The 63,088-nt window shown below is 51.7% G+C and overlaps 4 protein-coding genes across 23 annotated transcripts in view; 3 read left to right on the top strand and 1 right to left on the bottom strand.

The window, feature by feature from the left end:
* RFLNB (refilin B) overlaps positions 1–1,372 on the top strand; it is a 3,540-nt gene extending 2,168 nt beyond the window's left edge. The window contains exon 4 of one of the 2 annotated variants that reach the window (XM_042830087.1): positions 6–1,372. The gene's annotated coding sequence lies outside the window, so the exon portion shown is untranslated. The other variant, XM_042830086.1, reaches the window with a different exon arrangement.
* A 1,914-nt stretch (positions 1,373–3,286) lies between these two features.
* On the top strand, positions 3,287–29,927 carry RPH3AL (rabphilin 3A like (without C2 domains)). 5 transcript variants are annotated; one of them, XM_042830038.1, is made up of 9 exons: positions 3,287–3,320; positions 7,237–7,320; positions 8,116–8,259; positions 9,183–9,312; positions 12,293–12,379; positions 18,355–18,529; positions 23,049–23,156; positions 23,320–23,451; positions 28,398–29,927. In XM_042830038.1, exons 2-9 carry the CDS (start codon positions 7,244–7,246, stop codon positions 28,430–28,432), a joined length of 888 nt encoding a protein of 295 aa, XP_042685972.1. In that variant the 5' UTR covers positions 3,287–3,320; positions 7,237–7,243; the 3' UTR covers positions 28,433–29,927. The 5 variants fall into 5 exon arrangements, with proteins under 5 accessions (XP_042685972.1, XP_042685973.1, XP_042685975.1 ...); XM_042830039.1 differs by lacking the exon at positions 3,287–3,320 and adding an exon at positions 3,361–3,410; XM_042830041.1 differs by lacking the exon at positions 3,287–3,320 and adding an exon at positions 3,506–3,542.
* A 9,039-nt stretch (positions 29,928–38,966) lies between these two features.
* DOC2B (double C2 domain beta) lies at positions 38,967–54,949 on the top strand. Of its 2 annotated transcripts, XM_042830036.1 has the most exons (10): positions 38,967–39,171; positions 39,253–39,297; positions 45,133–45,212; positions 47,658–47,732; positions 48,739–48,848; positions 52,647–52,839; positions 52,919–53,076; positions 53,639–53,720; positions 53,875–53,971; positions 54,759–54,949. In XM_042830036.1, the coding sequence occupies exons 1-10, from the start codon at positions 38,967–38,969 to the stop codon at positions 54,893–54,895; spliced, it is 1,182 nt and encodes a 393-aa protein (XP_042685970.1). In that variant the 3' UTR covers positions 54,896–54,949. The 2 variants fall into 2 exon arrangements, with proteins under 2 accessions (XP_042685970.1, XP_042685969.1); XM_042830035.1 differs by having other exon boundaries at positions 38,967–39,297; positions 52,647–52,773.
* Positions 54,950–59,583: 4,634 nt separating this feature from the next.
* The window catches only part of TEX14 (testis expressed 14, intercellular bridge forming factor), a 24,676-nt gene continuing 21,171 nt past the window's right edge, over positions 59,584–63,088 (bottom strand). For 5 of the 14 annotated variants that reach the window (XM_042830231.1, XM_042830222.1, XM_042830223.1 and 2 more), the window contains 5 exons: positions 62,987–63,088; positions 62,677–62,787; positions 61,611–61,720; positions 60,787–60,850; positions 59,584–60,587 (listed from right to left, as the gene is read on the bottom strand). The exon at positions 62,987–63,088 is cut by the window's right edge and continues 16 nt beyond it. In XM_042830231.1, coding sequence (XP_042686165.1) covers positions 60,551–60,587; positions 60,787–60,850; positions 61,611–61,720; positions 62,677–62,787; positions 62,987–63,088 — 424 coding nt within the window. In that variant the 3' untranslated portion in view covers positions 59,584–60,550. Of the gene's footprint in view, positions 60,588–60,786; positions 60,851–61,584; positions 61,721–62,676; positions 62,788–62,986 lie in introns of those variants that run through there. The other 9 variants (XM_042830225.1, XM_042830227.1, XM_042830220.1 and 6 more) reach the window with 8 other exon arrangements.

Below are 63,088 nucleotides of genomic sequence, written 5' to 3'. Positions count from 1 at the left end.
ATCCATCCCCGGTGCTCCGATCCATCCCCGGTGCTCCGATCCATCCCCGGTGCTCCGATCCATTCCTGGTGCTCCGATCCATCCCCGATGCTCTGATCCATCCCGCTCCCATCTCACCACACTATCACTCTCTGTTTGCTGCGCTGGGTGCAGAGCCCACCTTTGCAGTCCCCACCTCTTGCTCAGCTCCTATTCCTGCTTTAAGCGTCAGGTGGTTTTCGGTGGGGGTGTGACTCAGTGAGGGATTTCTTTGCTGTTAAAGGGTTCCCTCCCCTACCCCGCAGTGCAGATGGAAAGAAGGGGAAGCGTTTTCCCGGAGAAAACAATAATAGAATGTGGGATAGCGTTGGGCTGGAGGAAGTGTATTGGGGGGATGTGCAAAGATAAGGGCTGTTCAGTCTTGCGGACAAACCACCAGGTCTCTGGGTTACGTACAGCCAGAGCTGTCATTCATTTTGGTTTGGATTATGGGACTCTCATCTGGAAGTTGGCCTCCTGGAATCTGCTGGAAAGAGCTAACAGAAAGTCTGGGGTGCCGTGCTTAACAGATCTGAAATGTTATCCAATGGCATTCGTGTCTGCTCTGAAGGTATGATTTGGAAAGAAGTGTAGAGCAGGAGAGAAACTGCTTTTGCAGCTCCAGGCAGCAGAGAAGGGATGAGGATGGGGTAACAGCTTGGGCTGCAGGAAACTGCTGCCATGTGCAGCAGGAGAGTTGTGGGGCCAAAGGGAACAACTTGAGGTTGCAATGGCAGCTCTCAACCTGCATCTAATGAGGATTTAGTGAGTTAGAGACCCGGGAGCCTGTCCTGGAGCTGTGCTTAGGGTGTGTATGTGCACGTGGGGTGAGTGGTGTGGAAATGTACTTCAGCATGAACTGATCTGGGAGACTGCAACAGGGAAGCAGGCGTGAGTTGGTGCGGTTTGTTTTGTTGTCCTTTTGGTTTTGTACTTATTTATTAGCTCAGAACGGAACGTCCTTCATCTTTGCTTCAGGTAACCAAATCCCAAAACAGTTCCAGGGTGGCAAAGGTTCAGGTGGGCTCTGCTCCAGGATGAAGAGCAGCACGGTGTTGTCGTTAAACACATCAGCTTCAGACAGCGGAATTTAGGGGGTGCATCTCAAATCCACACCAAGATGGTCCCTTAAACACAACCCCAAGGTGGCACAACCTGGTTTTTATGAAGCAAGCCGATGCCTTTTAATGTATTTTAATTAGTAGAGATACTTTTTACTTTTTATTTATGCTCCAACATCTGCAAAGCTCTGGTCAGCTCTGTGCAAACGCTCTGATGGCTGTGGAGTTTGTCCCCCCCTCTCATTTTCAGTTGTCTTTTACTTTACTGATAATAAACCATCTGAAAAGCGTAATGCAGGGAGGCCTCGTTGTCTTTCATTCCTTTTTCACTCAAAGCTTTTCCGTGGTTCTTATGGTGTTTGCATAGAAATAAATGCATCATTTACCCGCCCCCTGCAAATATCCCATTCTTTGTGCAGTTACAAACCGGGGAGCAATGAGCTGCAAAGCTCACTGAGAGCTTTCTGCTGACAGCTCAGGCTGCAGCTCGGAGGGCTCGCTCAGTATTCAGGAGCTGTTTGCTGCCCTGGAAAAGAACTGCAGCACTGCTCAGTGTGATGGGTGATGCCCTGCATTGGGGCGGTGTTGCTGCAGGTACAGCTCGTACCGCTTCCTTCTGTTCAGCCTGTAGGTTTGCAGCCTCTCCTCCTCCGCTGCGGGGTCCTCCAGGATCCCATCCCACCGAAGGCTTTCCTTAAACTGAGCAGAAAGGCTGAGATCTGTTCGGCTGGAGTCTGAAACGGTGGAAGCTGATGGTGAAACAGTGCTGACCTCCGTGCCCACCTGTGCCCCTTTGGCTTTACTTTGGGCTGAGTCAGAGTTCTTCCCACGGCCGAAGTCCTCGCGGTGTGCAGCAGGGCGAGCCTTCAGCTTTCTGGGTTTGCGGTGGTGTTTTCCTGCTGGTGAGATATCAGCCCCATTAGCTAAAACTCAGCCCTGAGGCTTTTCCGCTCTTTCTTTGTAATAAAGATGATGAAATAATCCTATATTTGCTATGCCATGCACGTGTCCATTAAAAAGGAATCACAAATGCTACCAACATTTGGGAAGCACAGGTTTGTCTGCTAGGTTAACCTAACAACTCCCACACCAGCACCATGCACTTGCATACCCATATGGCCACAGATGGAGCGCTCGGTGGGAGCTGTGTAGGTTCACATCTGGCCTCGAGTTGTGGCTGTGTGATCTCTCTCCAGCCCATCTCACCTCCCCAGCCCATCTCACCTCCTTGCATGGCAGCAGTGCTCTGCTCTGCTGGCTTCTCCAGGCCCTGTGTGCAGCCCTTGGTCCCCTGATGCCTACCTGCCACTGTGGCAGCTCCCGAGCCTGGGAAGGGAAGGAGGGGTTCAGTGGTGAGATGTTCGTTGCCCCACATCCCCATCCGCCTGCCCTCAGCACATCACCTCCTCTTCCCCAGCCCCTCCATCTCAACCCATCCCCTTCTTTCCCATCCATCTCTCTGCTCACCTCCCTGTTTTGTTCCTGTCCTCAGCGTTCTCCCCTCCATCTCCCCGCGTCCTCCTGCTGCTTGGTGATGTCTCCAGGACAGCCATGGAGCCAGGGCTGGCCTGGGCTTGTCCTCTTGGCTGGGACCCAGCATTGCTCTGAGCATGGCAGTGACACACAGCGCTGCAGAGGGACCGCAGCTCAGCCATGGTGCACCATGGGGCTGCCATTCCCTCATCCCCTTGGTGATGGAGGGCTGCAATGGCAGCTGGGGGACCGCTGGGGGACTGGTAGAAAAGCATGCCCAGGTGACATTTTACTGAAGCAGTGCACCTCCTGCCACCAGGTACGGCATAAAATTCCTTTCACTGTGACAAAATCCGATTTTCTGAGCCAGAAATCCGAGCCCAGAGCTCTGCACAGAGCCCCATCCGTGCCACTTCCCAGTCGTGCACACAGCCAGCACGCTCCGCCCTTCGGAGCTTGGTAGGGTTGGTTTGCTTCCTTCTTTTTGTTTATTTTGGTTCTCTTGGTTTATTTTGGTTCTGTTTGTTTACTATTTGGCTTCACTTCGTTTACTTCGGCTCTTTTTCCTTTTACCTCGCTTTCTTTCCCTTCGCCTTCACTTCCCTTCCTGCCCTCCCCCTTTCCCTACAGGTGCCTTTCATCCCCCGCCCGGCTCCGACGCCGCACCCCGCAGCCCCGCCCCCTCCGCTCCGGGGCGGTGCAGCGGCGAGGTGCCGCCAGGGGGCGCTCTGCCCACGGGGGCGCGCGGAGCGGAGTGGTGCGGTGCAGGTGCGTTGTGTTTGTGCCGCTGCCCCGCGGGGACGGACAGACAGACGGAAAGACGGACGGAGGCTCCAGGAGGGGACGGAGCCGCGCGTGGTGGGGCTGAGCCCTGCGCTGGGAGCGGGACTTCGGGCGGAGCCTCGCGGGGAATGGGCGGGGTGCCGGAGCCCGTGCTACTGCTGGGAGGAGGCTCCGAGGGCGGGAGGGTGTCCCGTAAACCGCTGCCAAGTGCGCCTGCAACGCGGCCGGGTGACGTTCACGGGGCTGAGAGGGAGCGGCGGAGGGCTGGGGAACGGGCGAGAGGTGCGGGGCCGAAGGCAGCGCTCCCCGTGAGGCTGATGGGCTTCGGGGGTGGCCGCGTGCGGGCCCCGTCCCGCTGCTGCTCCTTTGCGTGCCGCGCTGTGCCCGTCCCGGGGCGTTGGGTCTGCGCACATCCCCAGCTCTGGGTCAAAGTCCGCGGTTCCCTCTCGTTCGGAAGGGAGTCGCGTTCAGCGGGGCGGTGCGACCTCGGTGATGCTCAGGCGGCATTTCACCAGCGGCAGAGCCCGTGGCCGCCTCAGCCAGCGGCTGGCAGGGCAGTTCCTGGTTCTTGCAAGATCACCGCGGGGGTTGGCACACGGTTCCTTGGCTCTGCCTTTCCCGTCTGCGTCCAATTCTTTCTAAGAAACTCGAGGCTGGAGCTGCGGGTTCTGCCCAGGCCTCCTGAGCTGGGTAGTGCATCAGCATAAAGAAATTAGTTTCTCTAATTGGCCGTTTAGATGCTAATTTGCTTCTCGGAGCCCTGTGCCAGTTCAGGCTGCTCCAGAACGTGAGTCAAAGAGCTGAGCAGCATGAATTATGCACCAAGCAAAGCACCTGCAGAGCTCAGGCTGGATGGGTACGGATGGACCCACGTTGCAGACCCACCTGGCTGCCCTCCCCTGCACTGTGGGTTGCAGGGTGAGTGGATCTGCTTGGGCAGAGCCTGCTCCTTTGTGGCTCACCACGTATCAAGCAGCCATGTTAATGGGTGCCTCTCATTAATACAGGCTCGTTGGTGCCGTGTGCCGGTTTTCCTGTACAGCTGATTTTATCTTCCCCCTCCCAGGACTGGCACGGACCTGCAGGGCATTTTGCTTTGTAATGTCTTTAATAAGCGCCGTCTTAATGCAGTTGGGCTTCTGCCATTGCTGCCGTGCCTGGGGAGCAGCTGTGGGGCATGGGAACCTTCTGTTTTATTCCCCACGTGCTCTGTTTGGAGACGTCCCAGGGCCGTGGGGATGTGGCACTGAGGGATGTGATCAGTGGGCACGGTGGGGGTTGGACTCGAGGGTCTCAGGGGTCTTTTCCAGCCTTAATGATTCCACTGTTCTGTGTTGTATGAGCAGCAAAGCCCTGATTGAGGCTGGTGCTTGTTTGGGCACAGTCACACCACTCGTTGCCTTCAAACAGCCTCATGTCCTGCAAAGGAGCCTTCCTGCACCCATGGAGCCCGGTGCCCTTATCTCCCTCATTTCTCCTCTGTCATAGCAACTGGAACGACTGCTTGCTCAGTTGCTAAGGTTATGGGGATAATGGGGTCTGGTGCCGGAGCAGAGAGTAATTACAGCACGTCTTTGTGGCAGTGGCTGGAAGGGATGTGGGGCTGGGATGGCTCTGATGTGTGTGGTGGTCCTGGGGGAAGCCGTGAGCTTGGAGCAGGAGAGGTAATTACAGCAGCTGGGGAGCAGGAGCTCAGCTCTGTGCCACTGCTTCGTTTTTGTTTCATTTTAAAGTATTTAAAAGAAAAAATAATTGCCTAATTAATTTCCTATAAAAACAAATTAAAACAGATTGTGAGCTGCTTAGCTGAAATAACCAGGCCGTGAAAACTAGCTGGGGAGCTCTTGATGGGTCTGTGGAGGGCATTGTGGTGTTTGCAGGGCTGTGAGGAATTCATGCTTTGTGGGCACCCGCAGGCAGCTCAATGTCAGCAAAACCTTTCGGCTTTAGCTGTGATGTAGTCACCATTTGAGGAGGAGGATGTGAACCTGGAGCATCCCTAAGGGCTGCCCAGCAGGAAGGGACTTCCAGTTCCACACTGCAGGGTTGTCACCAGCACAGCCCTGCTTCTGCTTCCCCTCTCCTCCCTGTTGGAGCTGCAGAGTGGTGTGGTTCCACATTCCCCCTCCCCTCATGCTGTTGGCTCACTGCTGAGCACAGCCAGGTGCACACAGCTTTAATGAGGATTTGTTCCGCCTGATTTCTTCCATCATAGGGAAAGGAGCAAACAGGTGGAGGGCTGTTCAGCAGGTCACAGGATGATGGCAAGGAAAGAATGCAAACCGTGGAGACGACTCCTCAGCCTGGTGTGGTTCTGCTATCAGTGTTTCTGATTAGGCTGATTGTGCTGCACTCCATGTCCTGGACAGAGATAAGAGGGAGGATGCTCTGTGCTGTCCCCATTCTGGTGTCAGCAGTCCTGTGGCTGTGTGTGTTCCTTTCTTTCCAACCCTGTTGCTGTTCCTGTTCCCCCCCAGCAGAGCCTGCAGTCCCATAGTGTTCTCATTTCCTCCACTGAGGCACTTGCATCCAACTGGGCATCTCACAGAGGCAAAGTGCAGAGCCAGCAACATTTTGACTTTGCCTTCAGCCCCGTTGGAGCAGGTAAAGCTCTGCAGAACAGGGCAGGATGCATTCGGCTGTTTCTCACCCTGTGTGCACAGCAACGTGCCTGTCCTGGGGTTGACTTCTAGACAGGCACCCCCAGGTGCTGGGCACTGTGGTGCATGGGCTGTGCATTACTCCATGTGTGCCTGAATGGGAGGGCAGGCCGGGCTGGAGCAGCTCCGAGCTCCTGAAGGAGCTGCAGGTGTCCCTGCGCTTCGCAGTTGAACCAGACAGCCTTAAGGGTCCCTTCCTACAGTTCTGTGATCTTGAGCTGACCCTTCAGGATGGGCTGCACCACGTGCTGTGCAGCCCAGGTCAGCGCTCTGTGCTGGGGCTGATTGCAGCACAGGGTTGGATCAATCTGCACGAGCTGCTGCTGCTATAAAAGGGCCAAGGCTGTGTGTGCTGCAGGGCTCTGTGCCTGGCACGGAAGCTCAGTGTCAGCAGCAGGCGTGGGTGCAGGCGCAGAGCCACAGCGCCGGGTGAGTGTGCTGTGAATCGAGGCTGGAACATGTGTTTTCTTGGGAATTACGGCGCGGTTGGCAGGTGGTGGGACTCGCTGCTGTTGGATCTGATGTGTTGTTTGCCAAACAGCATTAAGCGCGTTATCTCTGCTCAGCAGGTATGGTTTCAAAGCTGGCATGTGTCTGTTCTGGGGAAGGTAAGTATTAATACCTGGAAATGTATGCATTAGGGAGCTGATCCAGCGGGAGGAAGGCTCGGTGCATCGCAGTGTGTGCTGAAATCTGCCGGCTGCCCTTCTGGGTGCCGGTGTGAGCACAGGAGGAGCGCTGCTGGGAGAGGTGCTGCCTCCAGCACATGCAAACAAGCTGCTATTGTGGGCTGTTTTATAAATATCTGGCTCTGACAGTGGCAGCTTTAATGAACGGAGCGACTTGCCACTGTTTGTGCTGATCATCGCGTGGGCTTTTGCTTGTTACCCCCATTAAGGGGTGAAAACCCAACAAGCGCCGCGTCCTCCTGTCCTTCAGAGCCACCGCAGTGCTGGGGCTCCGGAGGTGACGGGGCAGAGATCGTAGCAAACAACACTTTTCTCTGGCTTTGAAATGAAAAATGGCAGCGGATCTGACAGCCCGTGGCCTTTTGCAGAGCGCTATAAAATCTCAGCTCCCAGCTTTGTCTGGGTGCAGCGTTAGGAGCTATTTATTGGCGCGTATTTCATGGAGATGATGGCATGCTTTTATTGCTGTCTGCGGGCGTGTGACGCCAGCGGGTCGCCTCCAGGACATCGCTTTGGGACGGCTGTGCCTCACGGTGCTTTGTCTCCTTCCAGGTGTGCCATGGCTGACACGATTTTTGGCAGTGGGACCGGCCCCTGGGTGTGCCCCAATGACCGGCAGCTGGCTCTGCGTGCCAAGTGAGTCCCAGCTGGCTGAAGGGAAGAGCAGCACCTCTGCAGCTGTATACATACACCCTCTGTATAGCTGGTAGCAGCCCCCAGTGCTCCTTTTAGGATCTTGTCACTCGGTCTTATTTTCCCCTGAAGTTAAATGGCTGCGTAACCTAAAGATGAAGGGATGGAGATGAGTCAAGTGCCAGAATTGCATTTCTTACTCAGATGCTTTGCTTCTCTGGCGCTGCTACTGCTCCTGGCTGAGCACTGGGGTCAGCTGCTGGAAAATTATGGGTCATTCCATGGCTGTCTGAGTGCTTCTGCCTCCACCTGAGTGCCTCATTACAACAGCCGGGCCTGATAGTGCCCTGCGTTCTGCCAGCAGCCCTGACTTCAGCCAGTGACCTCTAAACTCCTACTAAACGGTAATTAATTGAGCTGTGAAAGCTCCGAGTGAGCCAAGGAGAAATGTCAGCTTTGTACATAGGCATGGAGGGAAGTTCCTAAAGGCTTCAGGTGCTGGAAGGAAGACAGTGCAGGTAGTCCTTGTGCGCTGCAGTCTGCTGAGGGCTTCTGTGGTGCCTGGCATCAGTGCCCATTGCTGCAAAGACAGGTTGGGTATTAGGAAAATTTTTTGTCTGAAGGAGCAGTGCTGCAGTGGCACAGCTGCCCAGGGAAGGGGGAAGTCACCATCCCGGAGAATGTTCAACAACCATGGAGATGCGGCACTGGGGGATGTGGTTGGTGGGCATGACTTGGTATGGCAGGGCTTGGGTTTTGCTTTCACAGCTCAGTTTCTCTGTCTGTCCCTCCCCACAGGCTCCAGACAGGCTGGTCAGTGCACACGTTCCAGACAGAGAAGCAGAGGAAGATGCAGGCTCTGAGCCCGCAGGAGCTTGAGGTCATTCTGGAAGTCATCCGCAAGGCAGAGAAGCTGGACGTTGTGGAGCAGCAGCGCATTGGGTACTTTTGCTTGTTCCTTCCCTATGGGAACAGTACAGGCAGAGGTGCAGCTCTCCCAGAGTCTGAGCTCAGCCTCCAGCCCTTACAGCATCCCTTCAGCTCATTTTCCCCCTGCCATGTCGCTTGTTTGGAGGCAACAAACGCTGGGAAGGTTGGAAGATGGTTTCTCATGTCTTACTGGAGCTTTGGGGCTTGCTGTGGTTGCAGCCACTGAATGCAGCCTGTGATAAGGCAGCTGCTGAGGCAGTGGCTGTGGAATGGGCTCAGGGAAATGCAGAGCTGTGCAGCTGCATCACTGCTGGTGGACAGCATGGCTCCATCCCTGGCAGCACACTCGGGTTTTCCCTTGCCTTGTGGGATTTTGCCTGGAGCAGTGAATGGGTTTGTGTTCTACTTGGCTGAGTTCTCTGGAAGGGTTTGTTAGCTTGAACTATTTCATTTACTGGCACCTTTTCCCTTTTTGCTGCTGCAGATTTCTATTTGCTCTCAGTCCTGCTGGAGATCTGGCCTCAGCTGGGTCTGCAGTCAGCCCAAAACAGGGAGACTAAAAGCCAGCTCATGGAATCCCAGAATCATTCAGACTGGGAAAGACCAGATGCCCAAATCCAACCCCACCATGCCCCCTGACCACCTCCGTCAGTGCCACATCCCCACGGTTCCTGAACACCTCCAGGGATGGGCTCTCCCCCACCCCCCTGAGCAGCTGTACCACTGCAGCACCACTCTTCCAAAAGCAAAATACTTCCTAATAACAAGCCTGAGGAAATGCTTGAGTACAGAGGCTGAAGCGAAAGCACATTCAGTCCCAGCAAAAGGCCCGAAATCCCACAAGGAGGCTGAGTGGGGCAACACACCCGCAGGTTCTTGGCATGCCTTCTTCCTGTAGATCTGGAATCACCTCTACTTGGCTTTGTTCTCCACAGGCGCCTGGTGGAGCGGCTGGAGAACATGAGGAAGAACGCGATGGGCAACGGCCTGTCGCAGTGCTTGCTGTGCAGTGAGCTGCTGGGGCTGCTGGGGAGCACATCAGTTTTCTGCCAGGATTGCAAAAAGGTGGGTTTGCTCACCAGGGGATCCTGCCTGGAGCCAGCAGGGCTCTGTGAAAGTGGCGAGATGGATCGCTCTGTGGGGTCTTCTTAGTCCTGCATAACTGGGTCGGTGCTGTCAGGCTGTTTTCTCTGCTTACCTCATTGCTCACGATCCTGGAGTGCCTGGCCTGTGAAAGGTGGGGATGTGGCACACAGGGACGTGGTTAGTGGGCATGGTGGGGATCTGAGAAGTCTTTTTCAACCTTCGTGATTCTATGATTGATGTTCTAAACTGGTGTGAAGTTCCTGACCCTGACACACAAATTGCCCTGTGTGTTGGTGGTGGGGTGTGTTGGTGGGAAGGCTGTACAGATGCTGGAGCATCAGCATGCTGTGTTCCCCACACCCTGTGCTGCTGCCTGGGATCCCAGGCAGGCAGGGGTTAAGCCTCACTGCTGTGGAGATGATGATCTCCAAGGCAACCACCTGATCCTCCCTCTGCTGGGAGGCTGCTTCTCCAGCACTTGAAGGCCATCTTTGCCAGGGGAGATGTCTCTGTAAGTGGCTTTGCCTCAGTGTGGTGAGGGTCCCCGTGGGTGGATGGAAGGGTCCCTGGGGAACTGTAGCTAGGGGGACTCTCACTTATGCCACTCACCCCATCACTGAGACGTCCTGTGGATGCTCTGAGTGTATCTTGTTCCTGTGCCATGCACTAGCATGTGCTGGGAGCTCCACGTTGGGCAGCTGTGATGGAGAAGCTCCTGCGAGGTGCCAGCATCACTCCATCCGTGCTGCTGTGAGCACTGCTGCCTTTGCTGGACTGAGTCTGCTGGCTTCTGCTCTCAGAAGTGGCTGAGGCTGAGGTTATGCACAGGGTCACACTTAAGTCAGTGGCAAACGCCCAGTTCTGAACCCCTGGGTCCTCAGCTGGGAGGAAAGCAGATCTTATAGGAAGGGCTGGGAAGGGAAGCAGCAGGAAGGTACAGAGGTGCAAAGGGTCTGGCATAAAGGGGAGCTTCAGGACAGCTCTTGGAGAGGAGCGTGGGCTCTGTGCAGACGTGCCTGGGGAGAATAAAGGGCTGCTGGGCAGACAGGAGGCGGCTGGCTGCTTCCTGCTTTTCAAGCATGCAGAATAACAGGATGTGCCGTATTCCTGCCTCCTTCCCCTGGCTGTTCTGCTCTCACCTGAAGCCAGCTAGGTCATGTTGCTGCAGCACTTGCTAGCCTCTGCCCTGCGAGCCCCATGCACTGATGCATGGAGGCAAAAGCTGCGGGGTGCCCTGGGCTCGTCCCCTTTCTGTTTTGGTGTCAGCCCACAGCAGTCCACCCTTCAGCAGAGCACGCGGAGTGGGCTGGTACTTAAAGCTCATCCCCAGCCCAGCAGTATCCATCACTGATGCAGTTTTAGCATTATAAGCTATGGATTTTATAAGTTGGTATTTTTCTTGCTAGCTTTGCTCTCTTACCATCTCACTGGAAAGTCATTGCAGCCCATTTAGCCCAATGACAGGGACTGCTGTAATGATACATCTGAGATGCAGCAGAGGACTTATCTTCCACGAATCCCTTCTGCTGAATAGGGGCTCTATAGCTCTTGTTGCCTCATGGATTTTCTAAGTGCCACTTCCTGCTTCTGCATTTATAGGTCAAAATGAAGAATGATTTTAATATTGTTTTTTTATTACCTTGGGAATAAATGCATTATGGCAAGAAAAAGATGTCTGCTAACACAGATGTGTTAACATTAGCAGTAGTTAGAGCATAATGTGCAGTTTACCATGCAGAGGGTATCAGGACCACATATAAAAGAAGTAGGAGAAGAAAGTGCTTTATCTTGTGTTTAATTAGGAATAAGGCTGTATTTACTGCCCTTGGTTTTTATGTCTTCTGAGGCTGTGGGTGACACTCAGTTTTCCAGCTAGGCTGCGAGGAAGGGAGGAGGAGAGCCCTCTTTTCGTGCTGGAGGTTTCAATGTTTATGGCTGGGAATAAAAGCACTTGGAAGCTCCCGCTAGAGGGAGCGTTTGAATGTCCTATGCGTGCAGGGATCGGGATCTGTGAGGGTGTATTTATGGCTGAGGTGCTCCCCCAGATTTTGTTTTGAAAAGGGGAGAATTTGGGGTAGTTGTGAAGGTGATCGTTGCAGTACCACTTGCTGCCTGCGCTTGTTGGCTTGGGCAGCACCACGTTGAATATCTATGCACCAAAGCACTTAGGCTGCTCTTTATTCCTCTGCCCTTCCTAAAGCACCGCAGGCATTGACTATCTAAGCCAGGCTTTGCTTTCCAGGCTGTGAGCAGCTTTTGCTCTGCGAGGATCAAAGAATTCATCCCATTTCTCTCCCCAATGCAAGCCAAGCCTGATACACATCCGCTTCATTAGATGATATGAGGTGATTGGGGCTGAAAATGGCTCATAATGCTGGTGGAGATGTGAAAGTTCCCTCGTGCAGCAATAAGCTGCCATGTGCTGCTATCAAGCATTCTGCTCAGGCAACGTGTGTCCGTGCCCGCTGCCTCGGCAGCCACAAATCAATACTGCCAAGCTGCTGAAAGCAAGGGGAAGCCGGGGGGTTTCAGGCTGTGTGTAGGGAAGGGAGGAGAGGATTTATGGTTTTGCACAAACTTGTGCTCGTTTTGTGCTTGGTTGCAGCTGCTTTCCTCACCACGGCGATTGGGTTTTAGGATTTGGAGGAATAAAAAAGAAAAGGCCCTGGGAATGTCTGTAGGTTGTGAGGATTGATTTGTGCTGTCCGACTCTCTTCTCACCCGCAGCCAAAGGCTGTGCTGTAGGTTTGCCTTTGTCAAGGACCCCTATAGATCTGAAGCATCTTTTTGGATGCGTTTATCCAGGATAAATAAGAGAACTGTGCCATTTTATTTACTTTATGGAACGTATTAGAGCAGGTCTGGTGGGGGAGGTGCTTCTCAGCCTTCCTCTGCTGAGGGCTGTATGGATGTGGGATGTTGCTTACACCACCTTTTTTTTTTCCCCTCCTTCTTTCAGAAAGTTTGCACCAAATGTGGCATCGAAACCTTTGGAGCCCAGAAACGTCCCCTTTGGCTGTGCAAGATCTGCAGTGAACAAAGAGAGGTAAAATGCAGCATTGTGCTGAGAGAGCGTGGGCTGCACTGGGATGGAGGCTTGGATGGGGTCTTTGGGCTCAGGCCATGCACAGGGTGGTGACAGTTTCTGATGGGATGTGGGGAATAAATGCACTGTCCCCTGCCCTGTGTGTTGCTTTGTGGTGTTTCCCTACTGTGGTTATAAAGAGGCTGTTGCCTTCTGCTGCCAGGCTGTTTTCCTTCTGGCTCCATGCAAATAAACCTGGCTAACGTTGGTTCTTTAATACATCTGCAATATTTGTCCCTCTAAAAATAACTCAATTGCAGCTTTCAGCTCAGTTTCCCACCCCCCAAACCCGCCTGTAAAATCCTATTGCCACCCTGTGAGATGTCTAATGCAGGTCTCTGCATTTCTGTATCCTTCATCCTTGTCTTTACACAGCCATAAGTAATGGCCTGCTTCATCCTCCTCTGCCAGCCAGCCCCAGGGCTCGCTGCTCTGCGGTGGAGCTGCTGAATTTGGTGATGACAGAAGGATTTACCCCTCGTGGTCCTCCAGCATCCACCCAGCGCAGCTATTCCTGAAACCCGTCCGTCAGTTTCTGAAGTGCAGTGAGATCATTTCTGCAGGTGTTTGAGGCAGAGAATGTCTCTGTAGGAGTTGTGGGAGTGTAGCAGAGCTCAGGTTTTAAACAGGAGGAGATGATCTGTGTGGGAGCACCCAGAAAGCTGCTGTGCAGGTAGGATGAGGGCTGTGCCCACCTTTGGTTGCTGGGTGGCAGCGTGGCTGGGGCAAACAGAGGGCATCCTGCTCCCTGGGTGCTGCTAATTGCTTAATGAACTGACTCATCCAGATGTTGTTTAATCCAGATGGCCATTCTGAAGTGTGGCAGGTCAGGGCAGTGTTGTGCTGGGAGATGGGTATGGAACTGAAAATTACTTCATTTCTTCTTTTCGTATTTTTTTCCTCACTCCCCAGTGTATAATTGCTTTTTTTTTCCTTCTTCTTCTTTTGTTCCACTTTTCTTATAAAAATAATGAGCAGCCACAGACAGAGAAGAACATTATCCAGTGCTATGTGCGGCCGTGTCAGGGTATGGTAACCCTCAGAGATACGGCCAGAGCACTTCTGTAATGAAAATGGATGGAACTTTCCCCCTGAGACAGCCTCAAACATACCCACATCTTACCTCACAGCCCTCAGCTTCGTCTGTCTTTTTCTGATTGCTTTAAAGGTCAGGTCAGGTCTGTCTCCTTCCCTCTTTGCAGTGGCCTGGCTGTTCCATGAAGCCATTTTGGGTGTCATGACAGGACAGAGTCCATGCAGAATATCTGTTGTGTTCACCACAGTTCCCTTGTCTCTGTCTGTTGCTGTGATCTGGATCTGCCTTGTGTTGCCATCTGCTCTGGACCAAACCCATTTGGCTACACTTGTCGCTGAAGTTTATATTTGCCATCAACGAGTGCAGATGGACACCTGCTTTTTTTGGGATCACGGAGTCTTGTTTCTGTCTGGCCTTTGAATCTGTTTTGTGGTCAGGGGATATTGGCCCAGTTTTGTGTCCTGGGATCCAGACAGGAGGCCACAAAAACACCTGGGGTCGTGTGATGCATTAGCAAGCCACTGTCACCTTTCTGAGGTATGTGATCCCACCACTTGGACTGCAGCTGTCCCTTTAACCCCTGCCATGCACCGAGGGAGCAGGTTGTGGCCCTTCCTCCTTCCCTCCCTCTGCATTGCATTGCCTTTCTTGGCTTTGCACCTTGCATTGCCTTTCTGGAGACCAAACGTGGGGAGCTGATCCCCTGGAACAAGTCAGAATGTGAAGGCAGGGTGGTGCTGCTGGATGTTCACATATATTAGCTAACAGCCAAAGCGTGCAGCTCTCATCCCTCCATCTTGTTGTTATTTATCCCTGTAGGCTTGGCTGAAGCTAGTGAAAATGTAGTGACATGGTAATTTTCTTCGCTCCTTCGTTGTGCGGACAAAATCTGTGCTGGTTTCAGTTGTGATTAAACCATCAGTGTGTGACCTGGGTCAAACAAAGACCAATGTAACAGGCAGTTGTTTACATCGGTTTTTCAGTGGGAGTCAAGTGCTCGATGCCCACAGATCCCGTTGGGAATCTCAGCCTCAGCTGCTCCAAAGTGTTCTTTGCTGTTTTGTTTCCTTGGAAAGCTCCACTGGGAAGGCTGTGCTGCATAGCAGTGAGAGCTAAGTTGCTCTGACAGTTTGATTTCTGGAGAGTGGAGGTGATGAATGGATTCTGCCTGCTGCCTGCATCCCAGTCATCCAGAAGCAAAACGTTGCACTGGGTAGCACTGGAGCTGCCCGGTGTGATGTGTGCTTGCACAGGGAAAGCACTGCACTGTCACCATGCTGGGACCTGGCAGAGCCTGCTGGCAAAGGGAACATCCCCAGGGGCAGCAGACACTTCTAAATAAGACAGAGCCACAGCTAAGCCAGGAGCAGCCTATTGGAGAGAAGAGACCGCTTGTCCCAGTGCCTGCAGAAACATCCATTGAAAAAACACTTTTGTTCTTCCAGGGCATTTTCCTTTGCAACATCCTCCGAGTGTGGCAGAGCTATCACTGCCATGGATTGTCTTTTATTGCTCAAGAAGCAAACTCCATCCATTTTAGGTTTGCTTTCAAAGGGGCAGGACCTTCCTCCTTCCCTACGTGCTGCATCGCCTTTCTTGGCTTTGCACCTTTCTCTGCCTAGCTGGAGACTGAATGCGGAGGGTCAGGCATGCATTGTTTGCTGCATGTTTTGGCTGATAGCAGCAGGCTGTGCACAGCACCTCGCTGAACCACCGCTTCATGTACGGGCTTTTTTCATATCCATAATTAGCGATGCTATCATCGTAATTAAAACCCTCTTGGAAGCATTCGTACACATTTACATTTGAATTGACACATCCAAAATTGTAGTGATAATGAAAACAGTTTAAGTAGGGTGGGGGGAGATGGCTTTTTTTAAACCCCATCAAATATGAAGGAACGTGTCAGCTCTCGGGACCTGCTAAAGTTTTAATTTGCCCCTCTGCTTCATTTTCCCTTTAATTTCTTCTCTTTTGCTAAATGACATTTTCATGGCTGGCTGCATCTCTGGGTTTATCAAAATAAACCGTGCAGAGGAAAGGAAGATTACTGTGCTGGAACAAGCGGCCATCTCCTCCCCTTTTGCCCCCAGGGTTTCCCTTTTCCCTTGTACACTTTGAACATCATAAAGCAACATAGCCCAGGGTTATTCCTGCCTGGTATGGCCAAACAAACCTCCCGATGGAGAGGAGTGTTTATTTTGGGTGGCTCTGGGTGGAATGGATGTGCACCTGTTCGCAATTCAGAGGACTCATCAGTAGCCTGCCGTGTTATTTTGGGGGGCGGCAGCAAGTGGGTCGACTCGAAACAGTGTCCTTAGAACAGAGCCACAGGGGAAAAAACCAGAGTGTGATTGAGAGAGGAATGATAAATGGCTGGAGGACGGCAGGCACTGCTGCTGGAGGAGCGCTGGGGTCGGAGGTGAAACGCGTTCTGCTATTCCAGAAACAAAGCCCCAAACGATTTCACCGCCTTTTAATTTTCTTCATCCTCAAGTGCCGAATGTGGGAGTTGACAACAGATTGCTGTAAATAATGTAATTGGAAAGCTCTGTGTTATGGAAAGGCAGATGAATGCAAATAGCGAGGCTGAGGAGCGTGCTCTCTTTCTCCCTGCCAGCGGTTTGCTGCGTTTTGGAGCTGTGGCAGCGGGGTGGGTGGGATGTGCTGCGTGAGGGCAATGGCAACCGTGTCCTCCTGGGTTGCAGGTGTGCTTTGTTCTGCTGAGAGAGCCCACAGGAACTCACAGCAGTGGCTTCCCTCTTGCATGGGGACTGCAGAGCTGGGGGTGTTGTCTGTGGGCACGGCGAGGTTGGGTTGGTGGTTGGACTGGGTGATTGTAGAGGTCTTTTCCAGCCTTAACGATTCTGTTGGTCTATGGCAACCTGAAGGCTGGGCCTGGTTGGGGGCTTGTTCAGTACCCGTGTTTTCAGAGGAAGGGGAAAGCAGAGTTCTGCAGAGCCTTGAGCGGAGTGTCAGCTGGACCTGGTGATTTTCCATTTGCAGGCTGTGCTGAGAGTGCTGGATAAAGTGTGCATCTGCTGCTGACTGCCAGCATGCAGCCTCATCCTGTGGCTGTGCGGGTGGATTGGTGCAGCTGTGATGGGGTGTTGTTGAGGTCACAAAATGTGTTGAGCTCTCCAGTCTTGTCATGGCTGTTGAATTGTTCAAAGTAATGCAGAGAGGATCTCTGGCTCAAGCAATTCCTCTTCCCCACGCTTTGCTTTTGGGTGGATGAGTCGTTGGGGGAGGCAGAAGGACAGCAGCCTGAAGGCAGTCAATACTTAGCATGGATTTCTGTTGTGCTTGGCTGGGAAGCAGCAGGATTGCTCCTGAACCACTGCAGGGAAGATCCTCTGTGCTCCAGGCTTCTGCGTCCTGGGTTGGGATGGCACTGATGCACATCTTTGTTCTGTCAAGGGCTTGTGAGAGCAAAACTCTTCTCCTTGCAAAGAGCAAACCTGCTAATAAACAGGACTCCAAAGCACTGTTATAGATGTATTAATTTAAAATCAAATAGGAGCTTTGCTGTTGGGCCACTCTGGCAATCAATGAAACGAGCATCACGAGCAGTCAGTGGCATCGATTCGTTGTGATGGATGCAGGCTGAACCCAACCTGCGTGCCCAAGTGCAGAACAGCACTGGAACCGTGTTGTTGTTGTGGGGGGGTTGTGCTGGAAACCTGCAGGGAGCAATGTGCTGAGTTATTGCAGGGGAGAGCATCTCCCTAAAGCTGCAGCTATTTTAGAACTGAGCTCAAAACAACTTCAGTACTGCTGTAATGAGAGCGAAGTATTGGAAGTGAATCTGTATGCTCAGAATCGATGTGGTATTACTGGATGAGAGCTGGGTGTTTTGTATCACTGAACTCTTTCTCTAGCTGGGCTCGCTTTGTGGGGGTAATGGGAGAACCTGGAGGTGACCAACCTTTCCTTACTGCAGTCCTCGCTGCGTCTGATTGGTTTTATGTTCTGCTGAAATTGTAGTTCGCCTGGAGATAATAGGTCTCTCCAGTGCTTCAAATTAAATTACAGATGTTGCAAGGTCTGTTCGAATAACAACTGTCAAGAAAGGCTGCTTCCTCCCCAGCATTGCCCTGCAGGGTCCACGCATCCTCCTGCAGCACCGCGCTGCTCGGAGTGCGCGTCACTTTCACCTGGGTTTCACGACCCCGACCATTCCAGCTCTCTGTGTTGATGGCTCTGCAGGAGGAACCAGGCAATCTGCTGAGTGATCTCCTCCCATCAGTGAGATGGTGATGGCAGTGCTCTGCTTTCTGTGCCTGTGCTGAAAGAGCTGTTGGTGAGCGCCAGGTGTTGTCGCTGCCCTCTGCTTTGATTAAGCCCTGTGGTTAAAATGCAAGCTGCAAACTTATTGCTGTAATTAGGGATATCTGCGTTTGTACCTGCTGCCATCGTGGTGATGCTACATATAAAATGCTTTGAGAACTTGAAGTAGAAACCTTTATGATCTCCTCTGCTCTGAACAGAAGTACAAGGCTTCTAACCCCTTGCATGAAATAGTAATATTAACTTCTTTTTGCCCTGGCTGCCTCATTAGCTTATTATTAGACTGCTGGAAGGCACAAAAGAATTACGTTTTTGGAGACCATTTCTCCTTGTCTGAGCTGCCATCTTCTCCCCTTCCTCTTGGCTGTCAGCAGGCTTTGTATTAAATAGACTTAATAAGAGCATTTTCATCATGAGCCACATTAAAACTCAGTTGAAGAGTAGAGGGCGTTCTTACAAGAAATATTACAGCTCAGCTCTCTCAGCTCACTTTCTGCTGCAGGATCAGACTATTTGAGTGTTCTTGTTCTGGGGGGTTTCAGGCACACTCATTAGTGCAGCACTTGTTCATCATGGCTTCAGGTGTTGGTTGTGTCTCTGTCTCCAACAGGTCTGGAAGAGGTCCGGCGCGTGGTTTTACAAAGGGCTGCCCAAGTACATCGCACCTCTGAAGAGCAGCAGCAGAACTGGTGAGGTGCCCTCGCAGCCCTGGCAGAGCGAGGCTGCTGTGCTGGAGGCAGGGAGTGTGGCGACGGGTCGCTCCTTCACCTGGGCCAGGGGCAAAGGTTGGTCGTGCGCTCCTTGAGATCAGCCAAGAGCGGAGGCTTTGGGGAGGGGGCTGAGCTTTGCAGCCGAGTTGTTCTTTACGTGAGCTTTGTTGATTAACTTAGCCCTGCGCAGGGCTGGGGCCGCAGCACTGACAAGCCTGAAGATTTATCAGCTCCAGCACTCCCATCCTTGTTCTTTGAGGTAGACCTTGATTGAAGTAGACCGATGTATCACATGTGGCATCTTGGATCGCTGCCCTATCGGATCCCATTCACAGCACTGCCTTGTAGGGCCTTTCCCCCCCCTCGCTTCCATCTGTCCGCCCTGTCATTGCTCATACACCCACTCCAGTGCTGTGCCTGGAGTCAGCTGGGGGGAAGCAGCACGGCATTGAGGAGCTGAGCATTCAGGGTCATTAGCACAGCGGTGGATGGATGCTGCCGAATTAAAGCTGCTGCCAGTCTGCTTTGATTTCTCTTCGTTTCTTGCTGGTGTGCATTAACAGATCTGGCTGGCCTGTCTCCCCTTCTGTCTTTTGCTATTAGGCCCCTTCAATTGGAGAAGACCTCTCTGGTGTACTGGCAGCATACACTCTTCCACATCAAGCTAAATCTTATCAGTGTTGCAGGGGGAAATAACCTTTTAATAGACAGGGCTCCAGAGGATCAGGTTTACAAGGCTTTTCTGTAGGCTCCAGCTAGGAAAGCACTCCCAACCCGATTGTAACTTTTGTAATTAAAGGCAAATTAGATCAACAATAGATGGTTGTGCTTCCCTCCAGGAGACACTTGGAAGGGGCTGTCTTAGCAAATGAACTGATTGATGAGGCATTCTCTGTGCACATGATGAAGAAAACACCACGGGTCTAAGATCTTGAGCCCAGACTTGTCCTGAGTTGTAGCTGAGCCTTGTTTTGGGGGAATGTCTTCCCGCACATGTTGGCAGGTGCAGATGGGGACGACACAGCTGCCTTTGGTAAGGTTTGGTGTGAGTGTTGAGATGTCTTTCTTGCTGTGCTCCAAGTTTTGACTGGCTGCTGTTTTATGGGTGGGATAATACCGATTTATGGGTTTATTTTATGGTGTTTTCTTCCCTTGTTGCCCTTCTCTACTAGGCTTCCTGTCCTCTGGATGGCTTCCAGTGGATGTTGGTGGCTGTAATTCATCCCTGGGATATGCAAGCTGGGAGGTTGTACATATTACCTCTTCTTTGCAGCTGCCAGCACTGGGACTTCTGCTCTTTGGCTGTGATGAGCAGGGCAAGCTTTCTTCTCCATGTGGATGTGATGTAGCAGTGTAACCAGCAATAGGAGGAGAAGTAATGGCCTCATGTTGCACCAGGGAGGGTCAGGTTGGATATTAGGAGAAAGATTGGTGCTGCAATGGCACAGCTGCCCAGGGAGGTGTTGAGATCCCCATCTCTGGAGGTGTTCAGGAACCGTGGGGATGTGGCACTGAGGTCAATGTACACAGTGGGGTGGTTGGTGTTGGACCTGGGGATCTGAGGGGTCTTTTCCAATCTTAATGGTTATATGATGTCCATGGGCAAGCCCAGGAGAGGCGAGCAGTGATGTCCCTCCACATGCAGCCTTTCAGCGGGGGCAGGATGACACCTAAGTGCCTCTTTTTGGGGAAGGAAGCACTGAGGGATTCAGGAAGTCCCCACTGTGCCTGCTGCACAGGACTGAGGAACTGCAAGAATGTGCCTAATGGGAGCAGAGCCAGCCCACCAGGAAGAAGTTTTATTTTTATACATCCATTATTTCTCTCACACTCGCTAACGCAGGGATTTGCCATTGCCTTGAGTTTTTCTGTAATAAACAAGCAGTTGCCATGGGAACCCTGCTATTAGTTAAGGCACAAATGTATTGTCGTGGGGAGAATAGCAGTAATATTTCTGGTGCTGGGGAGCAGCTCTGCTCCATGTGGTGGAATGTGGGTGGGATTCTGCACCGGGTCAGCGGGACGGGAAGCAGCCAGCAGCAGGGCTCCGAGCTCTGAGTTCTGCAGGAGGATGGGAAGCAACTGCATGGAAATAGGAAAATAAGGAAGCATGATCCCTAAGCCGTTGCACTGCTTGGCACGAGGACTGCGTGCAGCCACGCTCATGCCAGATGCATGCATTTAACACAAGAGCTGAACCCCAGCTTAGTGCTCCCTTCACTGGGTGCTGCCTTCCCAGCCCAGCTGTCCCCATTGCTCCCTGTGCTGCTGGAGGCTGAGCTGTGCGATGGACGGAGTTGTTCCACGAGTGACCCGGCCCTGTGGGGATATTGCTTTTGCTGCAAGCTGTATTTTGGCTTTTTTAGGATTTTTTATTATTATTATTATTTTTATGAGCTTTTTTTCCCATCAGCTGGAGATGGAGAGGAATAAATCTGTTATGTTTTCTATAAGTACAGCCTCCCAACGACTCTTATTGATATATCAGCAGCTGCTGCAAGAGCAGATTTACGACTTCTGGGATCTGGAAGTGTCAGTAGAAGGTCTGGGAGCTTTGGGAGAAAAATTACCTTAAAGGGAAGCACCAGTGCAGTGGGTAAAACACATTTCTATTGGCAGCAAGGGAAATGAGAGCAGGCAGGGCTGCCCCTGTGATGCAGGTTCCTCCTTGTCATTAATATCTTTCTCCTCTTGTGCTGGATGGCTCTGAACTGCTGAGTGGCAGAAGGGTAGGCAGCTAAAGTCACCTCCATTGATTCATTGGGGCCTTCTCTAAATAAATCCTGACTTCCAGCATTTTTTAAAAGATTCATGGAGGAAGGAGCTGTTGGGAAGCGATGGAGGCAAAAAATAAAGAAGAGGATTGGAGTCGAGATCTATCTGGATGTTCTACCTGTGTGACTTACTGTAGGGAGCCTGCTTTAGCAGGGGGTTGGGGTGGGTGATCTCCAGAGGTCTCTTCCAACCCCTACAGTTCTGTGACTCTGTGAATGCCAAGAGAATTGTGCAGTAGGACAATGGAATGGTTCTGGCAGCTGAGGTTTGGGTTTTGTAGCAGCAAGATAGGTACGCACTCATTGTCTGTGCCAGGGCTCTGCTAGTGTTGCTCTGGTGTGAAGTGTTTGGGGGCAGGAGGCCGTGCTGTGGGGTTGGCAGTAGGGCACCAGCAGCCTGTCCCCAGCACACAGCACCCCATGCACAGGGAGCTGCACACCAGCACAGCATCCATCACAGTTTGCAATAACGCTGGCAGCCGGCATTAATATCCTCAGAGATGGTAACTCTGGAAAAGCACTGTTTTAAGTATTAATACGTGTTGTTTTTTTTTCTCTTTTATAAAATATTTTGTGTAGTACAGATTGCTGACTGAACGCAGGAGCGGAGGTGCTTTGCAGCAGTGTTGGACAGCTTGTGCAAGGGGAAGAATAGCAGCCCTCATGCCCTGGGCTGTGGTAAAGGGTTTGCAGCTCAGCAGGCTGCATGCAGTGAGTTTAATGCTGATGAAGAGAGGTGAACTGACACCTCTACCTTTGCACCCACAGCCCTGCAGCAGTGTGAATTCAGGCTGTGCCAGTAACACAATGCAGGGGCAAAGTGGGTACCTCTATCCTCAGCCTCAGCACTTCTGTTCCGAGATCAGGCTGTTAGTAAAGTCCAGGAGCTGCTGGGAAACACCTTTCTCATTTTGCACTGAGCAGCTGGCAGCCCAGTTATCTGTAAGGAGGAGAGGTGCTCACATAACAGCGTGGAGAAGTGGAAGCAAGCTGCTGGTCTCGGGGTTGTATCTGGTTAAATGAAGCTGTCAGCCTTTGTAGAAACTATGGAGGGCGGGAAGCAGCAGGAATAGGGCTGGGATTCATGGAAACAGAGAGACCTTGGAATGGGAGGAGAGTCTCCTTGAGGAAGAGGAGATGCCATTGCGTGGGGGGCATATGAGTAATGTAGCTCTGGGCAGTGTGCAGAGAGGGATGGGCTGATAAGGTTGGGTTCTTCACGTCATCACTGTGGGGTTTTCTTGTTTGACGTGCTTTGTATTTACCTGGTGCCTTATAGATCTTGGAGCCTCTGCAGTGGTTCTGCAGCTTGGAGGAGCCCAGGGCTGGATCTGTAGCCTGAATTACCAACTGTCAATCCTCTTGCTGTGGAGCCAGGACCCTGCCTTCTACCCAGCCCAGCCTTCAGCATAGAATCATAGAGTTATTAAAGTTGGAACAGACCACTGAGACCAGGCTGCAAACTGCAGCAGGAAGCGACTCTCTGATGTCAGTGGGAGCAATGTGTGCTGCCTGTGATCCTGGGTGGGACCAGGAGGGGAGCACTGGCAGTGTGTGCACCTGCTGCAGGTGCTGGCACTGCTAGGGTTTGTGCTGCTGAGCTGTAAATCATCTGGAAAAAATGTGCCTGGCGTTTGAGAGGAAGCACAAACAGCTGGGGAAGAACTGCAGGTAGTGCTGCTTTTAGCGAGGGAGATGTGATCAGCGAGTCAGCGTTTGTTCGTGTTTTATTTGGATCCATCTGGCACCCTCTTGGTAAGTGTTATGAACATTGTGAATAACTGTCTCTCTCCTCTCCTCCCCCTTCATCTTTCTCACAGTGGTTTCTAGCGACAGCGACTCGGAGCTCAGCTCTTCCAGCCAGGAGGACAGGCCCTCATCTGCAGGGTCAAAAGACTCTCCAGGAGGAAAGCAGCAGGCAGGACAGGGTGAGGAGCTAATGTTCTATGTGGCTTTTGCCACTGGCTGCATGGGGCTGGCCCATTATCACTCAGATAGCAGCAATGGGTTGTACTGCTGGTGGGTCCCTTAAGATCCGGCCCCATCTGCTTCTTTCCCTGCTAAACACCCTCTCTCCATTGTGTCCCACAGTGCTTTCCAGGGAGCCTGGCCGTCCCATGAAGGTGTCTGGGAGCCACAGCAGTGCAGGCAGCGGGCAGGGAGAGAGCTGCCATAGTGACCAGGCAGCAGATGGGCACGACAGCAGCGGCGGCAGAGGCCCAGGTAAGCAGAGCATCCCCTGTGGGGCTTGTCCCTGACTGGGGGCTGCTGTCCCTCTAAGCTGAGCCCTCTGCAAGGTGCACCTCTGTAGCCTGGCATCACCTCTCCGTGCTGTGCTGGTGGCAGGCACTGTCACGGCGTTACAGCTCACTCCTTCCCTCCTCTTGTTGTGCAGAACCTATTCTACAACATGAGTAATGGCCCAGGGTTGGAGCTTCTTGCAGCCAGCCCAGGGAGCACTAGGAGCCTCGAGCTGTTCCCTGCAAGGAGCTCACATCTGCACAGAGCTGAGTGCTACTGGAGCAGAGCACAAATCCAGCAGCTTTATGAGACTGAAGGAAATTCTTCCTAATGTTACATAGCTCTTAAAGCTGAGCATGGCTACTTGTAGAGCTCTGCAGTGAAGGGGGGAAAAAAAAATAAGACACCTTTCCCCCTCGCCAACCTTGGAACAATTAAGTGACTGTGAGAGCAGAGCTGCCATCACATTTGATCTGGAGCAGCTGAAAGAGATGCAAATGTGCTCTCTGCAGTTCCTGTTAATGTATTCCATAAACCCCTTAAGTTATCATTTAGCACTGCTCCCTCCAGTGCTTCTGCACCCTGTGAGCTGCCACTGCTTTGTTCTCGAGCCCTTCTTGTGCTGCACGTGTTGGGGTGTAAATTGGATTAGAGAGTGCAGGTTTATCCTTCAGTGCAACGTGGAGCTGTGGTTCCCCTCCCCACGCTGCCTGCGAGGAATAGCCTTTAACTGAAGGCAAATTTCAGAGATTTGCAGTTCTCTTTAATTTTGGGGTTTTTTTTGTTGTTGTTTTTCTTGCAAAGCAATTCAGCTGAGTGGTGCTTCTGCTCCATCCATCCTCTGGATTACAGTGCTGCCCCAGACTGCTGATTTATTTTTAAGCCCTTGCTGGCTTTAGGTTCCCATGGAGTGGTGGTCGGTGGACTGTGCTGTGCAACAGAGGGCTCTATGTGGATGTACTGCTTCGTGGTGCTGTGTGGCTGTGCTGTGATGCAGGTGATGGCTGTTCTGGATGCTGTCTGTACAAGGTACAGCACTTTGGAGCTTTCCTGCTACTTAAGCTGGCTGCTGTCTGGCCATGACAGTGCAAACACTGTCTCATAGGCACAAAATGCCTTTTTTTTCCTCAGGAAAAAAAGCCCTTTTATGCAAAGCTTGGCAGGAGGAGTCAGTGCTTTCCAGTGGGATCTCTCATTGCTGGCAGGAGGGAGCTAAAATGCCATGCAGCATGGATGTACATTAAAAAAACCTGGAAATTGTGATGATCACATGAGTCCAGTTAAAACAGTCCCTGAGGTGCAAAGGGCACCCTGCTGAGGAAAAGGTTAAACCAGCCAGAATATTGGTGGAGACCTTCATTATGGCTGGGGCTGTTTATGTCCCAGCTGCTGTAAAGAGGCTGCTCAGCTCAGGGTCTGCAGGTGGAGGTGCATCACACCTCGTGCCATGTGGCACCACAAGGATGTTAAAGGCAGATCTTGCTGTTGCTTTTTGGCTCTGAAACTTTGTAGTGCTATCTGGGGAGCAGCTTTTGCTTTGTATTAGCACCTCAGGTGTTGCTCTGGCAGTGCTTTTCTTCTTCCTTCTCATTCTCACCTCTGCTCTCATTCTGCTTTCAAGCACAATGTGGCAGAACCATTCAGCACCCTTAAATCCAAGGCTTGTGGGGAGCGATGCTGCAAGCACAGTCTTGAGCTCTTCAGGCCCAAAGGCCGAGACAGCAGTGTGCTCACACAGCCAACACGGCCAAGGGAAGACAAGGAGCTGTTAGGAAGAGTTCTGCAGGTTTCCAGCATGGTGCTCCAGCTCCGGCTGGGGTTTGGTGAGGCAGGTAATGAAGTCTGGGCTTTGTCATGGAGTGACTCATTGTCAGCGCTGCGCCGGGATTTAGGCAGCCTCAGCCCTTGAGTCAAACTTGGAGAAGAGAGCAGTGAGTTGAGGAGCTGCCAAGGGCTGGTTTTTGTTTTACTGCTTGTTTTCAGAAGCGTTGTTTTCTGGGTCCTGTTGTCTCTTCTCATGGTGAAGGTCCAATTCCTGCAGGTGAAGACCTCCGGAGGTGCCCTCCAACCTTAAGCGCTGTGCCTGCTCTGAGGCTCTTCTTCCTCTTTCTGTGGCTCCTGTCTTCCTTTCCATCGAGCACCATGGGTGGATGGATATAGGGGAGGTCGTACACTGGTTTTGCAGCAGACTGTTATCATGAAGAGAAGGAAAATTGCAGATAAGAAATGCCTTTTCCCCTTCCGTGTCCCTGCCTGGGTGGGGAGAGATTCCTTTTTCTTCAGCTGCACAGCTGAGGGGAGAAGAGCAAAAGCCTCCCTGTTCTTAATTACGACATTTTTATTAACGAAAGGGAAAATTAAACTGCATTAAACAAAGAAACCAGCCATATATTTTGATGGATTTCATTAGCCCACGGAGAGCTTTTAATGGAGATTACAGCTTTGGGTTGGGGCTTGGCTGCTGCAGGGAGCTGATTAAGAGCACAGGGCATTGGCTGCAGTTCTTTGGTGGGTCCCCACTGCAGGGCACTTTCAGAGGGGTGGGTGAATCCCATGGGTGGTCACTGGGGCACTGAGATGGTCTGTGGGCAGGGTAAGATGAGGGAGTTTGGGCTGCAGGGCTGGAGAAAGGTGTTATTTGCACTTCCCCTCGATGTGGCAAAGCAGCCACAAGACGAGCTTTTTAGTAGCACGCATCTGAGTGCAAATCATAGTCTCTCCATCTCTGCTCGTGTGCCAACATGTTGTTTAAATCATTAATACTTAAAGAGAGGTGCAGCAGCTGGCGGTTAAACAGAGCCAGAGCTGAGCACCAATGGCAGAACCGGATGGGCTCAGAGAAACGAGGCAGCCAGGGTGCAGAGCCCTTCTCTCCATGCACCAAAGCTGCAGCTCGGGGTGCCATCCCCCTGCGTGGAGCTGGGAGCACAGCCCAGAGCTGGGCAGGGAGCACTGCTTCCAGCGCTTGTCCGTTGGGGGGAGATCTATGCTCCATCTTTGGGAATCGATTAGGCTTAGGAAGGAGGTGGTGTCACTCCCCCTGTGTCTCAGTGCCTCCTTGGTTGGGGTTGGCATCGATTCTGGCTCATAAATATGCAAGCTGCTAACGCAGGAGATGGGCAGAGCTGCTCTACGTTATTGTGACAGGGAATTCTCAGGCCGTGTTTGAAGTTTGAAGCATTACCATCTTCTTTGCCTTTCCTTCTGTCTCTTGGATGTCTGGTTTGCTCCCTCAGGGATGATGATGAAGTGACATTTCACTTCTTTGAGTCTACTTCATTCCGTGCAAGGGAAAAAAAAAATCACAAAATTGTCCTCGCATTAATTAGGCTCTGAATGAGAGAGTAATTTCTGTAATGACTTTCTTGGTGGCAGTCTTTGGGGAGGTAGCTTTTGTTTTCCTGTGCTTGGCAAGAAAGTTGCTGCTATCTTTTCTCCCTTTAATTGCTCTCCCACCCCATTTATGCCCCCTTGTTGTGGGCTTGAGCCTTCCTGCTGCTGAGGATGAGCTGCCCCTCTTCCACAAGTGGAAAAAACGGAATTGTGCCTTCATGGCTGAGAAGCTCTGAGCTGTCTCTGCCTTCCCCTATCAGTGCTGCAGAGCACCAAATGATCCCGCTGTATTTATAAATAAAACATGTCTTCCAGGAGTGACAGAGCTGGGAAGTGATTCAGGGTTTCTGCTTTAGGTACAATGCGCTGCTAAATAGGAACCTCAGAAGAAGCCAATGCCCCCTCCCACGTTTTAAGGAATTAAAATGTTTTCATTTTCCAGCGGTAGAACCAAAACATTTCCATTGCTTGGAGCCTCGCCTTGAAGTCGGGTTCTCAAGCCTTTCTTCGCTTAAAAAAAATAAATTACTTTCACCATTTCTGTAATTCTTCACAGAGTTTTAAATTGAAGGCTTTTTCCTTGAAAATAGAGGAATGACAAAGACTCATTCTCTTGTCTCTTTCACTCAATATATCTGGAAAGAAGTCTGCAGCTGGAGATGAAGCTCCTGTTTTTGTGCTTCTCGCAGACAGTCCTGGTTGTCTCTCCTGGAACCAGCATAATTTGTGTCCTGTTCAACCCAGAAAAGGGTCCTTTGGGCCCCATGTAGAAAAGGGAACGGCCTCAAGTTGTGCCATGGGAGGTTCAGATTGAATGTTAGCAACAACTTCTCCAAAGAGCAGTGGTGCATTGGCACAGCTGCCTTGGGAGGTGGTGAGGTCCCATCCCTGGAGCTGTCAAGAACCATGGGGCTGTGACACTGAGGGCTGTGCTCAGTGGGCAAGGTGGGGTTGGACTTGGGGATCTGAGAAGTCTTTCCCAACCTGAATGATCCTGTTATGCATGAGCCTTGCTGTCCTGTGCCCACCACCCTGCTCTGGCCCAGCTGGGGCAGGGCTGGCTCAGCAGGTGCTGTTTGGAAACCTCTAGGGCTGAGGTTTGAATTTCTGCCTGCCCTGAGTGATGTACCAGAACACCAGCTCCATCAGCACTGCGTTTTCTTTCTCCTCCTTTCCCAATTTGCCTGTCTTTTCTTTCTTTAATAAAGTTTAATGGGCCCTGACTGCTGACAGCGTGCAGAGTAATGATGCACAGACGTTCTCTTCATTATTATTTTTAGGAAGCTCTTAAAATGGCACCAAGGAACTAAAAGCAATCTCAGATAACTTTTATCAAATCTCTCCCCTCCTTTTCACACAAAGAAGGGCAACGAAGCAGGTGAAGGGGCTGGAACACGAGTGTGGGTGAGCTGTGATGCAGTGGCACAGCTGCCTGGGGAGATGGGGGTGTCCCCATCCTGGAGAACCATGGGGATGTGGCACTGAGAAGTGTGGTTGTTGTGCATGGTGGACTGGGGCTGGATATGGGAATCCCAGAGGTCTCTTCCAATCTGAATGATTCTACGTTCAAACTTTCACTTGTCTTTATTTTGAAGGTAAACGGCGCACCCACAGCAGAACCCGCTGTTGACAGAGGTGAAGATGGAGCTGAGCTGCCTGAACCCAACTCTTGCCCTCTCCTGTAGGCCTCACTATGGACATTGCCTGGTGCCAATGGAAACTTCCATGAGGCCAGCCCTGCTTCTGGTTTGGCATGGTGAAGTTTGCAGTGAGCCCACTGGTCATCATGCCCTGCACTGTGGGCAATGCAGCAGGACCAGGAGCAGTGCAAGCACTGCAGCTCTGGGTGGGAGAACACCCCCCCCTCCCAAACACCCACAGCTGGCTGCCCAAATCAGCTAAAAGCTTTCCAATTACTTTATCTCATTAAGCTCTGCAGATTCTCCTCCCACGTGCACACCTTGTAATCTCCTGCGCAAACAGGGGCCTGCGTTGTGCCTTTTTCCTGGAAGTCTCCAGCATCTGGCTGTAGTGATGGTGTCACAGTGAGTCAGGCTGAGAGCTCTGCCCCAGTCCTGCTGCTTCCCTGGGACAGACAGTTTCCCTCTGAGTCCTGGCTGATGAGAAAAATCAAATTACTTGACATTTCTAGAGCAATTAGATCTTTAAGGGCTTGAACAAAAGCTCACTCTCTACAAGTAGGAGTCTGTGCATTTTTATGAAATGCTTTCAATCTGACCTGTGTCTTGCTGAAGATACGAAGGATTCCAAAAAGTTCCCTCTTCAGTCATGGATTTAAAAACAATTCATGCCTGTTAATGTCAACCTGTTCCCTTGGTTATTACTCTCTTGTTCAGTGTTCCTTTGCTGCTGGGCTCTTCGTGTGCATGTAGTGTATGCTCTTACAAAAGGCTGCAGTATGAAGATAAATGAGATCGGGTGCTGGAATACTCTAACAGGAGATTGGAAATCAATCCTTGACTTTCTTTCTAAGTGAATATGGTCCAGCAGAGCACTCTTCCCCTACTGCTTTTCCAGCTCATGTTGCTGGGAAAGTCCTTCCAACTGTTCCTTCGTTATGCTTCTGCTCTTTGGTAAATGAAGGCAAAGCCTTTGGGTGACACAGACTGCAGGAAGAGAAATGCCTGGACATGAGTTTCACAGCATTGGTGTTGAAGAGAGCAAGGGATGAGCTTGTTGTCCACTGAGGGATGCTCCAAGTGAAGTGGTTGTTAACCCTGGTCACCAAACCCATTCTGCCATCCATAGGAAGACTGCGTCTGAGTTAAGGGAAGGATCCAGCCCAGGAGAACATGACCTGGCCTCATCCCACTGTAACTGAACACACTCAGACTGTGCATATTGTTCATGTTTTCAAGTTCTCCTTTCACTTTGTTGCAATTCTCTTCGTTGTATTCTGTAGCTCTGGTTGGAATATTATCCTAAAGCTGCACCAGTTGATGTCTTTTCACTTGGCTCAAAGAGGGCAAGAAGGGCTCAGTGCATGGTGCTCAGTCTACGCTGGCTGTGTTGCTTTTATTGTTTTGTTGTTCTCCTCATCCCCCTCCCTTACAACTTTTATGTAGTGTTTTACTACTGGAAACAATAAAATTTTGGCTCTGGAACAACTGTTTACCATTCTTGAGACAGGAAAGCACTTTTCCCATTCCCAGGTTGCAGATGCTCTCCAAATCCTTCAGCTGGCTCCAGCGGGGAAAGAGAACAGCCCAGCCACGGAACAGTGGTTCACACAGCAGGAGTGTAATTGAATTCTGCATTGAAACTTGTCCTTTGTTGTATTGCCCCTCTTTGGTGCCTTGGCACAGGTCTGCTCCTCAGCCCCTCTGAGAGAAAGGCTTGCCATATCATCACTGAGCATAAACCAGCTCTGGATGTCATCCTTGGCCTCCCAAAGCTTGTCACCCCGCAGCTCAAGGTAGCGTTCTCTGCATTGCACAGCCCCTGCTCAATCTTCCCTTCCACCCTGCGTTCAGCTTCAAGGTTTCACACGGCTTTTCCATCTGTTTGGCTTTTCCTGTTCTAAAAACACCTCGATGGTTGCTGCTGGGGAGCTGCCGTTAGTCCAAGGACGGAGAACTCCCAGAACCCAGCATCTCTTGTGCCATCCTGTTCATGCTCTGCTTGCCATGAAAACAACCAGCATGTGAGAAAGTCAGCTGTGGGACCTCGGAGCCGAAAGCACTGGGTGCGAGCTGCCGAGTTTGGGTTTGCTTTGTGCAGCTACAGACTGAAGGGAAAGGGAACTCTTCCCTATGTAGGAGCTGTGCACCGTGGTTCAGCACACCAGGGCACATAAATCCCACTGGTATTCAGATGGTATTTTTCATGAGTGCTATGCAAGAAGAGGTTTGGAAGCTGTCTGGAAGGGCTGATGCTGCAATCAGATAACAAGGCTTTCAGCAGGTGCAAGATGCCAGGCAATGGCTAAGTGTCTCACAGGAGGCTCCTCTCTAGAGCTGTTGATTCGCATTCATCCCTGACCACGGGCTGATTAGCAGTATGTTCAGGTAGCACTGAGATGCCTGCGATGCTTGAGAGGCAGAAGATGATGATATTGCAGTGTACACCCACAGCAGCCCGGAGGTGGGAGCATGATGCATGCTGCCTGCCAGCACCCAGGCAGCCCCACACCCAAACCCTTGCTCTACACTTTCACACTGCAGAAGAAATTCCTCTTACTTACTGCCTACACAGCAGTGAACCAATAGATCCAGCCCAACTGTGTGACACCAAGGCTCTGTGCTTTTGTTTGAAGGCACCCACCTTACATTTCTTTTCCTTCTCCCAATCCCTGCCTGGCACTGAGAACTGTCTGTAAAACCTTGGCATGCAGCAGATAGGCAGCACCTCTGCCCCTTCCCACTCTTGTCCCTGGGCTGGAGCTTTGCTGCTGCTCAGAGCCACCTGGGTGCTGCCACAGGGCCTTCCTGTTAGGGCTGGCTGCAGCTCTGGGCAGTTCTCACTTCTCCTTGCACACAGTTACAGACCTCTGTCCCATCCTGCTGGAGCAACCTGTTCAACAGGAGCGGCTGCTGCCTCTGGGCTTGGTTTGCACCATGGTCATTCTCATGCTGCCTCAGAGGATGGAAAAAATAAACCAAGAAATGCAAACAAGGGCTGTAAATCTTTCTGGCTGCATCTGGGTGATAGCTGTTTAATTAGCATCACCAAACCACCTTGATGTAGTAAGTGCTAAGTAGGAAACTCACTAATTTTCCCATTTTGATAGCAGATGACTTGCGAGCTGTTCAGATTCCCACCTTGTGACTGTTTTCTCTCTGCACTCCCCATAATTGCTGTTTGCTATGCAAGGAATGAGCTGCTGGGCTCATCAAATGCCTCTGCACCAGGAGGAGCTGCCCCAGCCCTCTGGGTGCGCAGGAGCTGGGGGGGCTGCAAAGCTCTTTTAATATCCCAGGACCCCACTGTAGTCAATGTGATGTTCTCAGGACTGGTGCTGAGCACAGCAGCTTTCTATTCCCTCTTACACCACTGTGCTGTGGCTTTGAGTTGTTACCCACGGGACAAATAAAAACACCTTTGAGAGGATTTGCGTTCTTATCTCACCCCTGCATATTGCAGAACAGGGATCTTTTTAACACTGACGAGGCCTCGAGTTATGGGATGCTTGGCCTCGACCTGCCGGGGCTCCCAGCACCGCATCCCACTGCTCCATGCTGACCTATCGCTGCAGGAGGCAGTGGGATTAGGATGACAGAGTGCTCTGAGAGGATAAACAATAATGATGCTACATCGGCGCCGCCCAAACAATGCCTCTCTCTTTCATGTTTTCTTTTTCTGCTCATTTGCCATTCGAGTGTAATAAGATCAGCACGGATAATTTGTGTATTCATACAGAGCATCATTTTCCCTCCTGTGCCTCACCAGCTGCACTGCAGTCGGAAAAGCAAATGCGCACTTGCTTTTGCATGGTTATGAATGGGTGCATCTGTTTCTCAAAGGCAGGGAGAGGAGGGTGAGAGGGCTGGAAAGGGAAGGCAGAAATCAGACGTAGCCCATCTCAGTGCCTCTGCAAATTGGGAAGCATACGGGACTCTGATTTTTGCAGCATGCTCCATGCCCCATATTTGTGTATTTGGTGCCAGTTCTGCTCTCACTGTGCTGCCTTGCATCCATTTCATGCACAGCTTTGGGAAGAGCTGGGCTCTGACCTCTTCAAGCACCAGCAGCTGTGTTCCCAGGTCCATGTTCCCTAGGCTTCTGCCCCAGGGTCCTTGCAGCACCCCCAGCGCTGCAGGAGGAGAAGCAGGTTGTGAAGCAGCAGGCCTGATTTACTGAGCTTGCCTCCCTTCCCTGCTTTTTCCTTTCTGAGATGTCCACTACAGAAGGCAGGGAGGGGAATGGGGTTAATTTGCTGCTGTTATCTGGTGCCTCCAGCTGGGAGCTACACTGACTGCCCCAGGCTGATCAAACACTCCGACAGTCAGCATTCAGCGTCCCATCTACACAGCCATAAATCACATAGGGGCTATGCCCCACGTCCCAGCAGTGATGCATTTGTGCATCCCCTCCTCCTGATGCTGTGTTCCCATCTTCACTGCCCGTGGCCCTTGGCATCAGCACCTGGTGGAAGCCATGCAAACAATGCTCTTCCTTGGAGCCAGAAATTTTGGTTTTCTTCCTCTCTCCCACTAAGACCAGGTCCATCTGACCTCTCAGGCAGGTTTGTCTCCACTTCTCCTACAGAAGTCCAGAATTTTCCAGGTACTGAGACTGCTTTGAGGTGAAGTACCATGCGTGCCAGCAAAAACGTGGGCTGCAAGTTCACTAAAGCCACATGGAGCTCCCGGCTGCCCTCCAGCCAGCGCTCTTGACATGTTTGTTTAAGGTCTTGAAACATCCCCCACTTTAATAGCTTGGGCTGTTAAAGCAGAGGGATGCTAACTGGCAGGCTTTGAAGGCTCAGAGGATGCTCAGAGCACGTGGGTGGGAGATGCTGTGGCTGAGGCCAAATCCCTCTGCTCTGTGCTGCAGCACCAGAGCTGTGCTTTCCTGCTGCAGGGATGCTCTGCAGCCCAACATGTTGGGGAGTGGGGTCCCTCCACCTCTGAGATGCTCAGAGCACAGCACTGCTTTCCCCTACAGGAATTGCATTTTCATGCCTTTTCTTTACTTCTCAACTTCTTCTAGTCAAGAAGAAAAGAAAAGACAAGCAGACATATTCTGTTTGGGTGAAGAGAGCCCAGTGACATCAGGCAGTAGGACTGGAGAAGCACTCCTGTCTACATGGCAGCATTGCTCCCTACAGCAGCCGAGCACTTCAGGCTGTGCTCACACATTTAATCCCCATAGCCTTCCATGTGAAGCTGCATGCACCTCACAGGCTTGCAGCTAAGTCCCTGTTATTTGTAAAGCATGCAGTGGTGCCCAGGCTGCAAGTTGTATCAGGAAATGAACCAACCTGCTGCATCCAAGCTTTTTGCCCAGTTCTATCAGTGCTTGGAAGAACCCAGGAGGAATACAGTGGCAGCTTTGGGGCTGGGGTTTCTACGACATGATGGAAATTACAGCAATACCAGCAGGGTGGCACAATCCTAAGCTACAGCAAATGAAAACAAGCAACAATGGAGCACCCATAGACAGCAAATAAGAAAACCCACTTACCTTTAGAAGGTCTCTAGTAGACAGGAATCTCCAGCAAGATGCCCTCACCTCCACTGCCAGCCCTTAAATGAGGTCTGGGAAGGGGTGGATCCTGGCTTTACCCCTTCTGAATTGCAAACACCTGAGCTCCCCTAGGTTGGCCCTGCATTCTCACCAGGTGCTCAATTACTTCTTCCAGCCGTGACTTAGCATTTCTACTACAAGTGCATTAGAAAGCACTCAGGGATGCTCTGGAAATTAGGAATCAGGAATCGAGTAATTGAATCTCACTCCTCCCTTCCTATAAAATCAAATCATTGAATCAAAAGACACAGGGTAAGATCCCAGGAAGGGCTACCCACACATATGGGGCTGTGCCAGTCCTGTCCACAGCTGGGTGTTCTCCCATGATGTGATCAGAAGAGCTTCATTGGGATGCAAATGGATGTAAATTCATGTCAACATATGTCCTGGTGCAGGTAGCCTTGTACCCAAATTATTCAAATGTTCTAATCCAATAATGCTAATGGCATGATTAGCCAGCAACACGATGTTCAGTGTATGGTTCCCTGGCTCTTATGCCCATCACTGTCAGTGTGATTACACCGAGCAGAGACCCGTGATGTCTGACGAGAGCAGTGCTGTCCTGGGGATGCTGGGAAGGAAATGGTCCCTGGGAATGTGGTCTGAGAGAGCCCCTTCCACCCCCAGAGAGGCTGGGAGCAGGGAGCAGGCTCTGGAGAAGCCCTCAGAGCACCAGCAAAAGCATTTCAAAGCATCCATGCTGTGATCAGATGAGCAGGACTAGCAGGGCCATCTAGTGACTCCTCTGTCTGTTTAATGACCTGGGAGGTGCCTCCCAGATGGGTTCGTCAGAAGAAATGGTTGAAACCTGCCCGCTTCTCCCTCCACATCCCACCCAGGGGACCCTGCAGGTATGGGGCAGAGCCAGGAGGGAGCCCTGCAGCATGCAGCACAACTCAGCGCAGAGCTCTGGGTCTGTGACGGGCACCTTCAGCACTAACCAGGGGCTCAGGTTGGATCGCTTCTGGCAGGATATCAGCCTGATGTGTAGGTGGGAGAGGAGCTGTTATAACGCTCCTTAATGCAGCCCAATTGCTCTTTAATTCTGCCAAACTGAAATGTTGTCTCACAAATCCCCGGAGCTCAAGACGCTGCTGGTGATGGGTGGCCTTTCCCTCTGCTGGTATCCAGCTCCCTGCCCAAAATGCACAACACCCGAAATGCCTCCTCCCACCAAAATGCCAGCAGAAAGTCTATCAATTTCCATGGTAACAGGGCCAGGCCCTAAATGCTGATGTTAACTCTGCTCCTGGACATGAACTGAGCCCGAATCACAGCCCCTGTTGAGGCCCCGCTGCAGGATGGATGGTGGCTCTGCTCTCCATCATCAGGTCCTGCTGGGAGAGGCAAACAAACCAGCACAGAGGCGAGACAGCTGGGTAACCTCAGAGGATGCTGACTCCAGCTCAGAAAGGCACCAGGAGCAGATAACATTAGCCTAATAGGAGTTGATGCAGCACAGAGCTCTCCCTTCCCTTGGCGGCGAGGGATCAGCCGTGCAGCAGGTGGTGGCTGTGCTTCCAGGTAGCAAAGTGCTGGCACAGCTCCGTGCCCAACCCCAAACCCCGGTGTGCCGCTGCATCCCGAACCCATGGAGCGAACCAGGCACTGCTGCCCTGCATCCCCACAACCCGGTGCTTTGAAAATCACAAAACGAAACGCCGACTATTTTGGGATTCGCATGGAAATGGCAACATATGGTGTGCGTTCGGCATCACGCCCTGCCCAAAGTAAGGCTGTTTTGGGCCCATCCCAAATGGCTTTGGATACTGCCAGGGAGCAGCCACCCCTGCTCCTCCAGAAGCTGTGGCACCAACGAGGATGGAGCCTCTCAGCACAATTCAGCCCCATTCCCCAGTTGTCATTACCACTGTCGCTTTGTTTAGCACACACAGGGGGTGTTGGAGCAGGTTGGATGTGACACACACTTCCCTAGAGCCAAGGGCAGGATCTCTCACTGCTGCTGCTGTGGGGCACGCATTGCCAATCAATTAAGCCCCTTCTGCAATCATGTGAAGAAAGCCAAACACGTTTTCTGTCTATTAGCAGGGCAGGCTGAGGACAAGGCAAGTCCTGAATACCCCAAGGTCACAAAGGGGCTGGGTTCCTGGTGTCCTCTGCTCCTCCCATCTCAAGCAGGCAACCTGTAACGCCTGCTGTGCCTTCAGTCAGCCCTGAAACTGGTGGGGCAAGAGCAGAAGGGATGGCTGAGCTGTGCAGGATGGGGCTGCCCCGTGTCACGGCTCTGAGTTCCAGCAGAGGTTTGGTTTTGAGCTGACAGAGTATGAAATAACCACGGGGTCGCTTGTTGAGTCTCTGATAAGCGATGGAGATGCGCTGTCGCATCGCCGCACTTTCCATTTGGAAAGGAATGGATTAAGCAGGAATCAGCTCTCAATTTTGCCGACTTAAACCTGGAGTTTGACAGCAGAATTGGATGCTTAGCGATTGCTACAGCTTTGGCTGAAGTGTGTGCTGAGGGCAGGCTGGATTTTTGGGCACGTGCTTCATTTATGTGCTGCCTCATTCCGTTTGTGCAGCACTGCAGAGCTGTGTGGTGCAGGGGGAGGCTGGGATGTGTGCATGCCGTGCTTCTGCCCCTTGCTCAAAACACTGAAATCAAGCTGAAGCCATCCCAGGGCAGGATCCATCCCTGTGCCAGCACTGGAGCTGAAACAGCTCCTGCTTTTGCCCTTCTCAGGGAGAGGTGAGGGATCACAGCAAGCCACATTCCAGGGCATTAGACAGACGGTGGGAATTAAAGGCTTTACCTGGCAGCCAGCTTTGTATCCCCGAGCCCTGTGGTTGTCTCCCAGCCTGGTGCTATTTCTGTCCCATTACCTGCTGGCCATCACATAAGCCCACATGTGAGAGGCTGCGGGGCTGCGCAGCCCCGGCGGGGTGAGCAGGTGGGAAGGGGAGGCTTAGCAAAGACAATCTGCTTTGGTTTGTGAGGTGGGGACTCATCAAAAGATGAGGAAAATCTCCAGCTGCTTTCAGGAGGCTGGGGACCTGATGGAAACTGGAAATTCCCACCTGGGCTGTTAGCCTTGTTTTTGTTTCTTTCCATCTCTGTGTCTGGGGACGGGGCTGCCCACAGGGCCAATCCTGTCCTGGCAGCAGGGAGCTCTGCCAGCCCCGAGTGCTGCCTTTGCTTTTCCCTCTCTGATTCCCACGTGCAGCCTGCCTGCACGGCTGCAGCCTGGGGGGCTGAGCATCACCCATCTATGCTGCCGGGGCTGCAGAGCTCAGGGCCTCACCCCAACCCCACAGCTTCTATTTCCTGACTCTGCAAAGCAATCCTTCTGTGTTTGAGTCGCAAGCTATTGGAGAAAACATTTGAAATAATGACTCTCGTGTAATGGCAATAACGACATTAGGCGCTCGTATGTAACTCGATTTTATTTATTTATTTAAATGCCCTTTATTTAAGAGGGAATTTGCTGCTATTTTCTGGGCTTCAGGCCCAATTTTTGCTTCTTGCTGCCTGCACGGCATCCTGGAGGCTGTGCCCAAAGATGGAGACTGAATGTGGGAGCACCTCCAGACCGGGCAACACGGAGCCTCCCCTCATCACCCTCAGCACCACCTGGCTGCACTGTGTCCAGGCAGGGCAATGACGAATTTGGATGCTTCTGGAGAAACGTTTTGCTTCCAGGCGAGGAACGAATGAGGGGAGTTTGCCGAGTGTCAGAGCGTTATGAGTCAGGGAAGTCCATTAACATTTACCAAAACCTGAATGAGAAATGGAATTTTTCATTAGACAAAGAGGTGCTGCGTCACTTTGCTGGGTTTAGGGGGAAGATCTCCAAAGAACGAAGCTTTATTTTTAGGAGACATCTGCATGCCAGGCTGCAGGAGGCTGCAATTCTGTGCACATTGCCATAGGCTCTGCATGCTGTTGGGTCACCTGGTGGTGCTGCCCATGGTTAGCATGACATGGCCGTGACACCTGGCGTGTCCCCACGTCACGTCAGAGCCAGCACTGAGCTGCTCTGTCACACGCAGGGGGAACTTTTTGCACCATGCTCTCATAGCTGTTCTTTTCCAGCACTCCTTGCTCAAAAATCCACTTCTGGCATCGCGTGGAAGCGCAGACGTATCGATGGAGCACAGGAGCTGAGGTGGAAGCACCAGTTGGAGGCAGCTCTGCCAGCATGCTGCAGCATTCTCTTGCTGCTATCTCACCGGGCAGCCTGTCCATGTTCCTGTCCCTATCCCTGCCCACGTCCATGTCCCTGTTCCTACCCCAGGAGCACATGGGGACATCACACCACAGTGCTTTTCCCTCTACCTCGCTCTGTGCCACAAGCATCCAAGCACCACGTGTTGCTCCATCCCCTGGTACAGGGGTTTCTGCAGGGGGCACAGAGAGGGCTGAGCGCTCAGCACGTGGCACAGCATCTCCTGGGCACAGCCTTGGGGCACAGGGACAAAGCTGTCCCCTGAAGCCAGGTCAGCTCCATCCCAACCCACAGCTGTGGGGATGCAGCACAGCGGGGACAGGGGCTCCTTGTGATACGCCGTGACCTTCCTTCCTTTGAGGGGCTCGGGAAACAGAGTGTGCTGCAACAGGGAGCCAAGGGAATCGGCGAGGGCTCTCAGACCCCCGGGGCCGTGCTGGGGAAGGGGCAGCGAGCAGATGCCCATCCCAGAGCCCGGGTCCGGCCACAGCCCTCATTCCTCCGCTGCCGGTGCCGCTTTGTTGCTAGCTGGTGACATCACCCAGAGCCCACCCCCTGCCTCCCAGCCGTCGCTCCGTCTCGCTCACTCCTTCGCAGGCAGAGCTGGCAGGATCGGGGCTGTGCGAGCGCCGGGGCGAGCGGCAGCAGCATGCGTGCGGCGGCCGAGGCTGAGGGCACGAGAACCACGTAGGAGCCCGGCGGAGCCCGTGCCCACCGCCACCACCGTCGTGGCCTCCTCGCTTCTCCGGGGACGCCGGGACAGCCGCATGCATGACACTCCGAAAAGGAGAGAAAACGACCATAAGTATCCAGGAGCACATGGCTATCGACGTCTGCCCCGGCCCCATCAAACCCATCAAGCAGATTTCAGATTACTTCCCCCGCTTCCCCCGCGGGCTCCCCGCTGCCGTCGGCCGCAGCGGTACGTTGCGTCCTGCGGTCAGTCAGCCCTCGGTCGGCCCCGCCGAGACGCCCCGTGAGGATGACGAGGATGTGGACCAGCTCTTTGGGGCGTATGGCACAACGCCCGCCCCGCCGCCAGCCAAGTGCCCTCCAGCCGAGGAGGCGGTGGATCCGGAAGGCTACGAGTCCGACGACTGCAGTGAGTCGCCAAGTTGGCGCGGGGAGTTTGCGGGGTGCGGGTCTGCGGGTCGGTCCCCGTCTCGCTGACCTTCCTGGGTGCCGACTGCCTGTCATGGCATTGCGCTGCAGCGGTGACAAACCCTGTGCTGTCACCGTGGTGCTGCCCTTTGGGGGGGGGAGGGGGACGGGGGTGGTAGCTGGGAGCATCCCTGCCGCAGCCAGGCTGGGCGCTGGACCCAAACTGGGGAAGTCTCCTGAGAGACACCAGTTGCTGCGTTTGCCGTTGCGGCCGCTTCCCTGCCTCAGCCCCGCTCGGCTCCTTGCTCTCTCCTGTGGCTGCTGGCTGGGCTTGGACTCTTTGCTTCATCCCTGAGGGGTGCTCAGCCAGTGATGGGCATTGCCCGGCTTGGAATGGCACCCACCGGGAATCGCTGCCTTCAACCTCTGAAACTCTTCTCACCATTTCTCACCCACTGACACAGATCTGCATCATAGGGGCTGGGGGCATCCGAGCCCTGCTCGAGCAGATGCAGGTGTTTGCAGCTCGGTTTAACCCTTCCCCACCCAAGACGTCCTTCCCACCCGGCTTGGTGCAGCTTGCAGGCTGCAGAGCAGCTGCTGTCTGGCTCTGCCAGCCCTGGCGGTTGGGGTAGCATCACTGCCCTCCAGCTCAGATACAAATCAAGGTCTCCGCTCATCTCAGCCCTTAGGAGCCAGATCCTGCCCTGGGCTGAGCACAAAGTTTGCAGCCCGGAGGTGATGGGGGAAGCAGGCAGTGCTGCTGAGCGGTGCAGCATGCCCATCTACAGGGAAAGGGGCAGGCTGAGCTCCCACTGAGCAGAGCTGTTTACGGCCCCATGCAAGGCAGGTGCTGGCTTTTCCTGTGCCAAATGTTCCAGCCCCACCTGGGCATCTCTCCCGGTGCTGGGTGGCTGCCAGTTGGGTCCTGAGCACTGTCCCAGGCAGTGAGCTGCTGTGCCTTGTTCTGCCTGCGACCAGGGGATGCTGGGCTACGGGTGTGAGCCCCATGGAGGCACTGCCTCCTTCCCAGCCCAGAGTAGGGGTCATGTCACCCCATGAGGAGGAGCAGAGCAGCTATGTGGCCAGGGAGCTATTCCCCACTAAGCCATGTTTGTCCCAGCCAGGCAGTTAGCAGCGACTTTAACCGGATTTGGGTTATTTGCTGCTCTAATTATCAGATTGCCTTGGCTCGTGCTGGCAATCGGAATGGGGGCAGTCGGGCTGTAGGGCAGAAGGGTGCATGGGAGCTGATGTGCTCAGGGCCACGTCGCTTCCACTGACACCCGTGGGTGCTGCCATCCATGCACTGGTGGTGCTGGAAGCAGGGGGCTGTGTGCCGGGTGCCAGCAGTGGGAGCAGCGTTCCTTGCAGTGTAACAGGTGTCAGCAGCACTGCTGGGCTCCTTAGTCACATGTGCTGGGTCCTCCCCTGGCATGGCAGGCTCTCAGCCAGGGGACAGAGCAGAGTGACCCTGTAGGACACAAATGCATGGGGTGAGCCTATTCCTCCTCTGGGGTCAGCAGCCATCCGCAAAGCCAGCTGAGGGCTTGCTGGCCCCGTTTCACCACCAGGGAGCTGGGTGGGGATTTGTGCTGATCTGAGGCTCAGCTGGGCTGGGGAGTGTCTTGCAGTCCCCCACATCCTCAGCGGGTGATTCAGGGCTGCATTAGTCACCTGCACTGCGCATTCCCTGGGACCCATCCCGGTGTGGACGGCCGGCTGGTGGTGGTGGTATAGCCACCATCCCTGGTGGGGGTGTGGGGATGGCAGTGCTGGGGCTGGAACAGCACCCATGGGCCACCCACTGCAGTGCCCAGGTGACACCTCTGTGGGTGTCTTCAGTGCTCACATCTCCACCTTGGCCTCTGCTTTGGTGCAGCTAGGCTGCGATGTGCCAAGTATCATTCTTTAGGGATGCTCCATTCATCACTCCTTAGAGATGCTCCCTCTCAGTGCAGCCCCACAGAGGTGTGGGGTTTGTCCCATCTCCTGTGAGCGTCCCTTCCTGAGCACAGAAGTCACAGTGCTGGGAGGATTTGAGCTGCCTCTGGTTGGGGAGGTGCAGCATTTATCCAGGTTTCCCTACACATATTCCTGCCTGGTGTTACCTCCACAGCTCCAAGCCACTGCCGCCATCCCTCCCCATCCCATTGCCCATCCACCAGCTGCCAGCCATGGCTCCCACCCCATGGAAGTGAGGGGGCTCAGTCTGCAGCTCATGGCTGGGGTCGGGGCACTGGGGTTATTTAGGAAGGCTCTTCTTTATCGCAAAGTTATAATTAGGGAGGCAAAGTGATAACGTGGGTATTAATTACTGGCTGCTTAAGGACGGGCAGGATAATGATGGTGTTGTGGGGTACCCAGGAGACGGGGGAAGGGGGGAGGATGCATGGAAGAGAGGCACACATTGTGGGGATGGGGATATTTACGTCTGATCACAACTCCTTCACACATTTATAACCTTTGAATCATCTTTTCGATCTGGAGAAGGGCAAAAGAGGTTTTAGTCAGCAAACTGAACCAACCCCCACCTGGATCGGCCCAAATCACGCCGTGGTTCTGCTGGTGCTGATGGCACATGCGCGGTGTTGGTGTCATCCCCAGCATGGGGACAAACGGGGCTCTGGTCAGCATCCATCCTCCAGGGGAGGGCCAGTGCCAGCACCAGGGGCTTCCCGCATCTTTCATCTCTGTGTTTAAGACTGAGAGTAGTTTATTTTTTGGGGGGGGGGGAGGTGTTATTAATTGCAATGCTGTATTTCATTAAAGGGAGAGAGGGGGAGAGATTTGAAGGCCATCTCCAAATTGAAATTGCTGAAAGTCTAATTGCTGCTGACATCAGGGACCATTTAGTGCTGTAAAACATAATTGCATCTCTGAACTGTTCCGAGCAGATAAGTGTTCCTCTGAACACTCCTCCTGGAGAAGACAGAGGAGCTGATGAGCATCCATCAAACAGCTCCAGGAAGGAGCAGCTCCCTGCGCCAGAGCGTGCCAGGGATGAAGAAATATCGATTGCTGTCAGTTCGGGGGCAAAGTGGGCTGTTGGCCAGGGGTGAACCCAGGGGCTCTCAGAACCCACCGGCCGTGGGGATCCATGGCTGCCCAGCTTGGAAATGGCACAGATCCTTTCTGTTCTTCCTGCGGAGTCATTTGCTGACATTTTGCACGGGGTTGTGAGCGCACAGAACCAGTCGCTGCCTTTCAGGACCTTTAAAGGGATCTCCGTCACAGAAGGAAATGAAAGCAATGGAAGAATGGGGACCAATCTTTTATAGCACATTAAAAAATACCCGGTTTGAAGGTTACGGAACCCGCGCCTTCTGTAAGGGAGCCCTAATCCAGACAATCCCCTGCCGTCTCTTTACCGCTCCGCTCTGATCTCCCTGGCACAAAATCCATGAGCAGATTATCTTGGGAGCACCAGCGCTGATAAGCAGAGGGACTTAAGGCCTTTGGGCTTCTTTTTAATTAGTCTTGTAGTGGGTTTTTGCACTTTTTCGCAGCGCGCCGCTTTGCTGGGCTTTCTAATGGCAGCGACGATGCTGAAGGTTCCTCAGTTTTGGAAGGGAAAATGCCATCGCTGCCTTCCTCTGTGAGCTGTGCCCAAGTTTCTGTGCTGCTCTGGGGCCACCCGTGCCCAAAGGTCCATGGTGGAAGATGCCACGTTCCACGCAAGTCAGATTTGGTTCTCTTCCCAGCACCGTTGGTGGCACCTCCCCATCCATCTCTCCCACTTCGTGGCTGGGAAGGAAGGTCAGAACCTGCTAATGAGTTCACAGCTCCTAATGGTTGTTTTATCACTGGAGCAGAATAATCATCATAATAATGATACCTCCTGCCTGCTGTCTGGTGAGCGCTAAGCTGCCTTTGTAACGCCTGACAAAGGCATTTATTTACATTATTTTTTATTTGCAGTCTGTGTGATTAGAGGGCAGCATTCAGAATAGTCCAGCAGAGTTAAATATGTCTGGTAACAGTGCTTCTTGCCTAATTGCTGCCCTTTTCTTTTTTAGGCACTTGCTCCCCTAATTAAAAGCACAATCCACTTCCATCTCAGCTGCGAGGATGGCTGGGAGGGGGAAAGCAATAACCACAATAACAGCAATGAAAGCAATGAAAGCAATAAAAGCAGACAGCTTGGTTTCTTGGGAATCAAAACTCACTTGCTCCTGCACTACCAAAGCCCATCGTGTGGTGTGAAGCCACAATCGTGCATCTGCTGCAGCACTGCATGGCTGGACATGGAGCTCCATTAAGATTTCCTGACCAAATCCAATTTCCACACCAAGCCTTTAATTTGTTTTATCAGTGACCAAATCCAGCCATCCGAGCCTCTTTGTATGATCAATACCAGGGTGTGCTGTGGCTGGCTGAAGGGCAGGTGGGGATGGAGAGGCTGTGATTGTGGAGGGTTCGTCTTCCATAAGCAAAAGGCTGGATTTGTAAAGTTTGACTTTGGCCCATGGGACATGATTTCCGTGGTGATATTTTGGGTGGTTTGGATAGATTGGGTGGTTGGGATGGAGATGGTTTGAGTGGTTTGATGGCCTGTTGGTTTGGGTAGCAGTGGTGTGGATGGATTGGGTTGTTTGATGGAGTGGGTGGTGATGGTTTGATGGTTTGTTGGTTTGGATGGTGATGGCTTGGGTGGATTGGATGGTTTGCGCAGTGATGGTTTGGGTGGCAACGTTTTGGATGGCAATAATTTGGATGTTTTGGATGATTCGGGTGGTGATGATTTGATGGTTTGGGTGGAAGCATCTCTTGGGCTGAACCCATGGGGAACTCAGGAGTTGTGGTGTGTTCAGCCTCAACCTGCATCCCTGCCATCTTCCTGAGCCCTGCGGGTGAACTCCACTGATTTATGACTTACCTGAACTGGCAGCTAACGTGCCATGAAATTACTCCAGAGCAAAGGAGGTGCATTACTCTGGCAGAAACCCCTCTGAATATTTGCTTTCCTTTGAAGGAGAAATATTTGCTCAGCAGCAGTGATTTCTGTTTGCTAGCAAGCGAACCTGTAGCTTGCGTGCGGCCGGGCTGGAAGATGGCTGTGAAATTGCAGCACAGAGCTTTCTGTCCCCTGCATGGCCACCACCCCCGCAGAGCTGCTCTGCAGAGGCTTTGCACTGGGAAGAAAACCCCCAATTTCCTGCCACACGCTTTGTGCAATTTACCTCCTGGGCAGCGAGCCCTGCCTCGGTGTTAAGCAAAATTGCTCTGTTTTTTTGGTTGTTGTTTGTTTGTTTTGGGGGGGATGCGGGGAGGTAGGTTGCTCTGGCTTTTCCATTTCTTCTGTCGGTGTGACTTGCTCAGAACAAAGGGAGAAAATTTCTCAAATCCATTGAACTCCTGCTGCTGAGGTCCATGCGTTGCCCTCCTGGCCCTTCCCCTTGGACCCATGCACAGCTGCAGCCAGATTGCTAATGCTGTAAGGGAACACTGCTCTGTTTGAAAGCAGTTTTTTCATCTCAATCACAAAAGCATTTCCATTCTCACTGGGCATAACGTACAGGTTGGAACTGGGAGCAGATCCCGTTGGCAGAGCATTAATTTGAAGGTGTCAGCATGAAAATACACATGAGGGGCATGGCAGCAGTGCTGCGGGGTGCGCTGAGCATGTGTCCCCATGGTGACTTGGCCACACTGCCCAAATTTTCCCAGGAATGGGGAACAGCCCCCCAAGAGACCCTCTGCTTTGTCCCAGAGCTCACTGGATGATGCTCTGCGTTCCTCCAACACTTTCATTCACCCCTTTTGCACTTGTTGGGCAAGAAGCCAGGTCTTACTGGATGTCTCTGATGAATAATGCCCCATGTCTCTCTCACAGCTGCTCTGGGGACACTGGATTTCAGCTTGCTCTATGACCAAGAGAACAACGCCCTGCACTGCACCATCAACAAGGCCAAGGTACGTATCACACTGGGTGAGTGAGGAGCAGAGCTGCAATGGGCATTATGGGGCCATCAGAGCCCTGCTGGAAGCACAAAACCCTTCCCCATGCCCACATCCCCTCCAGCTCCAACTCTATCCCATGCCCACATCCCCTCCAGCCCCAAATCCATCCCATGCCCACATCTCCTCCAGCTCCATCCCATGCTTGCATCCCCTCCATCCCAGCCCCATCCCCATGCCTCACTGGCTGCAGCTATTTATGGTTTTTTTAGCAAAGCTCCCAACCCGATGTTGTTATTGACTTAACGCTGTGACCGGCTGTCAGTTTATAAATGGCTCTTTTAAATGCTGCTAATCACTGCCACAAAGTGCTCTGCCTCAGCTCCTTTGCCGTCTGCATGATTGAAGCAATTAGGGTGTTGTTTTTTTTTTTTGTTTTGGTGTGGGTTGTTTTTTGGTTTTGTTGGTTTTTTGGGTTGTTGGTTTTTTTGTTTGTTTGGGTTTTTTTTTGCACATTTCAGAGCAGAACATCCAGCAGAGGTCCTGACTGTGCCTCTGAATGCATGGAGCTTCGAGGTGCTGCTCGACTCCTGGCCTTCACCCAGCCCTGGGGCCTGGAGGGACCCCTCCCCACGATGTTGGGAAGGGCTGGGGCTGCTGGGCCAGGATCCCCTTCCATGCCCTGAGTTTCCCTCTGTGCGCTCTGCAGCTGACCCTGCACGCAGCATCGCCTCGCTCACGGTGCGGGACACCCCCCCACCACGCTGACATTCAAGCGTTGCAGTCCTGTTCATTTCCATTCTGCTCTCATTCTCCCATTTTTCTCTTTTATTTACATCGCCATCTGCTCGCTCTCATTTCATCTCTCGCCTGGGGAAAGCTGCCAAAACTTGACTACAAAAAGGTAAGGGCCAGGACCCCGGCAGGCGGCGCTGGGCAGGAGCTGCAGAGCTGTAGGGTGGTGCTGGGACACGCATTGCTCTGGGCTGGGCTGTGCTGCTCCAACATTTGTCTTCCTTCTTTAGTCCACCGCCCCCCAGACAGTCCTCCCTTTTCCTTTCATTCATCCTGCTTCTCTAGTCCTGAGTCCTGTTATTGCTGTGGAGGGGTTTCATGAGCTCTTGAAGGCACCAACCTGGATTAAACCCAACCAGCTGTGGCCCAATGGCCCTTTTCTGCTCTGCAGCCATAAAGCGCTGTGCTGAGCAGCAGCTCAGGGCTCATCCTTCCAGGGGTTGCCCTGATGGGTCTCTTTGTGCCTCAGTTTCCCTAACAGGGCACAGGGATACCTGCCTTGCCACTGATCATCCCTCGGCTCTCTCAGAGCAGTTTTATGGCTTTCCGTGCAGTGAGGATGATGGCATTGTCACCCCTGGGGTCCTCATATTACTCCCAACCTCTCACGGAGTTGGACATGGCGTTGGGACCCATTTTGCAGGCTCCTGTCACTCCATCCTCCATAGCACATCTGTTAAAAAAGCCTTTAATAGCCTCCTCAGAAGGTAATTTAATTGAACTGAATGGATGGGTGAATTACAGTGCTGCCTCTCTCTCTCCATCCATTTTCATGGGAATTTGCTTGCTCGCTTTATGATTTCATTTGCCGTGCAGCATCCGGGCAGGTGGGGCATGGAGCCTGCAGGCAGCACTCGCTTCTCTCTGCTGTGAATGAGCACTGAGCCCTAAATGAGGTGCTGAGCCCCAAATCAAGCTCTGAACCCGTGCTGGGGCCATCCCTGTGTGCCATGAGTGCCCATGGAGCTCCGTTCTCCCTGTGCTCCCCCTGGCAGTGCTGGGGAGGTGATGTGAGCTGTGGTGCTGTCGAGGCAGAGCCATGCAGCCTACATTCACTGCTGATATTTTTATCCTGCTGGCTCTGGGTGAGAAGCCAAATCCTCTTTGCTGGGCACCATTTGGTTGCAGGGCAGAGCCCTCCCTGAAGTCAGCACATGGTCCCTGAGGCCCCAGGCTCAACAAGTTGCAGATGGAGCCCAGCTGGGGCTGGAAGTGCTGTCCCATGCACATGGAGCATGCAGCCATTTACCCATCTCCTCACTCTGACCCATCCTAAAGCAGCCCCTGCTTGCGCTCATCCCACACTGCCGTAGGGGCACAGTTCTGCCAGCTGCAGCCATGAAACAGCCCTGCAAGGCTCCCACACAGCCTGGGGGCATTTCTAGGGCTGTGATTCCCACCTGGGAATAGAAGCTCTGTTTGTTGTGCTCCTGCAATTGCTCCTCTTCACTGTGGAATTGGCTTTGTGCAGGTTTGGGGCATTGCCCTGCCATCGCTTTCAGCCCCGTGGTTGCTTGGAAGCCACACACAAAACCCATCACCAGTTGGCACTGTGACCGTGCCATGGCTGTGCCACTCCAGTGAGGGCAGGGAGCAGCAGCATAGCCACAAACAGGTTTGGGGATTGTTAGCTGCTCTAACCCTGCTCTTCACTCTCTCCCCCAGGGCCTGAAGCCAATGGATCACAACGGTTTGGCTGACCCCTATGTCAAGCTGCACTTGCTTCCCGGGGCCAGCAAGGTGAGACACACTCATTTCTCCCTTCCTCCCCATCACTTTCCCTCTTGGAGCAGTGAGGGTTTCCCCGCTGGGAGCAAACCGGTTCTGCTTTGTTTTGTTTTTGTCTTTCTTCTTTGGCATGTTGAGCCCCTCCGATCATAATAACGCGTGGTATCACTCGTAAGGGAAATATTTCCATCTCCTGAAGTTCAGTGCTTGCTGGAGAGAAGAGTAATTAAAGATATTGATGTGTAGTGAGAGCGCGGTGTAACTGAAGGGGATGCGGAATTTAAATGCTAAATGTATGTGTGACGAATATTAATTAAGCTCTCAGTTTACCACCGAAGGAAAGACCTTTTGGGGGGAGGCGTGTTTACTCGTTACGGTTCAGCCAAATTAATTCATTACGTTCAGGGCAGCAGGGGGAGTTTTTAACCACATTCTGAGTTCCGTGGGAAATAGGAGAGCTGTCAGCGCTGCCATTGCGCGCCGCTCCCCTTCTTGTAGGCACACAGCTTAGGGGGGCTGGGCAGCACTGGGGCCATGCAGAGGGGAGAAGGCACACACACCAGGGCTGAGTATCACCCCTCCACTCCAGGGCGAAGGCTCAAGGTCTGTTTTTCCTCTCCCCCGCCCCCAAAGTGGGGGTCCCACGCTTGTGGCTGCACCTGCAGAGCTGCAGTGCTGGGAAGTGTTCCCCCCGCTAACAGAACGCATTAGAAGGAAGTTATTTACAGTTCTTATTTTGAGTCAGCCAGGGTTGGGAGCTGTGCTGGAAGCGGGAATGCAAAGTACCAGCCAGAACTGCAAATTGGTCGTTTTTAATGAACCTGAAAAGACGTGGTATTTTTTTTCCCACCCCCCTCTCGCTCCTGCTGTATAAATGCAATCCCTGCTCTCGCTGCCTCTGCCAAGACTCCGCTGCCTGAGCACCAGCAGGGGGGATGCAGGGCTGGGTGCTTTGGGAGAGGATGGGGGGCTCCCCGTGGGGCTGCCCGGCTCCCACTCACCTCCATCACTTTTCCAGGCAAATAAGCTGCGGACCAAAACGCTGCGCAACACTCTGAACCCCACCTGGAATGAGACCCTCACCTACTACGGCATCACCGACGAGGACATGATCCGCAAAACGCTGCGGTAGGGCCTTGGGGACCCCCGGCACCTCTCCCTGCACCACTCAATCATTCCCCTTTGGAGACATGGGTTCCTCCTGTCCCAGCTTTTGGGATGGAGCAGTGAACCGCTGCGATAAGAGACGTGCGTTCGGACATATTTCTCATCATCTCTGGTTGAGGTTTGGTCCCCGTGTGCTCAGCATCGCACGGCATCACAGTGCTGGGAGAGCATCCCATGCAGGCTGGGAGATGGGGATCCGTATGCAGACAGGCTGTCATATCCTGGCCCCATCACATCATGGATCCACCCCGCAGCCAGAACCCGGCGCTGCTGCTCCAAAGCTGCCCCTGGAGGTGATGGTTTCCCCCATGCCCTCAGCGCAGCCCTGCTGGGGGAGCAGAGCCCACCTGTTGTCACAGTGTGTGTGCAGATGAGGAATTCAGCACCGCGGGTTATTATTTCACATGGAAAATATTAGTCATGCTGAAAGTGCCGCAGGCTCGCCGGGCTGGAAAGCCTCTGGTTTATTATTATTAGTGGTGGGGATTTTTTTTTATTTTTTTCCACTGCGGGCTTTGAAGTTTGCAGCCTCTCAAGCATGGAAATCAGTTTGGGGGAGATGTTTGCTGAGATATGTGCTGAAATGCAGCAGGGAGCCCAAAGCCCCAACCCACACCTTGCAGTGCTGGCTGATGCAGTGATGCTGTGCCCGGTGCTGTGGTGTCCCTTCCTGCAGGCTCCTGTGGTCACAGCTCCACCCTGGGATGGTTTTTGTGCCAGGAGAACAGAGAGAAGCAGTGGAGCTTTTGCTTTGCCTGCAAGTGGCTCTGGAGAAGAACGGCATTAGGGTAGAAGAAGCATACTGGCCAGGGCTGCTGCACTGCATGGGCTGCTCCTCTGCTGATACAAAGCTTTGGGCTCCCATGGCTCCATTCCTAATCTTGCATGAAGGAGCCAGCACTCAAAATTTGACTGTTTTCATTTCCCCAAGAGCAGTTTCCCATCCTCCTCTTTCTTCTTCTCCACCTTCACAGCAGCAGGTACTGGTGAAGGAGATTTTCTTTATCCTGAGGCACGCTCAGATGAGATGCAGCTCCTTACAAACAAGGCACGAGGTAGAAAGTGCAGCTTTTGGTGTAACTCCTCTCTCAGATTTCCTGCTTTTTGGAGGAAGCGATGTTTGGTCGGGCAGAAGGTGCGCATTGCAGCTCCCAATGGATATGGAGGCAGATGTGCCTGGGTGGCAGCTCTGATGGGATGGGGCCGAGGGGCTCCAGGCACATTATTGGTGCTGGGCTGCAGAGGGGCAGAGCTGTGATTGTGGAATCCCTCCCATGGGAAAACAACAGTGTGGATCAGAGCACCACAGTCTTTGCCTTCAAGATGCCCAGGGAGCACAGGGCTTCAGGGCTGCAAAAGGGCTCTCAGTGTTCCCTGCCCAGCTGGGCTGCTCCTGGCTGGGAACCCAGCACCAAACGTGGCCCTGCGGTGCAGCAGTGATATACAAGTGATGAGCAAGCAGCATTTTGTTAATGAAGCAGCCCCCTCAAACTCCTCCATCCTTCGGGTTTCAGGAAATGCAGCAGGTGGGAGGATCTTGAAAGGTCTCATCCATTCATCAAGCAAAGTCCCCGCGTCCAGACCCAGCCCGAGCAGCAGGGCTGCCTGCTCTATGGGGCTGGGGGGCATGCAAGGGGCATGGGAAACCAATAGGGACATGAATGTGGGCAGAATTCGATCACCTACATTTAAATAATCCCGTGTAATAGGCAGTAAATAGATCACATTGGTAATAAATACCAGAGCTGGCCAGGGACAGGATCTGATTATTCATATCTAGATATATTGGCAGAGCGATGCATTATTCATGTGCTGCTCAGCGTGCCCGCGAATGCCAGGAATTCTTTGTTTAATCATGTGTTTGACAAACATCATGACTCATTACAGATATTATTCAGACAATAGTATTTGATCAGGTCCGAAAGGCACAGCACAGCTCCCTGGGCCGTGGGGTCCCAGACTGCTCTGTGCTGGAGCCATGCGGGCACTGCACTGCTGTGCTTTGTGCGCTCAGATGCAGAGCTTTTGGGACGGAGCCCAGCAATGAAACCTCACTTTGTTCCAGGGAGAGCTGGGCAGTCCCAGGCCGCTGTCTCTTCCCATGTTCTTTATGACATGTAAGCATCATCTACGTCCTGCACATCCGCTGAGAGCTATGCAAGTTGCTATAGGGACCGCACGGGATCTTAGAGACATCTCCGGCATCCGCTGCCTACTCTGTGCACGCAGAAAAGGATGGAGGGCCCCAGATGAGTTCCTCACTGACCTCATCCTCCTCTTTCTGCACCAGCAATAAGGCCGGAGCCGCTCCTTATGCGGGCTGACGCCGTGAGTCAGCAGTGGGGCGGCCGGAGCTGCAGTGAGTCAGGGCCGGAGCAGTGGGAGGGCAGCGAGTGGGGATGCTCGTGGGCATCCAATATCCCATCACAGTGCTCCCACAGCCCAGAACCCTCGCTGGGAGGTGTCAGAGCATGAGGAAGCCAGTTGTGTTGGAGGGAGAGGCACGGGGGTGATGTTCCCGTTCAAGGGCTCACGCAGGGAGCGAGGGCGGCTGCTGGATTCTGTTTGTCATAGAGCTGATTTTCTAACCCAGGGTATATGAATGCCATCACAACGATTCCTTGTAATAAAATTCAAGCTGGTGTAATTGCATTACGCCCATTTCCAAGGGCAGGGCTGGGTTTGGAGCTGCACTTATCTGACTCACATTTCGGCACTGATGGGGCAAGGCACCGCCAGCCCAACGTGGTTCAATAGAGAAGAACCAGGGCTGGGGCTGGCAGAGCAGCAGGCTGCCTTGGCTCCTCTGCTTGCTTTCGGGAGGCAGCCAGGAGGGTGCAGGGCAAGGGAACGTGTTACTCACATTATCAGAAGGTAAAATCTGCATTGGCCTGGTGTAAGAGCAGAGCTGGCTCTGCACTCAGTGCTCCCTCCCCACACAGACAGGTGATTGCCTCTTGTATGGAGTTACTGCTGCTCCTCTGCTGGTTTGGGTCTCTGAAAGAAAGAGAGGGGGAAGTAGAATAAAAAATAGCGAGCCTGCATTTCAGATTCTCTTTGAGAATTCGGCTGTTTGGTGGGGTGTTTTTCTCCAGGAGTATCTATAGTAACGCTGCATTTGGTGATGGTTTTCTGCAGAGTGCTTTCCCCATGGGGAAAACCCTTGGCCTTTTTTCCCAACCCCTCTCCCTCTGCCCGCTCCCCTTGCCTGGTGCTCCCTGTGCAGCACTGCTGAGCCATCCCTCACAGCACCTCTCCAGGTCCTTGTCCTCTGGTGGTCAAATTGGCAGTGGATGAACCACCCATCCATAGTGAAACCACCCATGGATAAACAGCCCGCACATAAACCTTCCATGGAGAAACCATCCATGGATAAATCATCCCTGAAGAAACCAACCATGGAGAAACCACTCGTGGATAAACTACCCATTGATAAACCACCAACAGAGGGATCCTCCACCCGTGGATAAAACTCCCATGAAGAGATCGCCTACCCATGGATAAAACCATCCATGGAGAGATGCTCCACCCGTGGATAAACCACAGTGTGACATTTGTTCCACTGACATGGGATTGGAGGGCACTATTTATCTGTAATTAAGCTTCCCTCTCCCAAAAAAATCCCATTTATCAAAAACTGTTAAGGCCAAGAGCAGGGAAACGTTGGTGGGAGAGGAAGCAGAGGGACCCCCGGTGGTGTCCCCAGCAGCAGGGACACAGAGATAGCTGTGCTGTGCTCATGCTGCCCTGTGTCCCCAGGATTTCTGTCTGTGATGAGGACAAGTTCCGCCACAACGAGTTCATCGGGGAGACGCGGATCCCACTGAAGAAGCTGAAGCCCAACCAGACCAAAAACTTCAGCATCTGCCTGGAGAAGCAGCTGCCGGTGAGTGGGAGGGGTCACAGCGATGTCCCCATGGGGCTGCGTGACACCAAAAGCGCATTGCAAACAGCACTGGGGCTGGTTTTGAAGGCGGTGCTTGCTCATGGAGCGGGCGAGCGGCCCCAGACTGGGCTCATTCCCTCCCCAGATAGACAAAACAGAGGACAAGTCGCTGGAGGAGCGCGGCCGGATCCTCATCTCCCTCAAGTACAGCTCGCAGAAGCAGGGCCTGCTGGTGGGCATCATCCGCTGCGCCCACCTGGCTGCCATGGATGCCAATGGATACTCAGACCCCTATGTCAAGACGTGAGTGATGCTGGCAGTGCACCCCACCCTGCCCCTCCCCTGAGTGAAAATTAAGTGATCTCATTAAGGGATGCAACTCACACCCATCCCTCACCCCTTGTCCCTGTTCCCCGTGTCTCTGGCCCAAAATCCAGCACTTACAGGGATGGTGTTTGTTGGGATGATGCTACCGAGATAAAATGCAGCCTGTGGGAGTTCAGTGGTGGAATTTGTTGGCAGAATGCTTCCAGATTCTTTAATTGCTGTTCAGGAGTGGAGACATTTATATAAAAACCCACCCCTTCTTTTCTGAATGCTCAGAGGAACAGTTCAATCCCTAAAGCAAAAGAATGAGTCCTCAGTTTTCGTGGTATTTTGGACATAGATCGTGTCTGCAGGGGTGGAAGCTGAGCAGGCAGACAAGAGATGTTTCTCAGTGCAAACCCTGATTTTTAATGATGTGCAAGAGGTGGAAAGTGGTGCAAGCATGGGAACAGAGCCGGGGCACAGCAATGGGGAGGATGCTCCTGCTGCCTGCTGGCTCTGCAGCTGCGTGCTGATGTGGCGAGCTGTTTCCTTGCAGTTATTTGAAGCCAGATGAGGACAAGAAGTCAAAGCATAAGACGGCAGTGAAGAAGAAGACTCTGAACCCTGAATTTAATGAGGTGGGTCTGTGGTTCTCACCCAATGGGCTTTTCTCAGTGCTGTGAGTGAAAGGGAAAAAGAAACCAACTTGGTCACTGTGGGAAGGGATGGAGGTGAGCTCCGTGCACTGGGCTCTGTGTGGGTTCAGACTGAGCACTCGTGGTCTCCCTGCAGGAGTTCTGCTATGAGATAAAGCATGGTGACCTGGCCAAAAAGACATTAGAAGTCACAGTGTGGGACTACGACATCGGGAAATCAAATGACTTCATAGGTGAGTGGGGCCCCTTGGAGCACCATATGTCTTACAGCTGTTGTGGAGAACAAACATTCCTTGTTTTTCTCTCCTTTCCCAATTTCTCCCCTGGCTTTTCTCCCACTGGAGAAGCTGTCCCATCTCTTCCCCCTCACTCAACACCTTCCTTTTCCTTCTCTTTGTGCTCCTGCTGCCCCCTGTGCCGTGCTGCTCTCCACTTTACCCCCCTTGCACCTTGTGTCCCTCCGTCCCAGCTGCTTCTTTCATGCTTCACTTCTTCCTCTTCCCTTTCTCCATCTGAGGTTTCTCTCCTTTTCCCACTACCTTTTCTCTTCTCATGCTCATTTTTTTTAATCTCCATCTCATATGCCTGCTCCTTTTTCATCTGCTGCCCTTCTCCATCCTCCTGCTTTGTGCTCCATCCCTACATGCCTTCCTGCTGCTTTTCTGCTCTGCTTTCCTCCTCTTGTGCACCTGAGCCTCCTCTCCCCAACCCAAGCAGGCAGCAGCAGCTCATCCCCCCCTCCTCGTTTCCAGATTATTTTTCCTGGAAAAGAAAAAAAAATCCAATTGAACAGGGAGGTTTCATTTGTCTCTGTTGGATGTCTGGGCTTCAAAGTACCACCGAAGCGATGCTGTGAGCAGCTGTGGTGATGTATTGCTAACAGGAGCCCAATAGCTCTGCTGCCACAACTGCAAATGGGACCTGAGAGCGGGGGCCTTGAGGAGGGCTGGCATGGCTGTGTCCTGCTGTGCCCCAACGCGTCCCGTTGCACACCCACCTCTCCTCTCTGTCTCTCTCAAGGTGGAGTCGTGCTAGGGATCAACGCCAAAGGCGAGCGGCTGAAGCACTGGTTTGACTGCCTGAAGAACAAGGACAAGAAAATCGAGCGCTGGCACACGCTGACAAACGAGCTGCCGGGGGCCGTCCTCAGCGACTGAGCACCCCGCACTGCTGGGCTCACAGGGCTGCAGGGCACAGCTCCGTGCTGGAGAGGGGAGCGCTTCCCAGGGAGCGAGGCAGAGGCCACGTGCTCTGCTCAATGGGTCCCATCCCCTGCAGCTTTTCCAGAACACCTCTGTGCACCTTACACACACCCACAGGCATGCACACGCGTGCACACACACGCACACATGTGCACAACCACGTGCTTGCACACACGTGCACACGCACGCACTCAGCACACACCTGCATGCACACAGGTCTGACTCCTCTCCCGAACTCGTCGCTGTACTGACTTACCTTCTCGCTGCCTTGCAATTCAGTGGCAAAAATGAATGCATCAGTCTTCGTTTGTGTATCTACTACGAGCAAAAGGCATCACTAAAACATGGGACTGTTTTACCGAGGCCGCCGTGCCCCGTTCCTGGTGGTTTGTCAGTCTTTGTGGTCTGGGCATAAACAGTCTTTTATGCATTTAAAGCTCCTCCGTCGGAACGATTGCATTCTCTGGTAACATGGGAAGGCTGTTGGCTTTTCTTCCAGACAATTTGTGCTCACCCTCTCTGACAACGCAGCTCGGCCTCCCTGGGATCTGCCACGAGGAATAAACCAGGAACGGCTCCTGCTCCCTCCTGCTCTCCCTGCAAACCCTTCCCCAGAGCCTCTGAGCACACAGAACCCAATGAGGCACCGGCGGGTGAGAACTCTGCCAAATGCTGCACCTTGGCAGGAATATCAGAAGCCTATAAACCACAGTTCCTTCGGAGGATCTGCTGTGCCGTCCGGTCTCGATCTCTTCCCTCCAGCTTCAGATCCGTGTAGCCGTGTGCGCGTTGGTGTCGACGACTTCCTTTCTGAAAGCAATCAGATCTCTGGAAACCTCTGTTGACTTTTCCAAGTTCCGATAGCGTTACACCATGTTTGATATTGGGGTTGAGGGCGGGGGGGGGGGGGGGGGAGAAAAACTTTCATAGGGTCTTTTTTAATAACTTCATATTTGTAATGCATTCTACAGATATGCATGGATTTTACTGGGATGCCAGCAGCATGCCCATGAGGATGCTCCTGGTGCTCCAGCCCCATGCTGCAGGGGCTGATTTTGGGGTGCGGGAGCTCATGGAAAGGCCGTCAAGAAGCGATGGGATGGAGCACATCCCACTGTGGCACGTGGGGTTCCTCACTTTGTACCGAAGCCTTTTCTAAGCAGACTGTCCGTGCATCCCAGCTGCATGCAGAGCGGTGGTCGTCGCGCCCGCCTTGTGATATGTTTGATACTGATGTTTTGCTACCATGTGAAGGCTGCAGAAATCGTCCTTACCTGCATCCTAAAGGAATTTTGTATTTCAGTATTATCTGTGTACTTTTTGTCAGATTTGTTAATATTTATAACGAGAACCCAAAATAAAAAGGGGAAAAAAGAGAAAAAACGAGGTGCAGCCTATGAGTCTCGCCTTGGCCGTACCACCTAATGCTTCTAAACCAGTGCATGGGGATCGTTCTGCACCGCCTGCTCCTTTCTGCTGGCCACAGCCCCAGAGGGGATTTCAGGGTGAGGGATTAGGCAAGGGAGGATTAGGTACCAAACCTCTAAGTTCCCATTAAGGTTGCATCGCTCAAAGGTGCTGCATGAGCAGAAGGCCACTGGGGATGAGCCATGCAATGCCCTGTGCTGCATTCAGACCACATTCTGCATGAATTGTTCCATTGCAGACATTGTGAAGGAGCAGGCTTATCACCCCGGCCCTGTCCACACTGTATATATAGAGCTATAAATATATGGCTTTATGTATTTGTAGTAGTGGATATATACTTATATATTTATACTATCTATTTGTACTCTATATCAAAGGCAGTGTGGTTATATCAACAGTATACAGCATGTTTATGGCATGGCTTTACAGCTATGGCCTATGGGGCTCCCCCCACCACCATCACCCCACACTGTGCCCACAGCACCGGGCTGCACTGTCACAGCAGTGCTCACGTAACCAAACCTATTTACTTGATTAAATGAGGCAGAAGGCAGGCAGCAGGTTTTTGGCTTAAGTCACCCTTTATCCCCTCCGGAATAAAGAGCTGATTTTAAAACAAAAAACAAACAAAAAAAAACAAACAAGGAGGGTGAGTTATTCAGATTAAAAAGAAAAAGCTTAAGGTGTTTCAACACAAAGCTCCTCTCTGGGGCTTTATAAAGAGGCAGCTTTTGGGAAGGGTCAACACGTGCTGCGCTGCAGAAGCACCGATGTCCTCCAACAGCTCCCAGGCACCTCCCAATGGGACCCCAGGGCCTTTTGATGGCCCCCAGTGGCCCTACCTACCAGGCCCCACGGAGCACATATGTGGGATGTGCTGATGGGCACAGTGGTCGCCTGTGCCCCAGCAGTGAACAGGCTGGTCATCATGGTGTCCATCTGCTACAAGAAGCTCTGCTCCCCACTGAATCACATCCTGGTGAACCGGGCCGTGGCTGAGCTGCTGGTGATGCTGGGGGCAGCTCCAACAGCCTCTCCAACACCAACAGCTTCTTTGTGTTCGGCGGGAACACGTGTGAGCTGGAGGACTTCATGTTCTCCCTGACAGATAAGGACATGGATCTCATGGCCTGGGTTGGGCTGGCATTGCATTTGCATTGTCTGAGCTTGCTATGAATCCTAAAGTCACAGTACAGGAGTCAATCAGGTATGTTTAGGTGCAGACTGCATTAATAAACAGTAACAAAAACTTAGTAGCTCACCTTCATCTGCTTTACCAGCTGGCAGAGGGTCCCACAGAAAATGTTTCACCTCCAGCTATTACAGCTGGCATGACTGCTCTCATAGCAGGTGCCACAGACACTCACAAAGGGGAAGATCAACATGGCAAGAAAAGTTAGATACAAAGGTATTTATTTATATTTAGGGCAGTAAGAAAAGGTCACTGATCTCCCAGCAAGGCTCTGGGATCACAAGGACAAAGCTGAGCAGAGCCCCTGCCCACATGGCTGAAGTGTTAACAGGAAGCAAAAGATTCCAATGCTTTTCAGAATAGAAGAAATAAAACCCCAAAAACCTGCATGGGCTTCCACAGCTGCTAGGATGCTGTGCTAGGATCACCAAGCTGGGAATCTGAAAAGCATTGCTCACCCACAGCAGCAAACACATGGTGGGGTTAGAGGGAAGCAAAGGGAACAGCTGCACGATATTCCCCCACCAGTATGCAGCCTGCATCTTGATAAAATCAGGGAAAGGTAATTTGGACCAGCATACAGTGAGATTTTGGGTACAGAGGCTTTTCCTCCTTGAGTTTCAGCTTCGAAACAAAACCATAACCAACAAAACCACATCGAAAGAAAGCCAAGTCCAGCACGATGACAAGTCCACAGGAGCTGAGGACACAGCCACTGCTCACGGGACGAGCACCTGCTTTTGTCCTTGCATGCCTTCACTTGATCAACTCCCTGCAGGGCTCTGCAGGGGCCTCTAAAGCCACAGCAGCAGGGAGACAGGGCACCCACCCTCACCAGTTCCCATCCCAGCTTCCCCCTGGGAAACCTCCCTGCTGGTGCCTCAGAGAGACATCAGAACAGCTCAGTATCCCTGTTTTAATTTAATTAATTGGCCTCTCGTTCTCAGGGAAGCTGCAAAGCAGCATTAGATGGTGCCGCCTCTGATCTTTTCTGCTGTCTTCCGTTGGTCCTTGTTTTATGCTTCCTGTTAATTACAGCTTTTGTGTCCATGCTTTATGTTATTAGGATGATTTACATTCACGCTAAACTTAATTCTGGAAAAGTACAAGCAGCTTAACAACCAAAATCTCCAACCGCTCTGTTCCGGCCTTGATAAGGAGAGCAGACAGGCTATGGACTGCTAGAAAGGTTCTCTAGCAACAGAAATAAAAATTCTCCACATTAAGATTAAAAAAAGATAGGAAAATGGTTCACAGTCTGCTCACCATTTGGTTTGATAGATAAAGCAGAAAAAAAAAATATCCAAGGAGCTAAGGAAAATTTCACATGTTGCAAACCAAAGTGATCTTAATTACATGCATTAAAACTCACGTGTGCTTGCTCCACTCCTCTGCTCTGCTGCAGACCAGCAAGTTTTAGCTGTTCTTTCTTTAATTCGTACGCAAAGACACTGCACAAACATTGTCCAAAGCAAGAGGTAATGGTCCTCAGGCACTTCTCAGCTACAGGTAACAAGGGCAGGATCACACAGCAAACATGATTTAACTTCTGCATGCTTTTGTCACTACTGTATGCTCCTTGCTGCCACACAAGGCTCCCCAAGGCCCCCTGTCTGTGCAGAGCGAGGTCTTGTTGCAGCACTTTGTGTATCAAGAGGATGATGTTCCACTGCCTGCAGTGAGGACGCAGAGCCCCCTACACGTGGAGCAAACTACAGCTGACCTGAGCCCAGATTAGAAAACATTCAACTTGCACGTGGCATTGTCTAAGGCACTGCACACTATTTCTGTGCACTGACACAGCTCTTACCCCATGCACCTCCTTGCTGCTGGTCCTTTTGACCCATCACCACAGGGCTTGCCTGAAAGGATCAGACATGTGCTTTTTCTTGATTTCTTCTGAAGGAAGCTCCCCCATTTGCAGCATCTCCCTCAGTACCACCTCAGTTGAATACATAACTTGATGATAGGGAGTAATAGTAACAAGTGAAAAAAACAGAAGAATAATCACGTGGGAGCACACTAAGCTTAGACATTTTTATTAGTGTCATTAAACCAAATTAACAGTTACAGATAGGCAAAATTTCCCACCTTGATCAAGGATGGAAGAGAAACACATGGGACACAAAACTGTAAGAATGCCATAGAACTGCACTGTGTTCAATAGAGATAAGGACAATCCTCACACATCCTGCACCTGGACAGTGATAATCACAAGAACAGTTAAACATGAACTCGCTGTGCCCTTCAAAAGCCTGACCCAGAAGTCAGTTACTTCCCAGGGACCTTTTTTGGACCATGAAAGCGTGGTTTAATTTAACAACAGCTATCTCAGTAATGCTAACTTTTCTGCATTCTTGTTGAATGCTGACAGGGAAAATATTGGTGCAGTTGTATCTCTGAAAGAACACTGCTTTTTTCTCATTAACTTTCTGCACAGCAATTAATCCCCTTTATCAGTCAAATCAGTTCAACACTAGATCACAAAAGCACTAAGAGAAGAGAAAACAAGAAATTACCCTTGTTAAATTTAATGAGCAAGGAAAAACATACACCACGTGGGCTGCAACACAGCACTCCACACTCCAGCAAGGAAAAATTAGATGAGTCTGAGCAGTAACAGCAGTTCACAGAATTACAGTCATTTTGTCTGTAACACTGAAAACTGTGTAATGCAAAAGAGCAAGAAATTATTTTGCTTATGAAAGTGTGCATACAGAAAAACAAACAGCCAGCTCACTAAGGTTGTTCTATTCAGAACACAGATCACCTTTGCAGTATAACTGATATAAAACAGTGGCAAAAAACAGTATAAAATGCACTATAAAGTAAAGCACTGCGATTTCTTTTAGTACTTGCTGCTGCAGATAAAAGAAGTCTGAGCATCAGAAGTCTTTGCGACTAAAAAAGGGCTGCAGTTCACAGGCTGAATACTGTACCAGCAGCAGCAAGCAGCTGATGCACTCAGATGTATTCACTATCCATTCTAATCACGTAGGAGAACCGTTCTGATCCAAAACAATTATCCTGTAGGAAAAAAAGGAGACAGTGAGAAAAGTCACACAGTTGTGGGGTCTTTTTTTTACTTGTATCAGATCAAGTGTGGAAGAGAATGGGACTTCATACTGCACCCCTCCTGGGCATGGAAAAGAAGAATGGATCTCACAGGGCCAGAGGACACAGAGATTTCTGTGAAAAGCCCAGTTGAAGTCACAGAGGTGCTCACCTGAATGGAGAAGTTGCAGACTGCTGTCCCCGTAAGCGGAACTTCTGACCTTCAGAGTGCTTGCCTTAAAAAATAAAAATAGATAATACAATTTTAAAAGCACATTTCAATTCAGCTCAAAACACAGTCACACCCTTCAGAGAGAAAGCTCTGGTTTCACCAGCACTGCAGATTCTTTTGGCTAGACCCATTAAGTTTCACCTGCAATCAGAAACCTGTTTGCAGAAAGATACCTCAGCTGCCAACTATGTAAAATGACTTCACCTCTGACACAGAATAGAGAAAGCCCTTTCATTTGAGTCTTCCTCCCTGCTTCCAGTTTCTATTAGAGAAAAGCCTGGAGAGAGAGACTGGACTGAGGCAGCTGTTTTAGGGATCTGATGGCATTAGCACATGCCACACAGGTACATACCAAATGAGGGTGGTAACAGAGCAAGGTGCTTACAATGTGAAGCCTTTAGGTGCCTAAGCCAGAGGGGCCAAGGACTAAATGGGACACAGGTGCAGTTATGTGAACTGTCATTCAGTGGAGGTCAGTAGAGGAAACTGCACTCTCACAATGAAACATACTCTCTGCAAGCATTCCAGAGCACTGTCAGTCTAAAGTGATTTAAAAAACAAAAGTTTCCAAGCATCTCTGGAGAGCTCAGGTCTGCAGCAGCTTCCTCTCTTTCAAAACTATGGGGTAGAAGCAATATCCAGACAGAAAAAATGAGGAAAAGCAAAACGCTACACTGTGCATGCTTGGCAAATTCAGTGCTAAGAACGAAATAAATGAGATACTGTGCAGTACAGCACCCAGGAGCTTTACAGATGAAGAGGACCTTCTGAACTCCCAGCACAGCCATCTGCCTCATTGCTTCGTGCCCTGGCTCCACCTTCCTCTGCTCCCTTCTTCCTTCCAACACCTCGTGGATCTCTCAGGCTCGCAGCCCTTAAATGACAGAGATTTACATATCACCTCATTTTCTGTATTTTCTTTTAGAGAGGATGAATACAGTGTACCAGAACAAAAGCCAGGAGATACAAGATGCTTTTTTATTTTTGCCCTGGGCTGTAATGGGCATCTGACCCAACCTTAACGCAATCTCTTCCCACTAAATCTGTAGGTATGCTTTACCTTTACAGCCATAAGCAGACTCCAGTGATTCCCTGCACGCTTTACACAAATGTGGTTTGACTGTGTGAATGGGTTTTGGATAGAGCCATTTATGAATAGATATATAGAGAGAAATACGAAAACACAGACTGCAGCAATCACACTGCCCTATCAGCGAGACTCTCCTGGCTGTCATGAGATTTGCCTTAAAAATAAATAAATCCTGATGCTAACAGTAGACTATCTCGTGTTCTTTAGGAAGATATATGTTAGGAATGACTTATGATCACTCAGTGCATTTACCATGGAGCTGTTCAGAATTTAAAGCTCTCATGTTTGAGTTCTTAAAGTGATACAGATATGGTGCTTGCCATTTTCTTCATTTCTTCCTATATTCCAAGGCAGTTTGGCCTTCCCAAACTCTTCGAAGTGTTTTGGTCTTCTTTCTCCCTAAAGAGCTTTCATGATTCTATTCTCTTCGCATGCATTCCTCTCACTACCTTTGGAAAAAAAATTATCTACTTATCTGGCAAATTTTCTCCAATTTCTGTGAAGATGATGCACTGCCTTCCAGGCTGATTGGAAATAGTTGCTTTCTACCTAATAGGAAATTCTCTTAACAAAACACTCTTTTCTCTCTCAGTTTAGTACTGAAAGTTCTGATGGATGCCTCCAAGCAGACTTCCTCGATGCATTATTTCCTGAAGAGCAACAGCCCATTTTCTGACAAGCCCATCATAGGTCTGAACACAGAACATAAGTTATGAATAACGCAGCAGTTAGCAGCTAACCCAAGAGCATATCCCTGAATTTCCTCATCTTGTTGTCGTCCTTCAATTTGCTCATCTGGAGGAACAGCACAGAGAACTCTTTCTAAAGCGTCATCAAGAGTAGAGTGAGCCCTGTTGAATGAAAGAGCTTAAATGCATGCTGCCATTTTTAATACTACACATTCCAACAGAACAGTCACAGTGATCACGGTTCTTACAACAGCTGATTTACTACCAGCTCTGGATCTTGTTGTGATGTATTGGAACCATTTTTCTAAGTCTTGGTAATTCAAAATGATATATGCTGCTATCATCCCTGTGTTTTTCATACCTTTCTGTTTCCTCTGCTAGATTAAATGTCTCCATAGTCCACGCACCACAATCACACTTCTCACTTATCTCAATTTCTTTTTTTGCTTCTATGCCTTCCATT

Source organism: Centrocercus urophasianus, unplaced genomic scaffold (assembly GCF_019232065.1).
Source record: "Centrocercus urophasianus isolate 14NV4802_14NV808 unplaced genomic scaffold, USGS_Curo_1.0 seq_33, whole genome shotgun sequence".
Classification (NCBI taxonomy): domain Eukaryota; kingdom Metazoa; phylum Chordata; class Aves; order Galliformes; family Phasianidae; genus Centrocercus; species Centrocercus urophasianus.
This window is presented reverse-complemented; position numbering and strand designations above follow the sequence as displayed.

Bases quoted from the DNA above. Each gene is read 5' to 3' on its own strand.
- DOC2B (XM_042830035.1), top strand. From the start codon at position 38,967: ATGACACTCCGAAAAGGAGAGAAAACGACCATAAGTATCCAGGAGCAC. The intron at 52,774-52,918 runs GTGAGTGGGAGG...TTCCCTCCCCAG, and splicing joins GCCTGGAGAAGCAGCTGCCG to ATAGACAAAACAGAGGACAA. The intron at 53,721-53,874 runs GTGGGTCTGTGG...GTCTCCCTGCAG, and splicing joins TGAACCCTGAATTTAATGAG to GAGTTCTGCTATGAGATAAA.
- RPH3AL (XM_042830037.1), top strand. From the start codon at position 7,124: ATGGAGATGATGGCATGCTTTTATTGCTGTCTGCGGGCGTGTGACGCC. The intron at 23,157-23,319 runs GTGAGGAGCTAA...TGTGTCCCACAG, and splicing joins AAAGCAGCAGGCAGGACAGG to TGCTTTCCAGGGAGCCTGGC. The intron at 23,452-28,397 runs GTAAGCAGAGCA...TTTATTTTGAAG, and splicing joins CAGCGGCGGCAGAGGCCCAG to GTAAACGGCGCACCCACAGC.